Source organism: Diabrotica undecimpunctata, chromosome 10 (assembly GCF_040954645.1).
Source record: "Diabrotica undecimpunctata isolate CICGRU chromosome 10, icDiaUnde3, whole genome shotgun sequence".
In the NCBI taxonomy this organism is placed as follows: Eukaryota; Metazoa; Arthropoda; class Insecta; order Coleoptera; family Chrysomelidae; genus Diabrotica; species Diabrotica undecimpunctata.
In genome coordinates, this window is record NC_092812.1 from 34,489,900 (window position 1) to 34,561,988 (window position 72,089).

A 72,089-nucleotide genomic window follows, 5' to 3' on the forward strand; every position below is an offset into this window, starting at 1 on the left:
AACTTAAGGGAATGGTTTGAATGCAGTAGTGCAGAACTTTTTAGAGCGGCAGTCAACAGAGTCCGCATAGCCATGATGATTTCCAACATTCAATAGAAGATGGAACTTAAAGAAGAAGATTTATAAATTTTGTTTTTGACGGGATTTCAAGAAAAATTCCGTTAAATCTAGTAAAAAACAGGAACCAATTAAAAAAAGTGGAAAATAGGATTTTTAAAGAAATCGGTCTTTTGCTCCTTCCTGTACAGGAAAAAAATTTAAATTGAAAATGTATTCCTCCCTGTAGCCTAAATGTGACAAAACACGACACCCGTTTACTTCTAGAAACCTCTTATTATTTTAGTGATGACAACTTTAGCATGGTTCCGATTAATATTCGTTCTATAAGATATAAAACAGATGAATTATTTTTGTTTCTAGAAGAATTAGGATTTCCTCCGATAAGTGCGGTTACCGAACACTGGCTTGAAGTCAACGAGCCATTTTTTGTAGAAAAATATACGACAACTACTAGGTATGATTGTCCAAGTTCAGCTCATGGTGGCACCCTAAATAATGATTTCCCTTCTATAACAAAATATGACTTTGTGTTGAATGAAGCCTTTTTTGAGTTTTCATTGGTTTATACCAAGAATCTTAATCTATACATTCTTTGCATTTATAGATCACCTGATTCTTCCACGGAACTATTTTTCCGGAATCTGTTAAATTTGTTAGACAACCTGCCCAATAAAAGCAGAAAGATTCTATGCGGTGACTTGAATATTAATTACGCTGTTGCTTGTGCTACCCAATTATCCTTGATGTACGCTCTACAATTATTAATGCAGGATTATCTGATTATGAAGCAGTATATACCAAGTTTAACACTCTTAACCAACCATCCTCGAAAACCCAACGTTTAGGCAGGATTTTTTGTGCTCAGAACTTTCGTAAATTCCAAAATTTGTGCTTGACTTCTGGGTGGTACTTTCCCTCTGTGGACGTGGACTATAATTTAAGTGATTTTTAAGATAAGCTTGTCTGTATTTTCAATAAAGCATTTCCTTTAATTACAATTAAGTCAAAAGATCACAAACCCTGGACTACCAAAGGTATTCGCATATCAGCCAAGAATATGCGTTCACTACTGTACATCAAGAAATATACTACCAACGTCTTTGTCACTGAATATATCTCCAAGTACAGAGGCACCTATCTAAAACTTATCAAAGCAGCTAAAAAAATCTATCAGTATCGTCTGGGAAGCTCTAATAATGTTGCAAGAGAAAGTTGCTCCATAATAAACGATCTTCGAAATAAAACTAACACAGCTCAAATATTTTCTTTTCCAAACCCTGAAAAGCTAAATGAATACTTCGTTAATGTGAGTAAAAATGTAATATCAACTATTTTGCGACAACAAGATCCTATTTCCTATCTTCCCAACTCAAAAAATCTCGAATTCATTCTTTATATACTCCAAATCTGAACTGATCCAAACAATCAGTAGTATCAAAAGCAAATTTTCCTGTAGTACTGATGGACTACCCATAAAAATTAAATTTTTAAGTCTCCCAAAAAATGTGTTGGAAGTCCTGGTATCACTAATTAATGATTCCTTTGTGAACGGTATATTTCCAGAGTGCCTAAATAAACCATTATCATTCTTCTTTATAAGGGTGGTGAAAAATCGAATGTCTGCAACTATAGACCTATTGCCTTACTACCGGTCCTATTCAAAATCATTGAGAGACTTATAAAAGCACGACTTACGTCCTTTCTCCTTGAAAACAACATTTTATCACTAAGTCAGTTCGTCTTTTTATCTAATAAATGTACCAGTGATGCTGTGTTTTCTGTACTACATGAGGTTTATCAAGCGCTAAACAATAATCTTTACGCTGCCACTGTTTTTTGTAACTATCCCAGAGATTTTGATTGTGTAAATCACGACATTTTGAAAAAAAAAACTGAATTTTTACGGAATTCGAGGTATTTCTTTGAATTGGTTCCAATCTTACTTGAGGAATAGGACACAACTAATTAGAGCAAATTATACTGACTCTAGTCACAAAAGCATTTTTTGTGGAGTACCACAAAGTTCACTATTGGGTCCTCTACTTTTCCTTATCTTATAAATGACATCACTATCTTAAAAATCGATGGAAAAATTTTTCTTTTTGCTGATGATACCAGTATCATCTGAAGGAACTCTAATATTGCAACTCTTCATGCAACTATAACTTTTGATCTACTTAAAATAAACACTTGGTACGACTCTAATTTACCCTCTTTTAACATGGATGACAGTAGCATTATCATTGTTCTTCTTCTCTTGTCCTTAATAAAAGACATTCGTGTTTCTCCACAAATGGCGTCATTCTCCACTCTAAAGAATTAGTTTTTTATTTTAAATCATTTTGCAAGATCTCCATGTGCTATTGGTCAAACGAGGTTGACTTTAAACGATCTTGTTTATGAACTTTAATATGAAACTGACAAGTAACTCCAGTATATATGTTACTTAATACAAAGAGCTTTAACGTGTTTTAAGCTGTTATCTTTTCTTTAAATTTATGTTTTACATAAATCTGATGAAAATAGAAAGTTAAGTTATTTCAAAGCTTGATTTAATTACGCTTTTTCCGATGGCTCTGTACAATGAACATTAATCTTTTGTATCAACTAAAAGGCATCTTATTTATGAGGACTAGATACTGAAATCACAGGGTTCTAAGAAAAAAGTAGAACATGAAAACGCAGCAAAACTATTTTACAAGTATGAACACTTTAAGTACGAAGTTTGAACACTTTAAAAAAATTTAAACGAAACAATTATTTCTAAAAAAACAATCACCAAATTCAGGAAACGCACAAGTGGTATTTATATCGTTACCTTGGAACAAGATCGTCATGCAAATTATGAATACTCAATCATATTCACCATAACTGAATATGGTATCAATTTAGTATCTTCTTCTGGAGCAAGTAGTCTCCATTTTGTTTTATTTTTGACTTCTTTAATATTAAATCAGACTTATTCAATATTCGAGATATATTTACTTTTAGACGGGATAATCGTCAGTCAAACTGAGCATCTTACAAATCTTCCAATTTATGTTTCTTTTGAAAAAAAAATGTCTAATGCGGATAAATGTGGAATAGGTCAAAGATAAATTTTGCAAAATCTTACCTGAAATGAAGTATAATCTTAAATGAATTATAATGAAAACATTATTTGCATTTGTTAAATATAGATAGTTGTTTTGCGATTTATCCACAATTTACCGAATTTGTAGTTCAAATTAAAAGAGACTTAAGTTCTTAGTTTATATACACTCTTTAAGAAAACGTTCTTTTTCCAGTGTATCGATATATCTACATATACATAAAAAAAATAAAAAATACACTAGCAAGTTACAATTAAAAATGCATCATACTATTAAACATTTTAAAAACAATGAGCTTCATATGACAAATTTTACTTTTATAAAAATTTCAGTCGATAATTTTACCCAGGAATGCATAAAGTTTATCTACAGAGTGTGGCAGATATCAGCCAGTATTGGTGTTCATAATAATCTAAAGATTTCAATTTTTATGTGAGGTTAGGAACCTGCCTAGATCATCACGCTTTATTGAAAGGTATCTACTTTACTTTACTTAATCAGTAGACCCATTTGTACCTTTCGGTGTTGGGCCGTTTAAAATACAATTCATTAAATTACACTATTTGACAGTCTTCTGAGGTGTCCTAGCTCTTATAGAACTTTCTCCATTCCTTCCTATTGGATGTCATCTGTGTTGCTTACTGCCAAGTCTTACCCTTACTCTGTAGTATCTGCGAGATGTCACTGTTCCATTCTTTAATGGGTCTTCCTCTTCTGTTCTTCCCTATTGGTTTGGCGTCCCACACTCTTTTAACTTGTCTATTATTGTCCATCCGGGTTAGATGTCCGAACCATGCCAATTTTTTCTCTTTGATTGACTCGAGTATCGGTTTGATTTTCAGTCTTTCTCTTATTTCTTCATTTCTAATTCTATCAGTTCTTTTTACTCCTATCGTTCTTCTGAGGTATTTCATCTCTGCTGCCTGAATTCTGCTCTGATGTCTTTTGTTTAATATCCAATTTTCTGCTCCATATGTCACTGTAGGTCTATATATTGTTTTGTATATTGTCATCTTGGTCTTTGTTGATATTTCTTTGTTATTAAGGAATCCTCTATTTAGTGCTTGGAATAGTTTTCCTGTGTTTTCCATTCTGTTGTTAAGGTCATCCTCGATGTCTCCTTTGTTGTTGATTACTGTTCCTAAGTATTTGTATGAATTTGTCTGTATTATTTTTTGTTGGTCTATCATTACTTCTATTTGATCTTCCGTCCCTTGTTTCCTTGATATTTTCATTATTTGAGTCTTCTCTTTGTTTACGTTTAAGTTGTATTTGCTTGCTTCTAGGTTCCATTTTTCTAGATTGTATTTCAGTTTTTCTGCAGTTTCCGCAATTAATACTATGTCGTCTGCAAATATACACATCTCAGCATTGATCATTTGCATTCTGTTCCAACCGATGCAGTATTTCTTGAATGTTTTCTTACATTCTTTCACTATCTCATCTATTACATTTATGAATAGTACTGGGCTGAGACTTCCCCCTTGTCTAACTCCTTGGGTTGTTTCAAATGGTTCTGACTGTATATTTAACATTCTTACTTTATTTGTTGTTTTCATGTATATACTCTTTGTTGCTTCTATCAGTTCTTCACTTACTTGTTTCTTCTTTAGGCTTTCCCATATATCTTTTCTTTTGACTGAGTCGAATGCTTTTTCCATGTCTATAAAACTCAGATGTATTTCTTTATTTTTCTTTAAGGCTTTTTCTATTACTTGTTGCATGGTGAATATATGGTCTTGTGTGTTGTGTCCTTTCCTGAATCCACTTTGTACATCCTCTAATTTATGTTCTATTTCTTTTCTAATTTTCCTTTCTATTATGGTTTCGTATACTTTTGCTGCTACACATAGTAGTGATATACCTCTATAGTTCCTACAGTCTCTTGTGTTTCCTTTCTTGTATATAGGTATAATTACTGCATTTGTCCATTCTCTGGGTATTACTTTTCTCTTCCATATTAGGTTATATATGTAGAACAATTTTTCTTTTGCTTTTACTCCTATATATTTCATCATTTCTGGTGCTACTTCATCGCTTCCTGGTGCTTTTCCAATCTTTATCTTTCTTATTGCTTTTTCCAGTTCTTCTTTTTCTATAGTTTCTGTATTTTCCGTGTTTTTTATGGATACTCTCCTGTTGTGGCTTTCCTTCTCCATTGTATTCGCTTGATTTCCATTCAGTAGCAGCTGAAAATGTTCCCTCCATCTTTCCATTATTGTCTTATCGTCGTTTATTATTGTTCCTTCCTTGTTCATTATTTGTTTCAGTTTCGTTTCTTTGTTGCTTCTTAGGTTTTTCGGTGTTCTGTAAAATAATTTTACGTTTTCTGTGCTGTTTTCTTCCATTTTTTCCCCGAATTTTTCCCAACTTTTCTTTTTCTCTTTCTTAACTATCTCTTTAACTTTTGTTCTTTGTCTCTTATAATTTTCATATTTTTGTTGTGTTTTGTCTTGGATGTATTCTTTCCATAATTTCTTCTTTTCTTTTATTTCTCTTTTCACTTCATCGTTCCACCAAGATGTTCGTTTTCCTCTGTTGTTATTTCTTGTGGTTCCACATGTTGATTTAGCTGTTTGTATCATCGCATTTTTAAATTTTCCCCATTCTTCTTCTATTGTTTCTGTTATTTCATGTTCATTATCCATCTCTTTCTCTAGTCCTTCTGAGTATCTTATTCTCGTTGTTTCTTCCCTTAGTTTATAAATTTTTATTATTTCTTTGTGTTTTCTGTTTATGTTCTCATTTCTTTTTATTTCTTTTCTTTTGCTTTTGAATGTGGTTTCTAGTAGATAGTGGTCACTACCAATTTCATAACTTCTTTTTACCCTTACGTCTCTTATCCAGTTCTTCTCTGTTTTTTGCACTATAGTATAGTCTATAATTGATTGTTCGTCTCTTGATTTGACTTCTCTTGTGATCTTGTGTATCCTTTTATGTTGGAAGTGTGTGTTCATAATCACCAGGTTATTGTCTAGACAGAATTCGAGTAGTAATTTTCCATTTTTGTTTAGTTTGTCCTCCCCATAAGGTCCGATGACATTGTTCCATTTTTCTGTTTCTTTCCCAACTCTACTGTTCATGTCTCCTGTGATCACAATTTTCTCTGTACAATCATTTATCACTTCTTGTAATTTGTCCCAGAATTCATTCTTTTCGTTTTTTGTTGCGTCTTCATCTGGTCCATAACATATGATTAGGTTTGTATTGGTTTCCTCTGTATCCATATCTATGTCTACTCTTAGTAGACGTTCGTTGTAATATATCCAATTTTTTATTTTGTTGATACTCTCCTTCTTTATCATGCACGCTACTCCTGCCTGAGCTCTCTTTGTTTCTTCCACTCCACTGTATATTAGTAACATTCCGTTTTCTAATATTATTGATCCTTTTCCTTTTTTCTTTGTCTCTGTTATAGCTACTATTTCAATGTTCTTATCTCTAATTTCTTCCCCCAGTTCTATTTCCTTCCCATTTATACCTCTCACATTCCATGATGCCATTTTCCAAATTGTTTTGTTCTTTTCTGTGGTTAAGTTGTACTTCAATTTGTTTTTACTCCTGTTTGTGTTATTATCTTTAGATCTGCTCATGTCCCTGTTCTGTGCCTGTTTTGTTTCTCGGTCCGTTATTGTGTTTTCTTCAGCTAGTTTTTTGAACTAGTTGGTTCTGTATTGTATGTTATTTTGTCTATTTGGCTTGTTTTTTGATTCCATTGAAAGGTATCTAATGCCTTGAAATTACTTTACGGATGATATATTTTAGAAATGTATATACAGGGTGTGGCAAAAGTCGATCAGGATTTGTGTTTATAACAAATTACCGCTACAAATGTATGCATGCCTAGGTCATAAAGCTGAATATAGAGTTAATTGCAAATCCAAATCAGTGGTGTAACTTAAAGTAGAAGTAAAATGTAACCCGTGAGCACTTTGCACCCATATATACATTTTTTTCGTATAATAAAGGCATCGTAGTCTAGAGTCTGGTGCTAATTACGGCGATCGTTGCTATAGGAATAGCGAAAAATGAAGTGCCAAAAAAATTAGTGAAAAATTAGGTATATAAAGTACATGTATGTATGCAGGAAATTGAAAATCTAAAAAATACGTCTGGTAATATTTAAATAATGTTTGAAAACAAACATCTGTCTAGGCGATGACAACACATGCCTCTAAATTAGTAGAAATAAGAGTTTGGGCAAAAGAATCAATATAACACCACACTGCCAATAGAAAGAATTCGTTTTCCTCCTTCTGTTATTTTGGTTACGCTCTCTAATTTACTCTCTGTTAACGTGGATAAGATAGTAGCATTATCCTATAAAGGACCCCTCAACCCTTGCTTCTTAATAACAGCCAGATCAGTATCGTTGATTCTGTAAAATTTCTTGGTATTTTTATAGACAGCAAACTTAAATGGTCCCTTTATATCGATTTGTTAAGTAAGAAACTAGCCTCAGCCTGTTATGCAATAAGATCTGTTTCGAAGGAAATCAATTTAGCATCTTCCAAAATAACATAGTTTTCTTTGTTCGAGTCTTGTCTTTGATATGGTCTTCCTTTTTGGGGTTCTAGTACAGCTGCCCAATCTGATATTATTTTTAAATTACAAAAAAGAGGAATACGGTATGTTTTTGAGCTCAGTAGAATAACAGAAATATATGCCGGCCATATCAAGAATTCAACAAAATAACTTACAGGTGCAACACGAAACGATAGAAATGGTAGAAGAATTCTGCTACTTAGGATCACTGGTAGACTACAAAAATAACACATCCAACGAGATAAAAAAAAAAGAATATGCGTGGCTAACCGCTGTTATTTTGGCCTGGGCCCTCAACTAAGAGCGAGAAGTATGTCAATAACAACAAAGTGCAAACTTTATAAAACAATAATACGCCCAGTGCTCACATACGGATCGGAAACATGGGCAATGACGACCCGAGATGAAGAGTTACTGCGAGTCTTTGAAAGAAAAGTATTGAGGACCATATATGGAGGAGTAAACGAACAGGGTCTGTGGAGAAGGCGATATAACTTTGAACTCTATAGACTTTTTGGTGATGCAGATATTGTGAAGACCATCAAAATAAACCGCCTAAGGTGGGTGAGCCACGTTATGCGGATGGATGAGAATGATCCCACTAAAATAACTATGCTAAACAGGCCGGTCGGAAGAAGAAGAAGGGGGCGACCTAAACTCAGATATCTGGACGATGTACAGGAAGATCTGAGGGAGATTGGAGTGAGGGGCTGGAGAAGACAGACACTCGATAGGGAAGGATGGAAGAAGAAGCTACGTTGTAGAAGCTACTTCAAATATCACGAGATTTTAACTCTTCCCTCTTTATATATTTTAGATACTGTTTGCTTAAACACCTACATGTTTTTCCAGCAAGACCTAATCATGACTACTCGTCCACTGAGTTAGTAAAGAAATCTATATTATATTCAACTACTATAAAACCATCTTCCTTCGCAACTTAATTCTACAACGTCTTTTCTTAAGTTTTGTAAAATGACAAAAGCCCATTTATCTAAAAGACCATATTATTCAGTAGAAGAGTTTCTTAACGAATAGCTCAAAAATTACAGTACAAGTAACTAAAGTATTTTTATATATATTTGGACATCACATGCAGCAACTTAAACTTATTAGTCGTAAGGTTTTATTATGCAGTTTGCAATTTATTTAAATTTTGCAATGGAATGTGTATTTTGTTACCTTTTATTTTGTGATCTTGACGATTTGTGTAATTTTAGTAAATTTTAAATTGGTATTGTCATTTTTCTGACTTTTGTAAGCTTTGTCCATAACATTGTACAACTTTCAGTGACAATAAAGCATATTTCTATTCTATTCTATACTAAAAAATTTAGCCCTTGCACAGGAAAAAAATTGAAATTGGAAATTAGTATAAGACAGTCCAACAAGTCTTACTTTTATTTTACTGGACTATATCAAAAATTTAGGAATTTGTATCATTCATTTAATCGGTTAAAGGACAGACAGGGCCCCTTTTTAAAACACCGACCAAAAGATTATTTTATTTCGGCTTATAATACGAGATCAGTCAAGATGAATAATGGTAGGAAGGTCACTAGCGACCATATTTCCTTCACAAATACCAGATGTTGGGTTTCCATTTCTGTTCTCAATTATACTACAATGGTGACATTGTAAAAACGTTTGGTTGCAATCTCAAAGTATTTATATGTAGTTGGAGCTGAAAAAAGATGTCGTAAATTATTGAAATCTTAACAGTAACACGAATGGCTTTCTTTACGCCCAATTAAGTCTTTCAAATTTTATTGACAGTGATAAAATCAATATTTAAGGGCAGAAATCTTTATGGGAGACTGATAAAAATATTGAACGAATTAATATTATGAAAATACGTTCACTGCTCATAATAATAGAGAAATGTGATTGCCAACACCCTTAACTAATTCACTTTAAAGCTACTGTTAAAAAAAATTGAAAAGAGAGAAAATAGTTAAAAAACTGAAAAAATACCCGAAATAAATATTTGACATATTCTTAAATCCTAAAAAACAAGATCAGACGAAAAAAATCACCCACTGTATAACTGATCATGAGTTGTTTACAAATATTAAAAGATTTAGACGTCTTTCCGTCCGAACAGTTACCAAGAAATACAACTTCACATTGAACCACCATTAAGAAGTCTATACCCACGTCAAAGCAGTGTTTTTTAGCGAGTATAATCAATCACGTGCTTCAGAGTAGCATAGAAAACCAGCCAACCTTAAACAAATATTATGAGATTTAATTTAACCACTGGTGGTCTGGTAAAGCTTAAATTAGTTTTTATTGCGACTATCAAATGCCACTCTTCTCTTTGCAGAGTAGATTACAATCAGGTTTGACTAGTAGGTATGGTGTATGGTAAATCATAAACGCTGCAGAGGGGAGCATTGCCCTTTACCGCACATGCAATACGCCATAATAGCTACCGTAGAGATAATTGATACATTCGATAAAAAACTGATAATGAAGTCATAAAGAAAAAAACGAGTAAAACAACTGTTACTAAAATTTATTTTGTCGCATAATGGAAATACCTTTTACACAGACAAATACGCGTATAAAAACAGATGAAATTTTCCTCGTAAAGGAATATAGCAGCAGCATGTGGTTATGGTTAGTTTAATCTTTAGCTAGAATGTAAAAAAGAAATGAATTAAAAAGAGATCCTTGCAAGCCTCCTCAAGGAATGGGATCCTTCCCAGGTTCCGGAAATGGCGGCGTACCCATCAGGGTCAGGATATATCATAAACCAGACGGCTTCTGTGGTCTTTCTTTAGTAAACGTGGCTAAATCTCGTGGCTAAATTCTCACGTCGGATTTAGAGAGCCACAGAAAACCAACTCTCCCCTTTCCTTTGTGTCATGATTGCGGTACTCTTATAGGGTGAACTTTCAAATATTCAACATTGTTTATTTACATTTATAAAAACTATTCTATTCAACAGTTTCTTTGCGATAATGTTGAAAATTTAAGCATTAATTAAATTATTAAATACATTTAATAATTATAAATTTTATAAAACAATTATTCTAAATAAACTTTTATGTTAAAATCTCCTTATCAAAACAATTATCTCTTAATTTTTATTATACACTAATAAATTTTAAATTGCTTAATCATCAGTTTGTAACAATGCATTTAAATGAATAACAAATTAATTTATTTGTTATAATAAATGCAGATAAACAATTATTCCACTCAATTGACTTAAAGTCCGTGTCAGACGGTCAAATATCTGATCAAACTGACGTAATGAAGTCACAATTACAGTTGGTTCAAATTTTTTAAAAATCTACCTGTCACACGATTATTCAAATTTGATTAAATTGACGTATGTCAATGAAATTATAATTATAATTAATTATATTATAATTGTTTTTTTGCTTATTTATTAGTTGCTTGTGCTTTATTTATAATTCAACTTTTTATTAACAATAGAAATAGATATTTTAAAATTTAATATTAACAATAAAATAGAAACAATGTTTCAAAAAGTCTGATTTGATTTTAAGTTTAAACGATAATAAGTGAAGACTTTTTACTTCATCTAGCAAAAAATTATACAAACCAATGTCAGTTTTTTATGCTCTTTGTCAACCTAAAACATTGTGCTCTAATAGCACCTCTAGATCTTGTATCTAGAAAGATTCCCAATAGTTTAACACTATTTCTTGAGATATACTTCCAATCGGAACTAAAAATCAAATTCTAATTTTTCTCTTCATTTAGCTTCAGCCCATTATGTAAAAACCAATTTTTTGCTTTCTGGATATCACAATCTATTTTAATTTTTAAATTATGCTGATTAATATCAGTATTAATGAGAGTTGCATCATCTTCGAAGCAAACACATTTTATTGAAAAAGTATAGTGAAATAAATCGTTCAGATAAATAAGAAACAAAGTGAGTCCTGATATCGAACCTTGAGTAACCCCATATTCGACAGTATTAAACTCAGAATAAACCTGTTTTCTATTTTTGTGAGATGTAAATAGATTACGAGTGTTTCCCCTAATACCTTATTTATTCATTTTTTCCAACAGTAATTCATGCGAAACACAGTCAAAAGCTTTGGATAAATGACACAATGTCAAAGACACAAAATGACCTCCCTCCAAACCATCAACTATATCTCTCACAATTTTCTGTATAGCTAGTGTAGTGCTACACTTTTTTCTAAAGCCATATTGATTACAGTGAAGTATTTTGTGTTATTCTAAATATTCTCAAAAATTTTGCCAAAAATGGGAATGATTGAAATGGGTCGATAATTTCCAATTTCATCTAATGCTCTCTTTTTGAACACTGGTAGCACTTTTGTTAATTTTAATACATCTGGGAAAATCTCTTTAGTAATAGAATTATTATAAAGTATAGTTAATTTGTCAATAATTATATCGATTGTTTCCACAATTATTTTTTGGTTTAAGAAATAAAAATCGGTGCAGTGTGAATTTTTTATTCTATGCAAAACATTCCTGATTTCAGTATTACTAACAGGTAATAAAAATGAAGAGTGGCAAGGAGAGTGTACATCTTTCAAAAAATCTATGGCTACATTTTCATTTGTGGAATTAAAAGAGCTTCTAATATGTTTAGCTACTGAAGTAAAGCAATTATTGAAATCGTTTGATGTAATCGAGCTTGGACAAACTTTTTATTTTGAAATTTATTTCTGTGATAATTTATAACTTTCCAGCTATTACGAGATATATTTTCTGAATTGGAGAAGAAATTATCATAAGCCAGTTTTTTCTTTAATGATATTGTTGATTTATAGTGCTTCTTAAACTTTTTATACTCACTATATTCCTTTGTAACATCAGCAATTATCTTGGCCGTGGAAAGATTTTCTCGCATTACGATTAGTTCATCATCAAACCAAGAAATTGGTGTTTTAATATGAGTTCGTGATTTTTTTACTGGAAAATTAATTTTTTTATATCTATAATTTCTAATGCACAAAATTCAATTGATATAAATCAATTATGTAGACTAGCTCTAAGATATTTTAAACTTTTATTTTTACTTTATAATAAAATATGAAGACAAATAAACCACAAACTGATCTTGAAAAACACAAGATCCTCTATTTTTAGATGATTTGATCAAACTCAGAATGTGACGTCATATGCTGTCAATTTTTTGGTTTGGGCAAACTAGTTTGACCATTCATCATTTTTATTCATAGATGTAAATGTTGCATTATAAAATTTCCTTAGGTTATCCCTAACCATATGAAGAGTGATACTAAGAACCACTTCTATGATTATTTTCTCTAAATGGTCAATATTTTGAAATAGCGGCTAAATGATATTGTGGAAAATAAAGATATTGTTCTTTTTGGAAAAAATCACATTTATTAACAAAGCTCGTATACGACCAATAACATTTGGTATCTGATAGTTGCATTTTATCTTTTGGATCATGCAGAACTTTTAAGAATAATTTTTTTTCTAAAATTAATATTAATATAGTTTCCATATGTCGACAACTTATGTAAATGCACTGTAGGTATATAATACCTATCCGAGGTACTCTTTATATTGATTTCACTTCCCCTTTATTTTTTAATAAACTTCGTTTGAGCATCACCAGTTCTGTTTACTCTCAAACTTCTTTCCTGAGGTTTTTCTAAGCAATGTACTTGCAATGAAGTAAAAACTTTTGGTAAAATTAAATTTCTGAATTAAATGACAATTATGGTTATATTAACCTAATGACACGAATATCATACATCTTCCCTGCTCGTAAGAAAGACTACTTTCTTTACCGGTTAATGCCAGCCAACTAAGTTGGTATTAAGCATTAACCGGTGGACAAAGTAGTCTCCCTTTCGAGCAGGGAAAATGTAAGTTTCCTTAGGTAAAATCCTATAGCATCGACCTCGTGTCATTAGTTTATCATATATAACCATGATTGTCATTAAATTTAAAGGTTTTTAAACTTTTTTTCGTAGCTAGTTTCAACTACTCTCAAAATGTGTCACTTATGATGGTCCTACTGAACTGAAACGTTTTGAAAAATTGTAATACTTTTGGATAAATTTTAAATATTTTTAAAAATAGTGGTTACTTCTCTGTAAGTATTTTTTTTTCTTTTCTTTTTCTAGTTATCTTTGTTTAGTTGTTATTATTCTCTTGTCCTTAATAAAGGACATTTGTGTTTCTCCACAAATGGCGGCACTGAAATTCTACACTTTGCAGGATCTCCATATGCTTTTAGTCAAACGAGGTTGACTTTGAACGATCTTGTTTATGAACTTTAATATAGGCATCTTATTTACTGAGGACTAGATTCGGGATCACAGGGTTTTAAGAAAAAAGAAGAAAATGAGAACACAGCAAAATTATTTTACAAGTTTATTTTCTCTAAAAATTTATACAATAAAAACAAAACGGAATATATAGTTTTAACTGTAACATAACCATAGAACACAGCTTAGTACGAAGTTTGAACACTTTAAAAAAATTTAAACGAAACAACTATTTCTAAGAAAACAATCACCAAATTCAGGAAACGCACAAATGGTATCTATATCGTTACCTTGGAACAAGATCGTCATGCAAATTATAAATACTCAATCATATTCATCATAACTGAATATGGTATCAATTTAGTATCTTCTTCTGGAGCAAATAGTCTTCATTTTGTTTTATTTTTGACTTCTTCAATATTGAATCAGACTTATTCAATATTCGAGACATGTTTATACGAAAAATGTTTAACGCGGATAAATGGGAATAGGTCAAAGATAAATTTTCCAAAATCTCTCAAATTTCGTAAAAATGGAGTGTAATGAAAATATTTACATTTATTAAATAAAAACAGTTGTTGCGAGATTAATCCACAATTTATCGAATTTGAAGTTCAAATTAAAAGAGACTTAAGCTCTTAGTTTATATACACTCTTTAAGCCGACGATCTTTTTCCAGTGTATCGATATATCTACATAATATATAAAAAAAAAGAGTATAAAAAATACACTAGCAAGTTACAATTAAAAATGCATCATACTATTAAACACTTTAAAAACTATGACCTTCATATGACAAATTTTACTTTTATAAAAATTTCAGTCGATAATTTTACCCAGGAATGCATAAAGTTTATCTACGGGGTGTGGCAGATATCAGCCAGTATTGGTGTTCATAATATCTAAAGATTTCAATTTTTATGTGAGGTTAGGAACCTGCCTAGATCATCACGCTTTATTGAAAGGTATCTAATGCCTTGAAATTACTTTACGGATGATATATTTTAGAAATGTATATACAGGGTGTGGCAAAAGTCGATCAGGATTTATGTTTATAACAAATTACCGCTACAAATGTATGCATGCCTAAGACATAAAGCTGAATATAGAGTTAATTGCAAATCCAAATCAGTGGTGCAACTTAAAGTAGAAGTAAAATGTAACCCATGGGCACTTTGCACCAATATATACATTTTTTTCGTATAATAAAGACATCATAGTCTAGAGTCTAGTGCTAATTACGATGATCGTTGCTATAGGAATAGTAGAAAATGAAGTGCCAAAAAACTGGGGAAAAATTATGGATTTAAAGTACATGTGTGTATGCAGCAAATTGAAAATTTAAAAAAATATATTAAAAAAATACGTCTGGTGATATGTAAATAATGTTTGAAAACAAATATATGTCTGGGCAATGACAACACATGCCTCTAAGTTAGCAGAAATAAGAGTTTGGGCAAAAGAATCAATATCATTACAACACACTGCCAATAGAAAGAATTCGTTTTCCTCCTTATGTTATTTTGGTTACTGTTTGTGTCAGCTTTTTCTTTCCTTTGTGTTCAACATGAATGTAATTGATGGTATCTATATATTTTTCGTTGGTGCATCCTTTTGTTTATGTATTTTTGCCCATATTGTACCAGTGATATCCTCAGGTAGATTTTCTTGATATTTTCCTGATGTTCCAAATAATTTCATATTATTTTTACTTTTTAAACTGCAACACTGTTATTACAGAAATGTACAAAACAGCAATTTGCTATACATATACAAAAGCATTGTATTTTTAAGTAATTTTATCCTGAAATCTAAATCATAATTTTTTTGTACACAGAAACCAACGATATCAAATTCGAATGGTTAATGATGCTAAAATAGAACCTAATGAAATATGATGGTAATGTATACCAAATTAGCCAATAATTTATTGATACATGATCGTTTTATGTAAAATTCTTGTTCTTGTGATTTGATAGTCTTGTGTAACATTTATTTTTCTGAATTACGTAAAAATCATTCTTTTATCGATCTTAATTTATGAAAGCATTCCCTCCTGAGCACGATTACAAAAACACCAGCATACAATTAGGTAAAGGAAGTGCGACCTCCTTTGGCACTATCCATATCGACATGTACTCCATTTTTTCCAGTTCAGCAAATGCAGGTAGTTCATGTTTGTACAAACTATGATTCATTGAAAAGTGCAATCCTCAATTAAAAATTAATCAAGGCCAAGAGATTAAACCAGCCAAACGGGCGATATAACACATTGAACATAAGTACTTTATAAAAGTAGGTATTGTTGTTTTCTTAGTCGCTACTTAAACAAAATAAATGCTGTTTTATTTGTTAAGACACATTGTATGTTTTACTGTCGTTAAATATACATAAACTAGATTCTAATAAACTGTATTTAATTGGAATAAATCTCAATTTTCAATTAAAATTGTGGTTAGTTCACCTTCAATATATTAGATAAAATATTTTCAGAACAATATAGGTAAATTTAAAAACAATATCCATAAGCTGATATACCCCATTTTGTATTAGATAATCAATGATTCCCTATCTCAATCTATCTTTTTGAACTCATTTACAGTGATGTATGAACAGTCTATGAAATTAGACTACTAAGCAGGTTCTATGATTGTTTGATCAGTCATTTATACAACATACAGCTAAAAAAACTTCATTTGGCTCATAAATTCAGCAGAGTAGTTCCAAAATTGCTGTGTTCATGAGCTGCCAAATGGGTTTAGACTGCCATACCGATCGCAGAAACAAATGTTGGACCGGAAGTGACTACAAAGAAGGACGAATTTCTGAACGACACGCAGAAAAATAACGATCACAATCACAAATCAAGTTATAACCCCAAAGATTATAATTTTTTGTTTTGAAATCTTTACAAATTAATAGTTAATGTGAAATTTACAAATTTAAAATATTTTATATAACAATCAAACACTGAAAACTTTTGTTTTCAAAGCTTCCACAAACTTTATTATAAATTCTTATCACTATACCTGTTTCGGCAGAGTGCCTTTCTCAATTTTTGGTATGTGTTTACAATTGAGAAAGGCAGTCTACCGAAACAGCTGTAGTAATAAGAATTTATAATAAAGTTTGTGGAAGTCAATAAAAACAAAAGTTTTATTTACAATATTTTATTAATTTTAAGTTAAGAAGAGGTGATCAAATTATAAAAACCGCCTGGTAAAACTGTTACTGTTATCTCTGTAATCTCTACTACGAATCCCTACTACAAATCAATAAGCAAAAATATTATTTCTGAACCAACTTTCTCCAAAAAAGTCATTTGTGTCAGTGCTGCCCTCTAGATTTCGTGTTGTGTTCATAAACGTTAAGAATTTGCCAAATCATTCACAATAAAATATAAATAAGAAATTTATGGTATATATCAGGTAAGGTGAATGTTGAAAACTGGTAAACTATATATTGTCGAAGGAACAATGCCACAGTACCAGTATTTGATAGTGTTGCAGACAAAAATGTTTGATCAAAATCAGGATTGGTTCTTGAATTAAAATTATGGAATCGTTACGGCGCGTTTTGCACCCTTTATAGCTAATAAATTCAATTTCACCAGGTTTCTCCAATAATTTGATCATTCAGTGTAAATAAAGTTACTTGAAAAAGGTCACTGGAACTTGTATTGAATGAATCAAGAATAAATATTAAGTAACTTTAAGTAGAAAAAATTTTAAGTGCAATAATGTATTTTTGACATTTAATTTTGAAAAATAATTATGAAATATATCAACATATAGTATGTTGGGTGATTGCTAGCGTGATGACTTTAATTAACATTGATAATTACAAACAATACAGTACAGTAAGTTTGATATTGCTCAAACGATTTAAATTTGAAATTTTTTCAAATGGTGAAGTCCATCCATCTTAACGTTTCTGGTCCGGTCATTGTTTCAACAGTGGAAATTACTTTGGCAACAAAATCAATACATATAAGTAACTATGTAAAGTCTGTAACAGTCGACAAACCTATCAAAATTTCGAAGTAGAGCGTCAATTCGCAAGACAACTCTCCCTTTAGGGGCAGCTACAAAAATTGTATTAAAAATCAAGCAAAAAATTCTGTACGTTTGTAGCACAACTCTTAGCATCCTATTATAGCAATATAAGATACATATTATTATCATCAATAGAAAATTAATAAAAGTAATTAAAAAAATAATCGTTTCAGATCAAAATTATTTGCTGTAACTTTTAATGTTGGCCCCCTTTAGGAACGACGCAATAAGTTAGTTTTATCACAAAGGTATTCAATAGGTAATAAATACTGAGGTATCACTGCACTTGTGAATTCACGGAACAAGTGTGGTGACGATTTCACCTTCACTGTTCTTCTGGCGATGGACCAACAGTGGTGTTCTGGGAACTGATTCTGGAAGTTCAGCCTCCCGGATAGTTACTCTCTCCCTCTGTGGTGTCAGCAGTTCGGATTGGATCTTGGGTCGAATTTCTACTTCGTCGGAGTCTGCTGGGCTACCGTTTGGAAGGTTAAGTTCATCTGAGTTATCATCATCATCGTTTGGTAACTCTGGGTGTGCTAATGGAACAAATGAGGTTAATTTGGGAGTATCATCTCTTGGTTTGCCATTCTGACCATTAATAAGAGGAATTTGCTCAGGTAGATTCGATGCATTTTTGGCTGGTTTATCGTTAACAGCAGTGATAGGATATTTGCTTAGTGGTTTTAATTCTTCACCACTAAGTGGTATCTCTCGTCTCTTTTCTTTTAGTCTCTTTGATCGGCGTTTTTTAATAAATGCTAGGATGAAAAGCACTGCAATAACTAAACCTACTCCTACTACTGCATATACAGCCGTAGAGTTTTTGGGAGCAATAGATGCTCTTTCTAATTCTCCTGTAGCAGTTATATTAGCGTTATTAACTTGTTCAGTTTCAGCTTTTTTATCATTACCGGTACCAACACTTTCAACATTTTCTTTCAGTATTTTTGGTTCTTTAACCACACCTGGTGTAGCAACAGACTCAGTAGTGGTACTCGTAGTGGTACTTGTAGATTCTGTAGGTTCTTTAAATATGTTTACATCTTCAACAATCATTTTAAACTGGTCAAAGAATCCAGGAAGAGGAGATGCCGTTGGATCTTCAGCCAGTGGTTTAGGTGTTTTGCAATTTTCGATACAACCTAGTACTCCAGATTCAGGAATATGTCCAAACTCTCCACTGCCTTCTTCTCCACTACCTTCATCGTGTACACCTGCATTTAAGGGATCAAGTGTAGTAGTTTGAGCTACATTTTCATCTCTATCATCTACAATTGTGTTGGTTTTTTCATCGTCATCCTCTTCCTCATTGATAACATGTATATTGGATGTCTTTTCTGCAAAAGAATCATCAAAAATATCTGGATCTCCTGAACCCTCCACAGGAGCGTCATACTGCATCATGTCAATAGGAGAACAAATGACGGAACTTACTTTTTTTCCAGCATATTCTGGAGGAGAATGGCAAGTTAGAGGTCTAGGAATGATAACTCTTTTGTTTAGTAGTTCATAATTTAGCACGTTGTTGCAATCACAGTCTATTGGATTTTTATACAAATCCAAAGTTTTTAAATTTTTTAACAGTCTCCAATCTCTTGGTATTGCGCTTAATAGATTATCGGATAAATCCAAATTTTCTATATTTTGCGGCAGTTGTGAAATACTTATATCTTTTAAATCATTAGCTTTCAGTATCAGAGTTTTCAAACTATTCAACGAGGGAATCGATGAGATTTGCACGCTGTTATATGACAGATCTAGGTACACCAAATTTTTCAGATATTTCAGTTTAGGATCTATTTTATTAACTGAGGAATTAGATATAGTTAGGCTGCCTATTGATCGAAAATCCTTCTGGGACAATTTGCTTAAAAACTCGAACGAAGTAGTTTTCAGCGTCTCTGGGGTTGAGTGGCACGTGGAACCTTCAGGACATGGTTCCAGAGTAGCACCAAAACTGCTGCCTAGCATAAGCGCCATCAGGAAAACTTCTTTCAACATTTTGAGTAATCTGAAACAAAAAGTAAATCGTTAGAAAAATAAATGTAAAAAGAGAAAAACTAAAAAAGTGAAAAATCTGGGAGTTCATCGGTAAGAGGTCTGGTGAAAAGAACACTGACTTTTTAATTTATTTTAATTAAATAATTTCTAATTATACATAAAATAGATAAAATAGAATAAAAGTAAGAAAGTAAAAAAACATTTGTACAACTTCCTTCTTTTCGTGCGCTAGTATTGTAAGTCTTTTATAAACCAATGCCTTTATAAGGTCCCTGTTCTCGTAATATCTAGATAATCGTAATCTTTTTTAGGGAATTTAGGTTATCTACAGTAATGGTCACTGTCTTATTCTTTTTGTGTTTGGCTATATAACGGAAGGTTTATGCCAAAAAAAATTATAAGAAAAATTCACGATTATAGTCTTTTCCAAATTAACGAATAGTTCATTTGTATCACACCAATTTTTGAAAAAACAAATTATATCTCTTATTTTTTAAATCACTAGATCCAACGTTCCCGCGACACTGTCAAACTGGTGTCATCGGCATACATGAATAGGTTTTTCTGGTCTTTAAAATACTCCGGCAATTCGCCAACATACAAGAGAAAAAGTAATGGATCTAGTATTCCTCCTTTAGGAGTTCCGAGGTCATTGTGCAAATATCAGAGCATATATTACTTATCGCGACATAAAAGGGACGATTTGAAATGTATGAAATTATTCATGAATTTACTGAGTCTCTGATACAAACTGGCTTCAGCTTTTCGCAAAGAAATTCTGATTTTAAAGAGCTAAAATCCTGAGATAAATCAAAAAACAGACCATATTTGTTTAAAATTTTGTCAATTTTTTCATTAACAGATTGTACAAATTTAACAGTAACAGTCTTACAAGAATATTTTAACCGAAAACCAAGTTTTTTAGTAGTAATTTGATCTGTATTTAAATAGGGCACAATTACCCTTTCAAATGTCTTTTTTCAGTCTTTTTCATGTCACTTTCAGTAGTCTGTAGATTGGTAGCATAACGATGTGTAGTCCATTGCGTGTGTTGCTCGGCTACTTTCGGAACGACCCGGACGCTAAAATTTTCGTTCCGTCTATTCTCAAGGTCAGTATAGTTTGAATAGACTGCCAAGTCACCTCGACCGCTGTATGTCTAGCTTTTGTTTCTATATTTTGCTTTGTTCCTAATTCCCATTAAGATAGAAAAAATAATATTAAAATATCACAAGAAAAGCGACTCTAATCGTTTTGTGAATGCCTCCCTTTGTAGGTATCGTTTTTTATTTGTTTATATTCCTCGAATAACTCAGAATATTGAAACCAATGGAAAATATTCACAATGAACCAATATTTTTTTTTTTTAAATGAGCAATATACAATTATTTCGTAAGAGAAAATGGTAGTAATCCATCAGTTACCTCACCTAACAAAACAATTATGCACAGTATAATTTTTAATGGTTTCCATGAAGGGTCAAGAAACTTGTGCCGTAATTATTAATGTGTGTTTATGTGACTTGCATACAATACCATAGTTGATTAAGGTACTAAACAGAATGGTCATTGCTTTTGTTTAACAATACTTTGCATTGTTCTCACATATTCAAAAAAAAATTCACGCTATGATATAGGGGGCACTAAAACGAAACAATTTAAAATGCCGTAAAAATATTTTACAAACGTTACAGATGAATTATGTTTTTTAAAATTAATAGAATTCGTCGAAGAATATTGATGGCATCTTACGTTTTAGATTTTTTGAAATATAATGGAATTGTTGAGGCAAAATGAAACGTTTACATTTTTACTCTCAAATCCACATATCGCCCAAGAAATAAAACACTGTGTAATAATCTACTCGACCTTATCTCTGGATTTAGACAATGTGAGATTAATGGTAAGAGAAGTTACTGTAGCTTTATATGTATTTATAGGGTTTCGCTTCACAGGAATAGCTTAATCTTAAAATTAACACTAAGAAGAGAGCAAGGGGGCAAACCATAAAAATCCACTGGATCAAGCAGATAACAGAAAAAACCTTCTAACAATGGCTGAGGTTAGAAAAGCAGAAGCCAAATTACGGAATAATAAGGCAGCAGGATCACACCAAATATCATCTGTGCTGATTAGTTAAGGTAGGAGACTCATGACTGAATGCAATACATGGATTAACAATAAATGTATGAGGGAGCAGCTACCCGATGAATGGAACAGTGGCATAATTGTACCATTACATAAAAAAGGAAAACATAAAAAAGGAAATCAGTTGGAATATGTAAACTACCAAGTCATCATGCTGTTAAACACATCATACAAAATGTTGTACAACATAATTTATAAAAAATCAAGACCATACGCTGAAAAATAGTAAAGAAAAGACAACAACAGACCAGATATTTGTTTTACGACAGATCCTTGAAAAAACAAGTGACTACAACATTGACAGACACTTGCTCTTCATAGACTTTAAAAGTACTTACCTACGATAATATAATTATTGTGAAGAAGACCTACTACAGTAAGATTGAAACGAGTTCATATTCTTGTCAGCCAAATTATTACCCGCTCCGTCCCTGTTTTGTTTCTGGCTTCTGTATTTAATAAAACAGAATGTTAACCATTGCTTTTATCACGTGTTTTTATTAATTTCCTTTTTTAAATTAAATTTTTATTCTAATATTAATAATTAACTAAATGCTTATAAATAATTTTCTAATTTATGATTTTTATTACTTTTAATTTATGTAATGATTTAATGACAACCTACAATAATTGGTATCAATCGGCGCCAGAGGTCAGCCACAACTCAACGCTTCAGAGTTTTGACCTCTACCAGCTGGTGAACTGCACAAGGCGATGGATTATCCCTAATACTCTTCAACATAGACAATAAAACTGAAGTTCTCAGACTACAGCCCCCAGATAATTCTGGCGTGCGCAGATCTAGACACTAAAGGAGGTAGGACCACATAACCAAAGGAAATGTTTGTGAAAGTAGGAAAAAAAGGCAAAAAAAATGTAGGACTCAAGATCAATGAAGAGGAAACGAAATATATTCGCGATGACTTTAGAGGATAGGATAACTGGACAAATAAAGAATTGGAAAACATGTACAACTAATGAAGCTGATAAACGAGATAAAAGCCCACAAGCATAAATGGACAGGACATGTACAGAAAGCCCATGACGAATTCCTCAACAAACAGATAAAGACAAAGAATCTTTTTAGTGAGAAATCCCATATAAAATGGATTGAAGGGATCCCCATATAAAGGGAAAACATCTTAAAATATTTAAATGTCGTACGGATACAGGATTGGAGATAAGATATGATAAACCGAAGTAGATGAAGACAAATTGTACAGGCAGCAAGACCCACGAAGGGTTGTGAAGGTACACAGAGAGAGAGGACCGAGGAAGAGAAAAAAGCCAAGAAAAATACGAACAAGATAAATAAATTAAGCAATACAATTTCTTGATGTAGAAATAACAATATACGTACCAAAAAATTACGAAATGATAAATCGGTAATTTGTAGTGACCAAAATAATTAAAGAAAATATAATCGATATGATTCCCTTCGAAAAGAAGATATTATATAATAGTGCACGCGCGATAACCAGTTGATTTTGGAGACATTTATGGAGTTAACCTTCATTTTTGCAAAAAGTGTTCTTTTTTGTAAGATTCAAGGTTTTGAATTTATGCTATAATATCGAAATAAATTTATCGGTTCACATTTAACGATAAATAATATATTCACAACACGTTCTACATTCAAATTAAAAATTCTGAAATACACACATTTCTTTCTTGAATTTTTCCTTTATTAAAACTTGTTTTGTTTATATGTATAGCTTCTCCGAAATATAATTTAAATACTGATTTATAAATGGTGCTTAAGTTAAATCACGTATTCAAATCGAGCTTTAGATTATAATGTTCTGGGAAACTTTAAACTTTCAGTTGAGATTCGAAACATTTTGACAATGCTGTTGTAATGAAAGAGGGACCTATGGACATAAAGAGTGATGTGGAGTACAGAAAATAATGTACTCTTATAATTTAGCTTGCACAAATTTGTGAATGGTAGCTAATGCACCATTATATATGTATATCAAAGGACCAACTACGTACTGAGATACCTGTACATCGGTACATAATACAAGTCATCGATGAATGAAGTTCCAAAACCATAAGAAACAACCCACGTTAACCTTCTTTAATTAACCACTTCTTCAAGAGCGAATTGGCAACTCCAAAGAATTTTCTCAATAGATTAATAGTAAGATTAAAGAGGTTTTACTCATTGGAGAAACCTCATTAGGACATTAGTAAAACTGATTGCTAGTAAATATAGAAGAAATAGGTAAAATAATACCTGTACAAATGGATTACCGAGTAATTTCTATAAACTTAGATATTATTTTACACATAAAAAAACTTTGTCTCTTTCAAATTATACCAAAGGCCTTGAAGTGTACAACATTTTGAATTTGCACAAGCTCCCTTTAACAACTATTGCAGTTTACAATTCAATAAGTACCCTATTTGTCAGTTTAAAGACGATGAAGATAGATGGCCATCAATTGACCGTAACACAAATAAACAATAAGTGTATGTAATTTTGTTTGTAAACACTAAAGTAGCGCCTAAATTAATTTGACCGTTCTTGCGCACCAAGAACATGAGACACAGGTTGAGTTTAGTAGCGGAAGTTTGCAAAAAAATTTAACTCGTGGTGGCATAAGTGAAACTTAACGAAAACTTAATTCGTTGATTTTTAAAATAACATAAATCCGCATTATTTGAATATAAACACAGGCAAATCGGTAATTGGTTGCCTAACGATTTTTCCATTGAAATTGTTTATTCCAAAAACCTTTAATCTATAAGATTTTTTTTTGGAAAACATACCACCAACCGTCGACAGCATAATGAACAGAGTGAAGAATGATGAGGAACTATCAGCTTTTTCAAAAACGACATTTCTTAGGCTACTAAATGACATAGGTTTTGAATATGGTAAAAGAGGTCGAAATTCGATAATGATGGAAAGAAAAGATACCATATCTTGGAAACACAAGTACCTCAGACAAATAAAAACATTGAGGAAGAAGGATAATGTAAACCTTGTTTATACCGATGAGGTGCTTTAGTCAAAAAGGAATGGAGGGACACAACGATCAAGAATCCACGAGATGCCTTCATAAAAGGGCTCTCTACTGGACTGAAAGCTCCAATCCAAAGAGGTCCTCGGGTTGTTCTTCTTCATGCTGGAAGCGAAACTGGTTTTGTGGCATGGGCAGAATTAACTTTCTTGGCCAACAACGGGGATCTATATGAAGAATGGTTTGAGAAGACGTTATTTGAGAAGACGTTAATACCAATCTTGCCGAAAGACTAAGAAAACGTTGTGGTTTTGGATAACGCGTCATACGACTCGCGCAAATTTGATTTCCCGAAAAAATTGTGGAACAAAAGGCAAATCAACGATTGGCTAACCGAAAAGAACATTTTCTTCAAGAATAATTACCTTAAAAGTGAATTACTGGATACTGCGGCCGCATTTAGAGACGAGTACGACAAATACAAAATTGAAACAATTGCAGAAAAGTATGGCGTTAAGATTTTGAGACTGTCGCCTTACCATTGCAAGCTGAACCAGATTGAGATGGTGTGGTGTCAAATTAAAAGGTATGTGGCTTCAAACAACGTCGATTTTAAAGAAAAAACTTGTAATAAAAGGAGATTACCAACGCGTATCTAAAGAGCAGTGGCATAATTATGTGAACTACATCAAGAAAATAGAAGAAAAAATGTTTGCGGTGGACAAGTTGCAGGAAAATATTAAACCGGTGATAATTAATATAGGAAATTATTCAGAGGATGAGGACGATTTAGATAACGAGAAATATCTCAGATTTAATGCTCATTTCTTTTTTAGTACCGTACGTACAGTACATTTCAGTTATGATGTTCTTGTGTATTTTATGTGTATATATTTATCGTGTCGTCTAAAGTAAACTTTTTTGTATATATGTATATATGTATATAAGTATTTACGAGGTATTAGATATTACTTGTATATAGGCATTTTTTATAGAATTTGTTTTTTTTTGTTTATTCTCTTATTTAACTCAGTTAAAGATTTAAGAGAGTAAAGATTTTTGAAACAAAGCGCGTACGATCCTGATTTCTCAGTCTATCACCAAACTACCACACACCTACCACTGTGCCGACATGAGCGGCATCGCTGCGCACCGCCGTAAGACCAACACTGCATTCTAACTGTAGCTTCTACAATAGAATGTTATTTTGTGTAAATTATTGAGACTATATGAATTACGAAAGCACCAAATTGAAGAAAACATATCAAAGCTAAAGGGTTTAAAAGCAAAGCGATTTTACTATAAATTCAAATTTATAAAAGTCGCAATATCTCCGATTCTAATCAACGAAAATTAATGTTTTTTTTTTAATTTTAGGTACCTCGTATCCTGTCGAAGGCATCTATGATGAAACTAAAGACTTTTCAGATGTAATGTTGCTTCTCATGAGTTGATCGAGTGTTCAATTCTGATGTTCTCCGAAAAATTAAAAAATAGAGTACTTGTCACAATAAAAAATGGAAATTAGAGAACCTTGGACATATTATGAGAACTATTTAGAGATATTGTTTCAGTTGGTTATTAAAGGAAAAGTGATAATGGAGGCCTGAGAGGACAAATCATTTTCTGACTTCATAACCTACGAACTTGGTCCTATGTAACGACCACAGACCTTTTCAGAAAACCTTATTGTTAAGAGTTTTTATAGGTCCTTATTTTTTTTTTCAAAAACGCCGAATAGTACAGTCAATTATAATCGCAGCAAAACAATGATCAATGATTTTTTGATGTGAGGAACTGTGGTTTCAACAAGATGTCGCAATATGTCGTGCAGCGCGTGCCATATTCGATGTATTGAAGAAGACGTTCGCATAATTCCGTATTTTAGATCTATGAATTGACCTCCAAGCTCGTGTGAGTTAACACCGCTTGATTTTTTTAATGAAACGTCTCTAGCACCTTCAGAGACTGATTAACAAGATTTTTGATTATGGATAAGTATAGGGATTATCAATGGGACGATCTTCTTCTTCTTATTGAAGAAGATTGGTGATCCAAATGACAATTGTAGCTTTGGAAACTGCTGCACGAAAGGTTTCTGTGGATGAGCGGTCAAACCATCTTCTCGGGTCTTTCAGCCACGAGTTCTGGCGTCTTCCAACTGATATTTTGGCCAGTATTTTACCTTCCAATATGATTTGGAGTAATTCATATCTTTCACCTTTCAAAACATTACCGAAGTACTGTATTTTTCTCTTTGATTATGCTGAGTAATTCTTTTTGTTTACTCATCTGCTCAAGTACTTCACCATAAGTATATAAAAATAAAGAAAACTAAATTTATGGGGATACCCAAAAACCCCAAATAATGATAAAAGCATGATAATTAAAAGTAAAACTCTAGAACAAGTAGAAAACTGCAATTATTTTAACAATAATAAATTACACAAACGATTACTCTAAAAACATCTAAGTTTAAAAGAAAAAGCACGAAAAACCTTCAATAGAATGAGGAAGGAACTTTGTACAAGAATCCTGAAACTGAAAATGAGAGGTAGGCTTGAATTTTCCCGACTGTATGAAATGGAAAAATGTCAACTTTTAAAAAACTAGAAAAGTTTGAATTATGGATACATAGAGACATATAATCCAGGTCAAGAGAAGCATTGGGAGGAAAAAAATCTCATAGCTGCGTAACTTGAGGGAAGTATAAGGATACACATCAATCCAAGTATTCAGATTTAAGAGCAGCTGCATTCAAAATACACAGAATAATGATCAACCTCCGTCACCGAAATGACACGTGAAGAAGATGTGAAATCGCTAGCAAATGCTACAGAAACTATTCAACAATTATTGAACCTCCCTATTGGACTACGTTCAAATCAACTCTGAGGATGTCGTATACCGTATGCCAGAAATCATATTTAAACAAAAATAAATAAAATGGGTAAAAAGTTATCATTCAAGTAAGCCAATTTCATGGCAATGAATATGATTTATCTGCATTTTATTTCATTCTAAAATTATGCGTCCCAAAAAACACCCATTGCATATATATCTACATTTCCTATAGCCCTTAATATTAGCAAGACTAGAAGAATACAATCACACAAGAGAAACCGGAAGATCGGTTATCAGGGAAAGGTATCTTCGTTAAAAGGATTTGTACCTGTTCGTCTAGACGTTTTTCTTAGCAATTACAGGTACTTATTGTACCATTTTATGTTTTTAGGTATATCTGTCGCCGAAGTAATCATAAACGTAAAGATAACAGATAACAAAACACGTAAAAGGATTAGAAGTATTTTATTGTACAAAGATTAATTTGTCAACTGGATATATTATGGTGTTTTGGTGATATAAATAAAATTGTTTGATGAAGTGTTGTAATATCGTGATGAATGTTGTTTAAATATTACAAAAAGTATTAATTAGTTCCAATAATGCTATATTTCCTTCTTTTAGTATTCTGCATACCGGGTGTGCGACGAATATTTCGCGAAATTTACATCACATCGAAAAGCATAAAAAAAGTTTCAAAAAACACGACCCTCCATCTCCACCCCTAAAAGTGGGGCAGGGGGCAACTTTGAAATCGTAAATGACAAACCCCATTTTTTATTACCATACCCATATAGTCACCATAGTGACAGGAAACTAGTGGAACTAATGGGGAAAGTGAAAGCAATGGTACTAAAATAAAAAACGAAGCAGCTGCTAAAGCACTTGTTGCTAAAGAAGTTGGGCCATATAAAATGTTGTTAAATCCGATTGTTGTATCAAGAATGTGTACAAAATTTAAAAATGTGAATTTTTAAAACCAGCATTTTCCAGCAATACTGGCTTTTACCCGAAAGCGCTTTGACAGAATAATGATGGAATGAAGCAAGGTACTGTCTGTGACGAAAGTTCGACAACTGTGTTAACAACCATGTTGTGGTGGATCCGTTATGTTTTAGACAGGAATCTCTTTCGAATATGTAAAGCCTTACAACATATTGTCCTTCACTTCAAATGAAGGAAAGGATGAAGCTATTAAGTAACCAAAACCAACGTTTTAAGCGTGATGGTGTCTCTGATTTTATTTTACTCCCAAAATTTAATACAGGTTTGATCCATTTTTTCTGATAGCACAAAAACATCAAAAACTCGTCCAAGCTATAAATATGTCAAAAAAACTAAAAATGGTTGATAATGTCATCAGTTAGGGATATGTAAACCAACAGCCAGCGAAATTTGTTAGAAAGTTAACTTTTTTTTAACCAATATCGTATATCATTTAAATATTCCACTTTATGACTTTATAATAGCAGTCTTAAATTGAGATTAAATCTTTTACGTTTCCGCAATAGTAAGAATCATTTTGATCGCATAAAAACGAAATCAGTAAGCAGTCACGTGGTGCGAAGTACTACTGAAGTACCATCCGTCATGCTAATCGCTCACATCTTCCACCGCTGAAACAAACGGCCTCATTTCTTATAAAATTCAGCGTTACTAAACCGTTGCGACCTTGCGGATGACTCATTGCTCACTTCTTAAAAAGTACCGAACAATATGTAGGTAGTCGGTACTAACGGTAACTCCGCTGATTTTTAGTGTTCCAATCCCAATCTGTATGAGCATGACCGTAAAGTTCTACGACTTTTTTAAGTGAAACATTGTGATATAAAAAATTATCCTAGCGGGATTTAGTATTCATTTTAAATCAAATAAGACGAAAAAGGAGATTGTTATAAAGATTACCGGCAGATAATTGGAAAATAAAATTTTTTAATTTAATTAATGAAAGGATGTGCCAAAAACCGATTAATAATACCAAAATAATCAAATTTTACAGATTATATACTCGGGTTGAAAATGGTTGATAGCACAGTTTTTGCTTGGAAAATAATTTCGAAAACTGAGAAAAGAATTCACTATTATATTTTATCCGAATGAAACAGGAATTAATGACATTGTATGATCAACAGGTTACAAATTCTCCATATTTTTTCTGATTGAAAGAGTCCATTCATGTGCCATTTGTCCCACTTTCATAACGCTATTAATTAAAACTGTTAGCCAATTTGTTCCTGTCTCTCAAAAAGCTTTACAAATACATGAAATATCCTTGTTTCTGAACCTTAAGAAGTTGAATTTTCCCTGAGGGAAACGTATATAAACTATCTTGTATATGAATAAGTAACATTATTTTTTTCAGCCTGTGTTCGTCCACTGCTGGGCATAAACCTCCTCCATTTGTTCATTGTCCATTGATGTCTACTCTGAGCAATTCTCATCCGTTGCTTGCCCAAGATGTTTGATATCATCTGTCTACCGCTTCTGCGTTCTGCCCACACTTTTCGTGTTTTCTCTTGGTCCCCAATTAGCTATTCTCTGCGTCCATTTTCAGGGTTACCTCTACGCAAATCTCAAATGACTTAGATATACACCATCAATGTTTAAACTTTTTCTTCCCAATTCTCAAGTTGAACAGTCAATAATATCAACTTTTTTAATATCTTTACTAAGGTGTATTTTTAGTTTTTGTATCTTTATTAATTTTGACGTGGACTGTGGCCTGTTCGTAAATGTTTTAATGAATGTAGTGTATCGTGAGCCTATTCGAGCATCCCTCAGGGCTGACAAAAAGTACCAAGGTTTCATAATATCGAAAGCCTTGTTTTTTCAATCAGTCTTCTGATGGTTTGCAATTTATCAATAGTACCAACCCTTTTTCTAGATCTCGCCTGCTCAACCGGTTGATAGTATATCAAGTTTTAGTGTAATCCAGTTCGTTATTATGTTGTTAAAATTTGTATAAGTGTGACAAAAGGTTTATAGGTCTGTAGTTTACATTATTAGCAGTATATCCATTTTTGTGTAAGAGTATTACTTCGGCGTTTTTCCACAGATCTGGTATTCGTTTATCTGTTAACCACTTATTCATCAAGATTTTCAGCGCATTTACAATAATGTTGCCTCACATTTTTAACATTTTGGGCGCTATTCTATTCTCGCCAGGAGTTTTGTTGTTTTTCATTTGTTGTAAGGCATGTCTGATTTTTGAAAGAGATATTGTGGGAGTTTCCAGTTCAGAATAGTTCTATGATCTGTTCTGGAGTTGAATATGGTGCTTGTGTAAGATTCTTACATAAAAATCATTCGAAAAACTTTTTTATTTCTCAAATATTTTGATAGATCGTCGTACAATTCTAATTAATTATCATTTATAATCTTAAAAATTCTGCAGCAATTAGAGAACTCCTCGCAGGGAAAGCAAAATTTAAAATCTGCAGGAGGACAACTTGATTAGAAAATGTAGTAGTATGAGGTTTTCTTCGCAAACTAGTCCAAATTGACTTTAAGATCAAATATAAATAAAATTATATATTTAAACGAGTGTAGTAGTTTTTTCTTATTGTCAGATTATTTTTAACTGATTTATGTTTTATAAAACCTTAACCTGCGAAAGCAAGAAAGGTAAGTAACAACATAGTAATGTGGTCTTTTTGGTCGTATTTCATTTAAACTGGTTTTTCTTGCAATTTCGAAATTCTTGTTTTTATGGTAGTAGTTGTCTTGTGTACGTTTACATTTAAATGAATTTTTTCAATTCAAATCACAAGGTCGTATGTGAATACCTAAGAAAATTAGGAGGACTGGCTAGACAGTGGTCAGAGTCTACGTGCCGCCCAATGTAATCAGGTCAGACCATTCACGACTTAAATAAATCACCTCGCCGAGATTTTGGATCACAAAAGAAGTAAATACCGGATGCGACTTTACAGTTGACATATATTTTCAAACCGTTGAATAAGTATCCACACCTGACTGTAATAAATAGGTACGATAAAAAAAATTAGTTCTACCTGGAGAAAATAAAATATGAAGTGCATAATATACACTGTAAAACATTTTTAGTAAATATGCTGATTTACATACAGTAAGAAATTGTAACCCTCATTCAACGAGGTAAAATTACTATAAGAAAACTTCAAATTTACTACTCAAATGTAATATTACTGTTAAGATCAGTAAATTTATATGTATTACCTCAGAAACGGCTTGCTTGATTTTATAGATTTTAGTGGTATATGTATGGTTGTCAGATTTTCCGTTTTTCTGGAAATCGAATGAACTTTCTTATTTTTTAAGTAAAGATACCCGTTTAGGATCACAAGTTTATAGAAAAACAGAAACTTGCCGAAGACAATTAAGTAGAAAATATACCGAACCATATATACTTACACAAATATTAGAAAATAGGAAAATAGCTTTGAAAATGAAAAGCTCAAGAATAAAAAGAAGATAATCGTCCTAAAACTAAACTAAAATAATGCCAAATATTTCCGATTTATCGTCGGAATCCTCGGAGCAATCGACAACGATGCAGAAAGAATAGAACGAAATAAAATAATTAAAATGTTTTCGGCTCATGATATTGTAATAATTACAGTTGGTCCGCATATTCTATAATTTGTGTGAAGTTCTGTGTAATTAATTTGCTGATTTCAGTGCCTAATTTTATTTGGAAAACTTTCTTTTCGTTTTTTTTTGGACCAATTCCTAAAACATTGGATATAAATATAACATATATTGTGAGGATTCCAACATTTCTCTACAGTTTCACGAAAATATGCAAATAATATTTTTTTAAAGTCTAAACAGACTAAGCACGTGATTTGTGATCTGATGTTAATATCACCGGCACAAAATGTTTTGTCATAACGTTATAAAAATTATAAATTTGATTTAAATAAAAATTATTGAAGAATAGTGGTCATCAGCGAGAACAATCATATCTCGTTCGATCTATTCATCTTTCAAATCTTCCCCACAAAAATAATTGTTGGCAATTCCACGATACAAATCTCTCTCGGACGATTTCTTTCATCCAATGAGAGTTGACGGATGTTGGTATATACCTGGACATATATCTACCTGGTCGTTCGTCAACACAACACGAGAAACACAACATCCAAATCAGTTTATTTTTCTATTATTTGAAAGTGGAATTTATTAAGGTTAATGCCCGTTTGGCAAAATGTCAAGGAGAGGAAGGTTAATTTCGCTCTTTAAATACTACACTGAAAAATTGTACACATTGTACAGTTTTTACCAATTTTCTACATAGTAAAAAAATAAAAAGGATTGCATCAAACAAAATATCAAAATATTAAACAAAAGTTTACTCTCAAACGAATTTCAACGTACAAGGTGTCAGACAAGGATGTATACTGTTTCCACACTATTACAAGAATTAATATTAAACTCAACAGGCTTCCGAATTGAACCGCGTCGATTACCACTGCGCCGAGCTTTCGACATCCTCTCTGATGTCTTCTTCTCAGCTTCCGTGGTCTAAGTCTCCCGAATCTTCAAAAACTATTACACTGATCATTAATCAATGTATTACTGCTACTGGGAAAAGCGGACGGTTCGTTTATACCGTCGATAGTGACGTGGTTTGGGTGGAAGTTGGCGTGGGGATTGGGGATTTTGATTTGAGGGTGGAGCGGACGATATTTTTTCTTATGAGAGGTCTCCATGTCGAAGGTACCCAGATGCCGTCATCTCTTTTATTAAGACAATTTGGCCTTTTTTCAATTTCTGTGGCTTCTCGGATAATTTATGGTTTATAGAAGCGGATGGGGGCTATGGTTCTGGAGTGTTCAAAATAAATTTTGGAACCTGTACGAATACGTTGTTGACCTAGAGCTGAAATTGAAACGGAATTGCGAACAGAAGTGGAATGTTCATAAATCCTATTTTGGATTCTACGATTTGTTTGGCCTATATAAAATCCGTGGCAGTCTGCACAGGGAATTTCATTCCCTCCGTGTTGTTCATTTGGAATGTTGTGTCTTTGATTGATCGACAAAAAATGAAAGTTTTTATTGGGTGTAAATATTGTTTTTATTTCTCTTGACTTTCTCAGTGACACCTTTGATGTAAGAAAAAAAAGCTTTCGAGTGATGAGGGTCTTTGGATTTTCGCGGTAACCGTTTTGAATGAGGGCTTGTTTTAATCTAGAGAGCTCAGCGCTTCTACTTGCATCATCACAAAGACGTATTGATTTGGAGACAAGGGTATTAATGACTGAACTAATTTGTGAAGGTGGATGATGAGAGTTGGCATGCAACTAACGATTGGTATGGGTGGGTTTTTGATAAACAGAGTGTTGAAAACTTTGGGGTGATTTTTCTTTATGATAACGTCGAGAAACGGTAGGAATGACTCAGTTTCCACCTCCATCGAGAACTGGTTACTAGGATGTGTACCATTCAGATAGGTTAAAAGACACCAACGCATTCCAGCCGTATGGAGATATGTGGCAATTACTGGAGATAGTGGGGAGCCCATTGGGGCACTATCTATCGGAACATTATATATCAGTCAATGATTTTGGCCTAGGAATTTGGTAAAATTAATGATCTCTTAACTTACTCGTGATGAGATTTGGTTTGAAGCTGTGACTTCTCCATACTTTATTGGATTTGTTCAAATGTAGCTAGTATGTTCTTATCACTTTTTGACAAAGTCTATGTCTCTGACATATATACAAGGACCGGTCTTATCAGGATTTTGTATATTCCTTTTTCTTGTAATGTTATCAGATATTAGATGTTTCTTTTAACCTCTTCGTTGAAATTGTTGTATACGGTTACTAGGGTGTGAACGAAATTTGATGATTCAACAGTGAACAAATGCAGAAACCCTGGAATGAAAAAAAGCTATGTTGTGGTAAAGATACTTTAAAAGACCCACCTTGTAAGATACGGAAAGTGAAACTATTTTCTTGTATAAATTTTGTTATTATTAATATTAAGGTATAAAATATTGCATTTCAAGAGAAATATGCGACAAATATAAATAACTTTCTATCCCATAAATAGGCATTTTTGACTTCGCCCGTAAATATAATTTTATTGCCATCCTAAGCTAGCCATCATAAGTTTCTTCGCGTACAGCTATTAACTTATCAATTTATATTGATCTTCCGAATAGCTGGCGGTAAAAGTTGGTTAAGTACCAAACTCAGAATAACACAGAAGGTGATTAGAAAATTTACACCAAACATAAAATAATTTATATGCGATTTCATCTAAGGTTGCAGTATAAATAGTGTGGGTTAACGATCTGTTCCGTTTGAAAGTAAATGCGGCGTGAGAAAAAGGAACTGGAGGTTCCAAGGACAGCAAAAATAATCTGTGATGTATGAGTTCAAGTGTTAATTACTCCTAGGAATATCCTATATTTTGAATTAAAACAAAGCCTCATTTTATTTCTTCTGTATAATAGATTATAATAATGCAAGATTTCTTCAATTCCTTTAATTAGTTAATCGATGTTATTACTTCATCTTTTGCTCAGAATGTTGTCAATTCTGCTAATATGTTCACTCCTCTTTTTCCTCTTTTTCCTCTTGTTCACTGATATTTTCTACATTGAGAGTTCTTCTGATGCCTTCACTTCTTTCCTTATTTATTACCTTTTTTTATTATTTTATGAAGTACTCTCATTTTTATATTGTTGTTTTATAAATCCTAGATTTGACCTCGCTTTTAAGTGTGCGATTCATCGTATCGTACTATTTTTATATTTGTATTTGGGTCGCTTTGTATTTTGTGTATATATATCAAGATAAACAAGGTAAATATTCGAAATCATAGATAACGTAATGTCATAAACTAGTGACAAAATTTTCTTGTCTCAAATGTTGCAGTAACTTTAATAAACCAATATGTGGGTAAGGTATAAAATCTTAAAGAACGTAGGTGCAATGCAGCACCCTTGGCGAAATCCTTTGGTCACCTTTATCTTTTTGACACTCGTCATATCGTTATACAAATCCCCAACATCATTAATGTAAATCGGTAGAATTGTCTTGATTTCTAGCTTGGTTTATAGGACACTATCATACATCTTTTGAAGATCAATAAATACCAAGTGTTTCCAAGAGCTTCTCTATTGTTTGTTTTAGACAGAACAAATTGTCTATACAAGAGCTACAGGTACGAAAGATCACTCTGATCTACACTGCCGGAAGACAAAAATGTATTTAAAAATCTAAGATGCCCCAAACAAATATCTTTAGACCAAAGACTAGAACATTTATGTATAGTTAAAAAAGACCGGTGTAATAGTGACATAATTTAAAACCGATTTTCATAACGGTACTCGAAATTACCTAAGAATTTGGCACTTTCCGTTATAACTAACTACACTAAAAAATTTCATAATTATTGCAATTACCCATAAAGTTAGTTTCAAATTATCGATATAATAATTAAAGCTTTCACTGCCTATTTTATTACTTCTTGTCGTAAAGTGCATAATTACAGCCATTAGAATAATTGTAATCAGTGCTAAATTAATGAACATATGCCGTCATTATAATGAAATTTTATTTAAATATAGGTGTAAATGACAAATCAATGTTACAAAGTAGTTTCTTAATGAAGTATTCTAAAAAATCGACCATCAGGTATTTTCAATAAATGTCTAAAACTCTTTAAAGATCGTAGTTCTATTCAATCAACCATTGTTTCTTTTACTTTTATTGAAATTCTATTAGTAGCTATTGTTGCATTTCTTGAGCTCCTTCTTATATAATCCATTTCTTGCGATTAGAAGTCTGCAACAAGAATCTCCACTTCTGACACACGTCATGGCGGTATCACACTTCGCCATGTGTTATTTTGTTATACGGCTTCACTGGATTCGCCCAAATATTTCTTATTTGTCAGCGAGTAACATATACGCTACTCCACTCTTGTGCCGGCGGGCCAAACATGCCAAATATTTGCGTCAAGGCTGCATCTGGTATAAATCCAGAAATCTCATTACCTTTTCATTTGTCCACTCCATTCCACAGTAGGTACACCACAAATCAAAGCGTAATACGCTTTGTATTACGCAAAGCGTAATAATAAGCTAGGTACGATAGTTCAATGTAAACAAACAAATTTGTCGAATTAGTGGTTCAAGAATATCGGGAATTACAATAAAGTTAGTTTAAGATAAACAGCGAGACAACCACCAGTGCGAGCGAAATGTGGGCTCGGACTCGTGTCCTTTGATGTGGACAGATAGGCGTATTTTCTATTCGGCTATTTGCTTATGTATGCGAATAAAGCAAATAATTGGCGAATGTACCCTCCACACTTCGCATAACGAATAACACATAGTGAAGTGTGGTGCTGTCATCAAAACTGGTTCCACCATTGCTCTACTTTCATTTGAACTACTTTTAGTGAGACACGTAAGAATGAATTAAGGCTTCTACTTTTTTGAACGCTGTACGTTATTTGTTTCTTATCAAAACATGATTGGAAGTGCTTGAATTTCTCCACTTGATTTGCTACCTGCTTCTCATATAGATGTGAGGTTCATAATTGCTTATCTTGCGCTGGTTCAGTGGATGAAACAGAGCAAAAATAGACAATAACAGAGGTGTAAAGAGTGTAAAGACTCCCTTGCACAGAATTCATGGATATACAGTGATATATTGCTCCACTTCAGCCTTAAAGGTAATGCCAAACCTTACCCCACTACATATACATAGCTCTAGAAAGCGTTTTAGGCTGATACAGGTCAAATATCTAAAAGCTGCTGGCCTTTTTGCTGATTTCTGAAAATGGGAAAATAATCCAGGTCAAAGGCAGGCAAAAAGGTTGCTCCTAGAGTTTCTTCGAATTTTCCGATAGATTAATAGTTTGTTTAGAGATATGATATTGCAACTCAATGATGTTTATTTGCAGAACCCTTCCGGAAGGCGTAAAAATAGCAGAAAATCGGCACATATAAAAATACATATACGGTAAAATCATATTCTCGTCAGTAATAAGAATATAAATTTCGGTAATTTGCGTGAGTCCCAAAGTAATTGAATATTGTCTGAAGCCCGTGAGTAAAACAGTTATTAAACTGAAGTAACAAATTTAATTACATTGTTATGCAAGTCTAATAGGACTACCTACTCATTTGGCAATATAAATTGTCAAAGACGGCGGCGACCATGACCCGTATAAAACCAGTGTGCCTACTCATTTCGTTCTTTCGTGTGAATTCTCGTTATGCAAGACCTCCTTAACAATACAATAATGCAAATAGGAAACGGGACGATCTTTTTTTCTTTTGATGTTTGCATGCATTTAATAAACAATTTTAAAGAAGTGGTATTTGCTATATAACGAATAAATAAAGAAACTTCATATAAGCATCAAGTAGCTTATTGGGATTTTCAGTCTTTAAATATATGTTATTTTATATTGGGGTGTATTATGTAACACTTCCGTTAAATTTTAGAGGTCTCTAAAATTTTAGCGTCCGCTAAAAATATTTTTGAATTCTGTAACTTATGCATCCGTTAAAATCATAACCTAAACCGTTAAAACTACCGCTAAAACAGAATATTTTGGAGGATGTCAAAACTTATCCTATTATTTTTAGCGGTCCGTTAAATATCATTTGATTATTTTTGTTTGGTTAGGTTTATATGATTATTAGTTTGTTATTTATATATTATAGTGCAGATAAACAATTAAAAAAGACAAATGTCTTTTTATGACATATTTGGCCAAGTTTTAGTTGATGAAATAATAAATAATAATGAAAGGTAAATCTCAGTTTGCTTTATAATCCATGTGTACACCTATAAGAAAATTAAAATTTTTTATTCTTTTCGTAGAGCTGAAATCAGATTACATCAAAGGATAATCCGAGATATGATCAATCCTTTCCCATAACGCATGGACTTTTTCCAATTCATTAGGATTAATTTTAATTCCTGTTAGAATTTTATTTTCGTCTACAAAACTTATCAAAACCTCTTTTTGAGATTTTGTTGTTCGTGGAGCACGATACATAATACAATTTTATTAAAATGAAAATAAAACCAACGCGAACACAAAATATATTTTCAATAATAATAAAATAATAAGTCAAGCGGACTGTCAATTTCTCATTCTTTCTTAAGTTTTTGGCCTCCGACACTTAGTTTTTGTTCAATTTCTACCTTACAAGTAGTTTAAACACGATCAACGTGCGACGTTGCCGTATCTGATTGAAAACCTTTTAGAGGATTCCTCTAAAATAATATATTTTAGCGGTCCTCTATAATATTTCTTTATAGAATGTCAATGTTACCTAAAACTTTAAGAGGATCGTTAAAAGTTAAATTTTAGAGGCCTCTTAATACACCCCATTATCCATTATCATCTGCATTTAGTCTTTTGGTATGCATATAGGTGAGTCTTTACTCTTTAAATTTTTGTTGAGCAGTATCTACTGTAATGGTAACCAGACGTACTAATGCAAAAATATAGATTTTAAAACTAGACATTTTATATTCGATATACTTATATGGTGGTGTTATGGTCAAAGGTGCAGCAAAAAACGTGCAAAAGGCAAGCCTTGCTTGCCTTTGAATTACAGGAGCTGTTAAGAGAACGCCACCAGCAGCTATGGAGGACCTGCCAGATCTCTTTTCACGGTGAAGAAGAATGAGAAAAACTTAGATCAGGATACAGTAACATCAGAAATTAGAAAAATTTAAGTCACTCCAAAAACAGATGGTACACATTCACCAGACCCGTACAAGCTGGTACGGGGTTTCAGAATTCTGCAATGGAATTTATGAACAAATATAAAATATACAATAAGCCATTTAGCTGCAGTACGATCGGTTTAAACACAAAAAATAAGATAAAATGTGGTATTGGAAGAACAAAATTTGCCTGATTGTGTAACATTTGTAACTGGACAGGACTGTCTTTGAAGAATTCATCAGAATAGTGGAAGACAGAAAAAGTTTTGCCACCATAACTGATGGCGACGGCATCTGAAGAAAAACCATTTTTATTCTTCTTGATTTAGACGACACACTTCGTATCTTTAGGGATTTCTTAAGAACTGTGCTCAACAGCAAAGTTGGTATGGAGAGTTTATGGATTTATTTGTGTATGTTCGTCTTATGTCACTAAGCAAACATTCACAAAGGACATGTATGGGAGTTTCTACCTCCACTTTACATTTTTTCTAATAAGGTTTGTTCACTCTTGCTTCCTCACTTGACAATATCCAGTTACCATTAATGTGATCAGTTTTAGCTCTCGTCTACTAACATCCATTAAACAAGACAAAAGCCTTCTTTTAATATTGTTTTAATTATTTTATCTATAGGTGCTCCTCTGTAGAACTCTCCATTTGTGATGTTGACTTTTCAAAGCCATCTTGATCTTGTTAGTTTGAACCTTATTTATTTCATTGTCTTTCACTGTGCCACTAGACTTTTTTTCGTCGAGATTAAGTTTGCTAACGAATCTGCCCTACGATTTCGTTCCCTTTGACTCTTTGATACCTCGGTGTAAAGTCAGTTAGCTGCACTATAACCGCTATGTAACAGAAATACCACGCTTTTAGGAAAAAAACACTGTACAGAAACATTTCATAATCTTATATAAGTTTAGTAATGAGATCTTTAAATTTTTTACTGATCTGTGTAGAGTAGTAGCTAGTGAACACAAAAAAGACGTGAACATATTAAAACTGAAGGCATAACTTATTTGGCACATACAAGACGAATATGACAGTCAAAATTCAAGAAATACAGTTCAATTCAATTATTTGATTGAACAGTTGCAGATCTTTGATCATTCTCTGTGTGATACTTGCACTCTTCTATTAAATTCTCATATTGCTAACTATTAATTTTAAAAGGAGTTCACAACGTACGTAATTGAAAATTTTAAAATTCTTGTAACATACTCATTATAGCTCAGATGTATAAGCGATTACAGAATGAGAATACCTTGCGTCGTTTCCCGTAACTTTGAAATTGCAGATAAATATAGCTGCTAACTACACGCAGAAACATACACATTCGACTAGTATGTGTATTAATAATATACATATTTTAAGTTTTAGAATCAGTTTGTGGGATCTTAGTTTTTTGTTGCAATATTGACTAAAACCGTTAGTAGGTTAAGATATCTTCTAAAAATGATCTTTCAACATGACTCAACATTATAATAATAAAATAAACATATCATATTTCCTATTTCTTTGCTCTTCTGCAGTTTATGTTGCCTTGTAATCAAATTTTTTCGGGTAGTCCTATTATTTCTATAAATTCTTGTGAAAAACTGAGACAAGAACGTAACGATTGCACAGTACTAAATAAAAACCGTTCTGTCAAAAAGAATGTGTCAGAGATACGCTAAAGATAGGATGCTCCATTTTCAAATGGAGTATACATAGATCTGAAATAAACTGACATTCAAGCTTCATCATCTATCTTTATCTTTTTTTATAACTCCGCCTCTGGTAGTTGCTAGGTGAATTGAGTAGCTCGGTAACTACCAATACCGGTTCCAAACCCGGATGGATTCACGTCAGGGAGGGCATCCGGCAGTAAAAATCTTGCTAAAACCATGAAAGGAATGAATATAGAAAGCAGTTTAGAGGCTAATGCATTCCCCGTAAGCGACGTGCAGTTGTAGCCCCGCCTGGCTACTGCAAAAAGTAAGCTAAAGGAGCTAAAGAAGCTAGTCCTTAAAATTGCAACTTTCAACGTCAGAAGCATGACAGGTAAAGGAAGGAAGCTCGCCGGTTGCATGCAGAGGAGAATGATTTGTGTATTTTGTGTGCAGGGAACTCGTTGGAAAGGTAATAAGTCGAGAGATCTTGGAGATGGATGCAAGTTAATATATAATAGTTCGAACAGTCACGGCAGAAATGGAGTAGGTATTATTTTGAACAAGGAGTGTAAGGAACATCTTGGAACATTTTGAACAAGGAGTGGAAGCAACATCTTGTAAGTGTAACCAGAAGAACCGGTAGAATAATGACTGTCCAACTGTCCAATACCAACGTGAACATCATATCTGCCTCCGCATCTTCGCACCCACAGTTAGGATGCGGAGAACACGAAAAGTAAGAATTTTGGAGTGACCTTGATTGTGAGATGCTCGAGATTCCTGTAGACGAAAAGCGTTTTAGCGGAGGTGATTTGAATGGACATATTGGTAGAGACCGAGCGGGAATAGAAAGAATTCACGAAGGTTTGGGGATGGGAATAAGGAATGATGAAGGAAATAGTGTTGTTGACTGCAGTGGAATGGGATTTGGCTGTCATTAATACGTTCTTTGTGAAGACCGAAGACTAGTATGTTACCTTTAGCGAGAGAAGGGAAAGTCAGATAGATTTTCTGTTTTGTAGAAAAAGTCAGCTAAAAGAGGTTACCAACTGTAAAGGGTGAGTGCAATGAGTGTAAATTGCACAGAATGCTGGAAAAGCTTGAGGAAAAATATACAGTAAATGACTTGTGGGAAGCCAAAAGTAAAGTTGTGATGCAAATGTAAGAGGAATTACTAGGAAAAACATCTGGTAAAGGTCCTCCTAGAGACAAAGAGACTTGTTGGTGCAACGATAAAGTGCAACAGAAGTTTAGACAGAAGAAAGAGGCTAGAAAGAGGTATGACAGGTCTAGAAAAAAAGAAGATAGGAATATATACAAGGTAGCAAAGAGGAAAGCAAAGCGCGCTGTAGCTACTGCTAAGGAAAGAGCGTCTGTACAGCTGTATGAAGAGTTGGAAGTTGGAGTAAGACTACAAGGGACAGGATCAGGAACGACTTGATTAGGGAAAGAGCGGAGGTAAACACATTCTGAAAAAAGCTTCAAGAACAAAGACTGCAATGGTTTGGTCATGTCAGACGAAGAAATGGGAACTATGTGGAACGAAGGATAGAGCTGTTAGAAGTTGATAGAAGGAGAGGTAGAGGAAAACCGAGAAGAAGATGAAAGGACTGTATGCCAGAAGACTTGAGATAGAAAGGTTTAGGTAAAGAAGACCTGATGGACAGAAATGAGTGGATTCAGGACACGACGGTATAATTGCTGAGCTTTGAAAACAAGCAGGACAGTAAGAATCTCAATACTAACAGAGCTATTTAATCGCTGCTGACAAACAAAGACGATCTCATGTGATAGAAATATTATTCAAAACTTACAACATTTGCTCTATTCGATTAATATCTAATTCAATGACAGACATCCGAAGCAGACACCAGCACTTTTTTAATTTCTAATTTACTTAACTGAGCCGCCACCGTAATTCGGAGGACAACATATAGCCGTCGGTCCCGACTAGTAGTCGTTGACACTAAAACCTGGGCCAGAAGGTTACATGAGATAATTGGCTACAGTGTGATCAGTTAGAACAACAAAGAACTTATGAAAAAAACAATGTCTTATACAGACCATTGCAAGAAACACTATTTTTCAGTGTAAGTTGAAGTATCACACGCTGCTCGTTCTCACTTTCTTTGACTATGATTAGTATAAGTTAGTAAGTTTAACTTAATAAGTTGATGCTATTTCTAATACAAGCGTGGCGTCTAGTCATATGAATTTTGTTTGACTTCAAAGGTTCAGCCCCTTTTAAAATGATCCAGCTTGTATGTTTAAGACACCAGTGGTGTCGAATACTAATATTAGAACTACAAATGACTCAACAAACGTTACAAAAAACGAAAAGGTTATGAGAAATAGTTGTATATATCGAGTTTTTGCAACTAATTTTTTTCTTTTTTCGTATCCTATAAGTCTTTTATAATTACCGTCTTCGTTGAAAAGTCCAGTTTTCCACGCATATTTGATAACAAATAAGTAACGACAACGTTTTTTGATGTTTGGAAGAACCAAACTGTGGATTTGTCATAGTTTTGAGAAAAGAATATGAGATCATAAATCTGGTATATACGGTTCTTAAAGGATACTTTTTACATAAGCATGTTTGCTTTACTTTGTAAATTGTAGATAAAAAGTTTGGCCTTTGACAGAATTGAACCCTCCTTAGATTCCATTCGGTCGTGCTCACCTCACACAATTAACGACCATGACTGATCATGAAGAACCCCTCCATCACAAGACTTAAAGACTGAGGGTACCATCTTAACTTCTATTTTTTACTGGAATGAAAAGTGTTTTGCTAAGATTTCGATAGTGCTTCTTTGGTGAATGAAGTATGTATACAAAAATTAACAGAAACCACCCGAAAACCTACTAAACATTTTCTTGCTCTGGTAATCTATTTTATAAGAAAATGCCTGCAACCTAAACAAGCAAATCATTTAGCAAAATAACTAAAAGTTAGCAAGACTATCTACAAATGATAAAAAATGTATGGTGGACATAACAAAAGCAAGTGGACATGGAGAGATGACTAAAGTTACTAGTGAAGGTGTAAAAAGTGGTAAGGTAGAAAAATATTTAGAAGGAATGAATAAATGACATGTACATAAAATGCACAGATCAGAACTTTATTAACTTTTAGAATCATGTGAAGAAATATTTTTCATGATAACTTTTTAATTTATAATATTTCAAACTTTTAACCCGCTGTGTTATATGTCAATTAGAGGAACTTAGGACAAGGCGTTGCCGGTCAAATGTAGATATGTAGGTATAGATATAAATTTAAAAAAAATATTATTTAAAATGATGACGAAACGCCACAAATATTCTGTGCACTTCGAATATTTTATTTGAATGCAAATGATAGTACCGATTGAAATATTGGCCTAGCACTTAAGATATCTTATCAGTTGTGTCAATGTTTATTTTTAAACATACCTCTGTACAGTTACATGAAAAATATAGCAACAAGAAACATCCGCTGCTTTTGGGAACAAAAATTTGTAGCTAAAAGTTAATGCATTTATCAGCTTTTCTAAATCATGTCAACACTACAGGCCTTTGTAGGAGGTTCTCTATTCTCAAATCCTTCGTGTACACAGCTTTCATGTTTTTTTTATATTAAATTTCTATAGATCTTTTTCTATACTCGGTAAACTTAGAATTTTAAACTACAATATACGTTCATTATGGATGACTTTAACGCCCGCGTTGGTGATGACATAGTACCAAGACTAACGGATTTTTGTAGCACAAATAAATTACTTATTAATAATACTTTTTTCCCTCCCAAAGAATACAATTATACCTTTGAAAATACCAGAGGACTAAGATCTATGATCGACTATACGGTTTCAAATAGAGAGCTACTTCCTTCCCAAATTTTGGATGTAAGGGCTGTAACATCGGCAATTATAGGAAGCGCTATAATGTATTATTGTGCAAAATGCGAATAAAAGCACATATATATCACAAAAATAAAATTGAAGAATACCCCACAAAGATAAAAGTTGAAAATTTTTAATGTATTTGTACCAAAAAAAAAAATAGCAGACAAATGCAGAAATATACAAAATACAACAAGAAAAACTAACTAACTCTATTAAAGCTGGCAATGGGATAAGACAGGGAGATTGATTGAGTCTTCTCTCTTGTTCAAGCTGATTTTGGATAAAATAATAGAAAAAATTAGAACTAAAAAAGGATACCAAATGGGAGATTAAGATAATCTGCTATTCAGACGACCAAATACTACTCTCTCAAACTGAAGATGATTTACAACGTATACTGTACCAATTTAATATAACTATTAGAAAATTTGACATGTTAATTTCCCAAAAAAGACAAAATGTATGGTTATAACAGCACATTTACTAAGATTTAAATTGGAGCTGAAAAGTCAGATAATAGAACAAGTGATGGAGTTTAAATATCTAGGCATCACATTATCTAGCTACGAAAAGCTCGAAACAGGAGTGAATAGAGTAAACAGATTGCAGGTTGCCTGAATGAAACAATATGGAGAAATAAAAATGTCGGGAAAGATATGAAAGACAAAATTTACAAAACACTCATCAGACCAATAATGACATACGCGGCAGAAACACGACATGGACCAGAGAGGACAAAAAGGATATTAGGAACAGCAGAGATGAAAACACTTGATTGTAAAACACTATAGGACAGAGCTAGAAGTACAGATATACGACGTAGATGCAAGGTGGAGAACATCAAGCACTGCGTAAGAAATGGAAAAGTAGAATGGAACGATCATATAAGCCGAATGACAACAAATACAGTAGTAAAGATGGCAAGAGACTGTTCCCCAATAGGAAGACGATCAGTAGGAAGACCACGAAAACGGTGGAACGACAACTTATTGAAGGTACATTGAAAAACAGACAGAGTCATGTCTGCATAAAAAAAGAAGATCTTAGACTCAGCTAAAAAAGCGCTGGGAGAACGAAAGATAAATTAAAGCAAGTATCTTCCAAAGAGAGAAACTTCCTACAGAATTGAAAGGAAAATACAAGGAGAAATAACAAGCTTACCTGAAGCACATGTCAAATAAGACACGACAAGGGTACGAAGATTACAAGAGAATAAGAAATGAAACGCATGCACTTGAAAGAAGAATTAAAACGAGCACTGGGAACAGAAAAGTTGCAGGTAAAGATGGGATACCAAATGAATTATTGAAATATGGCGAAGCGGCAATGTCAGATGAGTTTACAACCAATTAACACGATACAAGTCACAATAAAATACCCGAAGGGTGATAATAAACAACCAGAAAACTACATAGGCATCAATTTGCTAAATATTACTTTGAAACTTACAACTAAAATTTTGCAAGAACGATAAATCAGTAGACTTAGCAGATGAGCTACAAGGTTTCCGTACGGGAAGGTATAGTGCAGATGCAATATTCGTCATAAAACAGATTCTAGAGAAACCATTAAAATACAATAAATCCACATTTCTATGTTTGATTGACTTTGAGGGAGTAAACTTAGAGATGTAATACATCTCTTAATAATAAAGAAATCCTTCTGGCTGTTATAAACTATAATGTACAGGGTATAAGCGAGTGGACACAAAATAGAAAAAAAAATAAAAAAATCACATCAGTAGATTGGCGGACACAAATGTCGTTAAAATAAAAGGGAAAAATCACTAAGTGGTAGAAGAAGTATTGGTGATGGAGTAATAATCTTCCATTGAGGCAACAACCCGCCATTGTGCAAGCAAATTGTTAATATAAAGAAAGAAGAAGAAGAATAATAATTTAGTTTAACTCAAGGATAAACCCAGAAGCCTCTGAAACTTTTACAATAAAAAATTATTATAATTTATATTTAACCATTAAATATCTATCTTTTTATCTATAATTAAAGATAACACGTGTTCAAAATAATACGGTGTATTGCTTAAAAACATATTTTTCAAAAAAAAAAAACTATATTTTGCTAATTAGGTTTATATTCGTATTTCGTACACTGTGACATAAAAACTGGCATGTCAGGCGATTTATACCTATCAGAGTTCGCATATTTCACTAAAATTTAAATAATTTAGATAATGTTACATTGATAAAACTGCTGTATTACAATTTTAACCAGATTTTTAAGCCTCACTTTATATGCTTAAAATCATCTAGTGATTCAATTTTGAATTATGAATATTTATAAGATTACCTCAATCCGCAAATAAGTGGGCGATTTCGATTTTTTTGAACAAAGGAAAAAATATGACTTTGCTTCTACAATTGTGACAGTTATATTGAAAACACTATCTATGGGTTACGGTTTTTGACTAAATTCAAGGTTAAGCTCTATTAATATGAGTTATTGGTCAAAAAACAGGTTTTTGATAATAATATGTTGTTTTCTGCAGAACTATTGAATTCAAATATGGAGACGAAATATTAACACAAAAAATGTATGTATTGGTAATAGATGGCAAGAAAAAATGTCAAAGAAAAAACTACAATACAAAATCGTTCAGTTAATAAATTGGTTTCAGAAAAAATAAGTGTTGGTGGATCAATTATTTGCCTTAAAATGATTTATGCATTCAGAAAGAAAATAAGACATAAATATACAGCGTATTTTGGGATAATATAAGAAAATATTTAAGTAAACGAGATTTGCCCGTTAAATGTATAATTACTAATATGCATAGGAATCTCAATAGCATCTAACCACATTATTCTACTTAGTAATGCTTACGGAAATGAGAGTTGTGGTATTTTAGTTGCGACCACATCTTTTTTGATCAAGTTAAAAACAAAAGAAACTCGGTCTATATTTTTATGGGGTTTTTCTAGTACACTATTTTTAAAAAACAAAGTTTAAACAAATTAGAAATTATAGAATGAAAGTTGTGATAAAATAATCTATTTTTCCAAGCCTCTGTACGAAGTACGACACCGACTCTTGGGTTTTGACTTTTTCTTATTCGTTTATAAAATAGAAAAATCGAAGCATGGAGTCAGAAGTCAGATACTCCGTTCTTAAACACATGTCAAGATCTTTCCATTTCTCCCACAGTAACATTCTCCTCGTCCAACGTATTCATCCAGTTTTGCTTAAGTCATCACTTCATCTTCCTCTTTTTCTTGTTTTCGGTTTCGAGATAATTACTCCTCTCAATCTGTTTTGTTTCCTCTGCAGCTTGCCTAATTACATTTATCCATAATTTTATATTTTAGGGCAAACTATACTAACATCAATTCCTTTAACAGACAAATCCTGGCTACTCGATAGAGGCCTTCTTTAATCTTTCCTACTCCTTCCACGAACGTGTAAGTCAGGAACTCTTAGTATCGGGGTGCCACCTCTAGACTTCCCCTAATATATCCATCCCTTCTTCTTTTCCGTACATCCTTGCTAATTTTATATGAGGTTTATAGAATTTTCCTTTCAGTTTTGTTGGAATCTTTCTGTCTTACATCACTAGCCGTCTACCACTTTATCCATTCCCCTTAAGAGTTTAATAGCTTCTATTTCCCCACGGCTCTATACTTTCAATACAAAGTACTTAACACTATTATTTTTGACAATCATTTCACCATCCGTTCTCATTTATTTTGTAGTAAAGCCATATTTAAATAAACATTTAAAAAACAATGTTTTTCTCCCTAAGTTGTAAAACTTTTTCCTTAAGAGATTGAGGTATCCACTGTTTCAGTCTTAATCCATCTCAACATTTCCTATTTTCACTACATCATCAGTGTACATTAAGCACCAGAAAATGTTACGTTGTTATCTGATTCAACACTAATAAGAATAAAAAAGGATGAAGCCTGATGCAATTATACTTTCACAAGAGATCTATAAGTCTCTCCCACATCAGCCGTAAGACTCCCTCATACATGTCTCTTATAATCTTCTCAAACGTCCAGCATAGAATCTCTCGAGAAAATCATACGCTTTCTAAAAACTAGGTTTTTCTAAGTTTCTATAGGCTTTTCTGTTTTTTCCATGTCATCTGTGATCTTCGTTTGATATCCTCTTATTAAGTTAGCTCCTGTAAAGTAAATTTGTAACATATTTGCGACTTGTGCTAGTGCTAAATCACTAACCATATCGTCCAGGTAGTTCATATTGTTTGATACCAAATTTATGATGCCTTGAAATCTGTTTTTGAGCACCTTTTCCAGTAGATTAGGCAAAAAAAAATGACAAAATAAAGATAACAAAAAATTATTGATAAATATTGAGGTGGTTTGGTTACAAAGTGAAGATGGAAAACGTTATAATAATAAAAATAAAGTGGGGCACGTAATTTTTAAGAATGAAAATGCAAACTAGTAACCGTCAAACTTAAAAAAAAGAAGAGAATCACCTAAAGATAAAATAAACGCTAAGGACAAGCAAGGAAAAAAGGATGCGGGAAATCTATCATCCTACCTCAATAATAGAAGAGCAGATTACGTATATAAAAATAAGTAATAAATATTCAGTATAAAAATTCTTAATAATTAGATCCGGTACTTTATGATAAAATTCATATTTAAATTGTAATGATCTATGATTAAAATATAAACAAGATTAACTGTAATCTAGTTTTTAAATTTGCGACCAAATTAGTTTTTTAAAATACGGAGTTTTGTTTTGAAATTTTAAAAATCCAACGCATGTTATTGACGCAATTGTTAGCGCCTCAAAGAATTACTTCCTGTAATTCCGAATTAACCTTTGGAATAAACGAAAAGCACAAAGACCAGATGAGACCAGCCTGTGACGAAGTTTTATGTGAAAATCAAAGACCAATGTCCAAATTACGATAACCACTCTATCAGCGATTTAATAAACAATTCTATTATATTAGTATTTTCTAGTACTATCAGAAGCACGTCCTTTTTATCGCATTCGACACATATACCTGACCTTTCAGTCACGAATACAAAAAATAATAACATATTTACTTACTATTTTTGTCGCAAAATGTTGATTAATAATTCACAAGGGCAACTTTTTCAAAAAACAGACTTATCACTTCACAGCACTTTATTATTTCCTGTCACAAAGTTTTAAAATACGAAAAGCACTTTTTCGAAAATATTGTTCTTCTAATTACACTTCACCTCAATTGATCGAATTCCATTTTTGAAATGACATTTCCTTCTTTAACCGGTACTACTCAGAGAGTACTTGACATTACTACTCCGCTTGAAGTTCAAAAGTGACTTAGTGCGCGCTCACTACCGCCGTGGACACCAGCTAACGTACGGATGGGGGAACAACTATCTTACGCAACTTATATACTGAAGATAAGTTGGGTTTAGGTAGGGCGGATCAATAGGGTGCTTTACAATCCCAACTCCCAACATAGATATTAAAAGAAAAATTATTTGTATAAAAAAAATTAATTTTAAAAACCAAATATACAGTGCATGATGGAATATTAATATATAAGGTATATCATCTGTAAAAAATAGGCAGGATAATACACCAATATTAATAATAAAGTATGGAGAACGCCTTTTTTTTGGTTAAAGAATGTATCAGTGTATGCGCAAAACCACTAAAATTATTCAACATAATAATCAAGCGGCTAATATCCAGATATATGGCAAAAAATTTGTTCAATTCACAAAAAAAGCGGTAGTTCTGCATGCACGGGGGGGGGAGAATAGGGGAATTACCCCACCAAGATTGAAGTTCCCTACCAAGTTCAAAATTGAAGTAACCTATTATTTATGTCTTTTGGTTGGTGTTTCATTGGAAGTTCCCCTCCCAAGTCAAATGACCAGATGCGCCTCTGAATGTACATAGGAAAATTAAAGAACTAACAGGTGGACCAAGATGGAAACATCATATTGAACGAACAGAATAAAATAAGAACGTGGAAAGAATACCTAGACAAACTGTTTGAAGACCAAAGAGATAATTAGGCAAAAATGATAAGTCAACTCTACATCAACCAAATCCCAGTAGAAAGAGTGGCGCAGTAAAACTACCTCGGCACCATAATAAATGAAGATAAAACTAACACCCAGGAGATAAGACCGCGTGTCGAAACGCTAGATCTACCTTCAACCGTATGAAGGCCTTCTTCAAGAGCCACAACCTCTCTCTTCTCTCTTGGTATAAAAGTAAGAATGTTGCGATGCTACGTCTTCTCTGTTCTGTTTTATGGTGTTAAACTTGGACCTTGAATGAAGATATGTGCAGAAGATTAGAAGCATTTGCGACTGGCGGCTATATCAGGAAATACTTACGATCCCGTGGACTGACCGAGTTACACATAAGAAGGTCCTCAGAAAATGAAGAAGATCCGATAGGTACTAGCCACCATCAAATCTTAAAAGCTACAGCACTTCAGACATATTATGCCAAATAAATCCGGATAAAATTCCATAAGGCAACATGGAAATTAAACAACAGAAAAACAAATAGCAGGCCAACAAAAAAATTTTGGTTGAGAACTTTTTTACTTTTATCGATTTTTATGTGCTGAAACCAAATCTGGTCTTAGGTTTTTTGTATCACCCATAGTTTTTGAGCAACCTGCTTTTTGTTATATAGTTTAAAATCTCTATATGGTATCATCATTAGCCTCTCTTAATCCACTGCTGGACATAGGCCTCCCCTGTTTGCCTCCAAAGTGTTCTATCTTGTGCTTGCTGTATCCAGTTTTTGTTGTCTTTCGTAAGTCGTCTTTCCATCGTGTTAGTGGTCTTCCTCTGCTACGTTTATCGGCTATTGGTCTCCATTCAAGTAGTTTGCGAGTCCATCTTCCGTCCTCCATTCTGGCAACGTGTCTAGCCCATTTTCATTTTAAGTTACAACTTCTTTCAATGACGTATATGACTTTGGTCTTAGCTCGTAGATCTTCGTTTCTAATCCAGTCTCGCAGAGTGGCCCTTATCATTGATCGCTCCATTCTTCTCTGCGCTACTCTTAGTTTTTGTGCGTTTTTCTTTGTGAGCGATAATGTTTCTGCACCATAGGTCATCACCGATAGCACGCATTGGTCGAAAACTTTTTTCTTCATATTAGTTGGGATGTCACTCTTAAAAACGTTCCTAAGAGCTCCGTATGCTGCCCATCCTTGTATTATTCTTCTGGATACTTCGGTTGTTTGATTGTCCTTACTTATCTTAATTTCGTGACCCAGATATATATATATATATATATATATATATATATATATATATATATTGTCTACCAGTTCTATTTCTTCATTTTGTATTTCAAGGTGTTTACTTGGTACTAAGTTCGTCATATATTTTGTTTTTGTTATATTCATTTTTAAACCTATTTTATGACAGGCAGTACTAAGTTCTTCCAACATTTTCTTTATTTGTCCCAAATCGTCTGCAATCAGGACTATATCGTCTGCGTAGCTTAGGTGGTGTAGTATCTCTCCGTCCACATTTATTTCTTTGTCACCCCATTCGAGGGTTTTGGTCGCTTTTTCTAGAGCCGATATGAAAAGTTTAGGTGACAACGTATCACCTTGTTGGATACCTCTTTGGATTTTTATTTGGTTGCTGTTAGCGTGTAGTTGTATCGAGCTTGTCGCTATTAATGCGGCTCTCGTTTAGTGCTTCTATAACACTGTCGAGTTCTACTGAGTCGAATGCTTTGTGGAAATCTACGAATGTTAAAACTAAGGGCTTGTTATATTCTATAGATATTTCGATGAGTTGTTTTATTGTTTGGAGGTGATCGTTGGTTCCAAAGTTTGCTCTGAATCCAGCTTGTTCTCTACTTTGGTTCTCTCTACTATATGGTATATGGTAAAATTAATGAAACGCTATTTTAAATCACAATAATGGTTTTTATTTACAGTAGGTTACTTGAAATAATGATACAGTGTAGTAATGTAGGTTTTTACTAGCCAGATGCTTCTTATGTAGCTTTTTCTGCGTTAAGTCGCTTCTAGAGCTTCTCGGTGGTGTGAACAACAGTAGCCCCCCATCATGTTGGTATTTCAGCGGCCCTGGTAGCGTTTTTCCATCAATTTAATGGTCCATATTTGTGAAAACGCTCACCCTACTCCTCCCTAACGTCTCCCAAATTTTCCAGGAAGTAATCTAAATGACTGTTCAAAATATGAACTTATAGGCCCATCAAACATCCTAATTGTTTAACTTCTTTAACATGTTAGCTACAATAGTACTATATTCTGGGTCTTTTGCATTTCCTAGGAATTTTGTAACAACTTGCTTAAATGATACCCATGCTTCTTTCTCGTTTATGGTCATTGTAGTTTCAAAGTTAACGTTGAATATCATTTTTTAAATGCCAAGTTCTACAAAGATGCCTTCTTTAAGTTTAGCTTCTGAAAGCTTTGGGAACTTTTGGCAGAGATACTTGAAACAAAGTCCATCTTTAGGCAATGCCTTTACAAATTGTTTCATGAAGCCTAACCTTATATGTAGAGGTAGTATAATAATATTTTTAGAATCTACAAGGTTTTTGCAGAGAATGTTCATCTCGACATCTCTTCTAGGTTTTCATATCTCTCTTTCATCTGTACAGAATGGCCAACAGTTATAGATGCATAAGTGATAACCAGTTTCCAGTCTTCTTTTTCGTATTTAACACTGATTTTGTTAATCGTTAATGTCTAAGCAGTACACTAAAACACCTTCTTTTTAATAAAATGTTGAAAACTGCTGATCTCTCTTCCTATACACATATATGCTGGTTGCAACTGCCAACAAGTCCTTTTATTTTAGTCGAAAACCAAGCAATTCAGCTTTTGTTAACCCAAGATCCTTAACCAAGTCAGTAAGCTCAATCTACGTAAACAATTTAGACTCTATATTTTCTGTAGCACATTGGAACTCATCATATTGGTCATCTAGGTCTGACTATACATCTAACGACACTTCAGTTTGAACATGATTCAAATAATTTGGAGGTTTTGGGACCGGCAAATCTACATCGTGTCCTACTGGTCGGACGGCAGACATTAGGTGAGGGAACCCCATTTTCTTCTTGTTTTTCAAGTTATGGCCAATAATATCAATACTGCCAATCTCTCGAGACCATAGTAACAGAAGATTTTTTATCCTTTTCTGACCATTTTCTTGATCTTCAACACAAATATACCATACCTTATACGAGGCCTTAGTTTAGTTCCAAAATATGAGAAATAAAACTTATTTGCAAAGTCTTTAATGTTTCTTTGCTGTTTTTTTAATAATAAACTCTCCACAAATATATCAAAAACTATTAGCAGAGTTTTTACAACCACAATTAGACGTTTTACTGAGCACCTGTACTGAAAACCATTTTCTTGTAAAGGTCAAGCTCAGAGACAGAATCTCAACACAAACAATTTAATTATGTCTAAGGAGGTAAAAATCGAAAGGTGGAATAAGACGAAAATGGAAAATGAAAGACGACAGACACTGAACCACTTCTTCTTTCGCTAATGGATGTTAGTGATCACAATAGCAAAATGACAACTGTTCTTATTCTTCAAAGTTAAGTACCAGCGCAGAGATAGGAACACAGCACAGTTTAAGTCATAGGATTTTTTAAAAATATCAATTAAGAAGAACTGAAAGAACATTATAAGAAAATCCAGATATATAAATTAAAAGTGTAAAGACAGAGGAGACATATAAGCAACAACAGACGAATAACTTCAAAAATAACAAGTGTGGGACAAGAGAAAAAAATCTTTAAGGTTCGTACAAAAAATACGTAAAGTAATAAATTTAGTAGGTATCTATATAAAACATATTCTGGATACCTACATACCTATTCACAATAAGTATCCAAGTCATATCCTAAATATAAAGTACCTAAAACATAATATGCATTAGATACATCTGGTCTGTTTCTATAATATGCAAGTAGTTCTACTCTGTAGCAGATGTAATGAAAAAGTATTTTCATTGTTATAAAAAAAACTACAGGCTTCTAACTTTGGTGCGAATTTGAGAATAAACAAAATAAATAAAATGTACATTTTTCTGTTTATTACACTCACAGCATTTAAATCTAAATCAAAATCATAAAAACAATCGCTATACTACATAATACACCAACGCTTATTCGGTTAAGTTGAAAAGTAAATTTTTAATTGTTTAATAACGAAAAGTGCATGGCTTTTATTTTAACAAAAATCCTATGCTATAGCATTCTAACGATTGAGAAGAAAAGAATTTGCATAACACAGTAAATAAAAACTTGCAAATTTAATTTTCACTGTTATAAATAAAATCGGAAGTTAGTGCTAAACGAAAACGAAAATTATAATAATTTGATCATGCCACACACCGTATTTAAGAAATTCGAACATCCAGGCAGGAGAGAGGACAAATCTATTTTTTATAATTATTATTAAACAGGCTCGACAAAGAATATTCAGTTAAAAAAATGGAAAGACAAAAGTATTCAAACCCAGTCGTCAAGCTTTCATAAAAAGCTTGTACCTAATAGTCTGTAGTGACACCTTTTGGCGACTACTAGAACCGTCTTAGCATATTTAATGCGATTCCGACAGTTTTCTGTAATTATTTAAATTCTATACCTGGTTTTTTATTAATTACATGTTAGATGAATTGAGAAATTAAAATTTCGTTGTTCAAATGGTAGTACAGTGAAACTTCTCCATAACGGACATCAAAGGGGGGAAATATTTGTCCGTTGTATAGAGGTATGGCTAAATCAATTGAAATAAAAAGAGGTTTCAATTTGCTGGATATTTAATTACATAATTACATTAATATACATTTTCGTACATATTTGCATAAGCATATACACTATACACAAATAAAACAAAATACTAATGTAAAAAGTTTAGTTTCACAATTTCTGACTTAACCTTTAGAATTACATCAGATATTTTTTTACTTAATCTTGCATCACCTTTATATATAAAAAATAATGCTCTTAATAAGTCTCTTAATTTTAGGTAAGCACCATTTAAATTACTTACTGATGTAGTAAGTTCTAGTTCATCGTCACACTCATTGTTGGAAACCTTGGACACCTGTTCGTTTTCTTTAAAATCACTAACACAACTAGCTAAGTTTACTTTAGGATTTTGCGTCAACAGGACTGCATCAATCTCTAGGTAGTTCAAAAAAATTTCAACCCCATGGCTTTCGCAATAGGTTTACAATGGCAAACCAGCTTCCAGGTCTTGTAGCTCAACAACTTCTTCTCCATTACTATATCCACTACATTTTTATAAAAAACCAAAATTTCTGACTTACTTTGCAACTTTCTAAGCAACAGATAACTATAGGAACATTTAAGAAACTTTATTTTGATGGTTTTGATATGACTTAAAAGTTTCTTGCTCTTAAATTTGTTTTAAATGCTTTACTTTTTGCTGATGGACGAAAACAGTGAAAATTTACTGTTTTTGACCTTAATTTGTTAATAACTAATAAAGTCCAAAAAAACGACTGCAAAAGACATATAGGTTCTTGTTGTAGAGGTCCATACTACCCAAAACAACTGTCATTGTCTGGCCAGTTCAGTATCACAAACAGGATACTTTTTTTGCTTATATCCCTGGCCCAGTATTGCTCTTGATAAGACAGAAGTTGTACAGATCGGGAATTCTGTTCATGTGTGTAGGCCAATATGTGGTTTTTTCTATAAATAGATGTTTTATCCTTTTTGGAAAATACGTTAGTGACGAAATAGTAAAAAACGGAATATTCTAGTACTTGTTGAACTTGATTGACCCAGATAAGAGATTCTGTAAAAACCTGTGAAGTAAACACCGAACTGAACCCTGATTAATTTTAAAGTCCATGTAAATATTGTTATCGCCAAAAAAGTTTAAAACATGACAATATCTTTGTTTATTGTCCAGCAGTGTAGTTGTACTTAAACTGTAAAGCTCAGTTTTTATATGAATGATACTGAATAAATATGCAAAATATATTTGTTTATTTTTAAACTCATTACATGATATTAAAGTATATTTAATTTTAATCATAATAGCATGTTTAATTTCGGATTTTTGGAAAAATATAAATGGTATTATCAGTAAATAAAGATATCAAAAACATTTTTAAATCGATTTTAGAAATAAATCATCAGTCACTTTTACTGGTATTTATGTATTTAGAGTGAAAATTATAGGGGAGACAGGGGCTGGTTGACGCAATTTTTAAATTTCAAACCCTAAACTCTAAATTAAAATATGCTGACGTGAATTTTTTGCAAAACAGAATAGTTTCATTTTTTGCTTATCTAGATTTGTAAAAACAATATTAAAGCCGTTCATTTGCTCGTAGGGGATTTTTTAAAATATATCTTAGTATGCCTAGCCCCAGGTCGGGGTTGGTTAACGCATTACCTGGGGTTGGTTGACGCAAACAAAAAAAAATCATTTAAAACACATGTTTACTAAAATGTAAAAATATTTGGTTGAGTTTACCGAAAGTACAAGCTGATTATAGCCGCAAATGTCAAACATGGAACAAAAAATTCGGTATAACAGTGTTGGCATGTTTTTATAATATAGATGCTGTATGCTTCAAATATAAAAAGATAAAGCTTTAGAAAAGTACATTTTGTTTATATTATGTTATAATTTCTGCAATTTTTGATTTATATAAAACAACAATGAGTAAATATTTGTTTCTTTGTAGATTAATTGCAGTTAATTATTAGAAATTTTTTTTAGCAATTACCCTTTGATAGATTAGGGGATAGATTTGGCAATCGTCAAATCAGCAGTTGCCAGATTACAACAGATGTTTGCAATTAATCTCGAAAGAGACAAATATTTACTCGTTATTGCTTCATATAAATTAAAAATTACAGAATTCATAAAATAGTATAATCAAAATATACTTTTTAAAAGCTTTATCTCTTTATATTTGAAGCATACAACATATGCATTATAAAAACATGCCAACACTGCCAAACCGAAGTATTTTTGACATTTGGGGCTATATTCAGCTTGTACTTTCGGTAAACTCAACCAAATATTTTATCAAAATACTAAAAATGAGCACATAAAATCATAAAGGCATAATCCTAATTAACTAAATACATTAATTTAAAACACTGGCTGTCACCATAAGAGTGTTAGTTAAGTTCCCCAGGTGCCAAAGTGAAAAATGAGTAAACAAAACAATATTTGTTCATACAAATGGTTAATAATACAAAGTAAGTTTACATTCTTACAATTTTTTTTTTGACGTGACAACGTCTTAAATTAGGTTGTGGCTCGGAGTCACTCATAAAAAAGTGTAACGCCCGCTCACGTCTGTTACGATGAGTCACCGAACGAGAGAGAGGCCCGCCGGACCGGCGAATGCCTTGCGTCTCTCTCCCACTCAAACATGATCGGTCCGCTGCGCGCGCAGCACTAGAGAATTAGTTAAGTTTTCACTTCACTCAAATAGAAATTAGTTAAGTTTAAGTTTACATGTACAATGTTTTAGTAAACAAAATATATTTCTATAGTTAAAATTTGTGCAATTCTTATTTTCATTCAATTCCTTGTTCCTATTGTGCAATTTAATAATATTCATATCAATAAATATTCTACCGAGAAAAAGACGTTGTCACGTAAAATCTTCGCCCGTAAAACCGACTTTACAGGCAACCGATTTTTTTTTTGAAAAAATTTCGTGCCATTTGCCTATTACAATGTCATCACGATGTTCCTTTCCAATTATTTCTCCTTTTAGTGGAAGTATAGCAGCGGAATATAGTAGAGGAAAGTATATCTCCTGGAATATATTTTCTGTTTTTACGTAGTGTCCCCAATAAGTGACTATTAGCATCTAATAATTGTTTTGCTAAAGGCAGTGGTAATTACTAAACAGACGTGTAGTAATTATCTGTTATTACAACTCTTCCTTTTTGTAGATAGTCTTTTGCTAAATCTAGTACAATTTTTTCCGATAAATCCTGTCCTTTATTAGCCATTTTGCTGGTTTACATAATCATTTTTAGAGTATAACCTTCAGGATTACATAATTTAAACATTTTCAAGCCATAGCGGTGAAGCTTTGAAGGTATATATTGTTTGAAAAGTAGTTTTCTATGAAAAGGAGTTAGTTCGGTTCTATTTTGACGATAACTACCATCATAGACATATTATGATTCATTACCAGAAAACTGTATATCGAGACGTAAATGAGTACCGTCAACTTCGTACCATTTATCGTCATTATTTTGCTGGTCGTTAGATTCTACCGATTGTTGTGCATTTTCATCCAATAAGCTTAAATCACTGTTACATTCATCTTTTTTATCAGATTCTTCTTCGTGACTCGGGTTATATTCTGAACCGGAAAACAAAAATTCACCAGAATCTTCTTCCTCTAACAATTGGAGCAACTCTGCCTCCTTTTCTTTTCAACTCTGTCAACTTTTTATTTTTATTTGGCATAATATGCTGCGTTTTACTTGTATTTGGTAAATTATTCATGATCTGAATTACAAATTCCAATTAAAAAAGTAACTTTACTTACTAGCACCATTTTTCATTAATTAAATGTAAGCAAATCATTTGAGGTTATGTAAAATAAATACTGTAATATTTTGTTTATTATAACAAATAATCCAGCAACAAGATTTTAAAACGAATAAACTTACTTCATAATAACACTAATCGTTTCTATAACGCCTTATTTTCGACTGTCGTTAAAAGCTATTTACGACATTATCACGCCTAACAAAAGAACATAAGCAAGCTATGATTTCCTAGTGTGCCACAGTAAAACTATTTGAGTTTCCTCACAGTGCAGACCGTTATAATAATTCTGAAAGTTAAATACGCACAAGTAACACCGGCGACCCTAATGGCACAATTGTAATCTGTTAGTTAGGATCGCCGGTGATCTTTGTGGCAGCCAATGTGTTAAGGAAATATATATTTTGAAAATGAATTATCACAAGCAACTCTAATGCAAATGTTTAAAAACAAATATTTACATTTCCGGACATGTTTGTGCTTTTCGTAAATTTTGTTTTGGTTAAAAATATTGATAATATATTTTAAATATTTTGTACAAATCGAAGAAGCACTTTAAATTATCAGCAACCTTGAAAATACCTATTTCCGGGATTATCGAAAATATGCTTTTTCCCATACACCGATATCTCCAAAAATAATCATAGTGCAACAAACTGAAGTTACAGTGCACTTTGGATAACAGTATGTTATCACGGGTTCGGTTGGTATTATCATCCCTATGATTGTTACACATTTCGGACACGGTCCATTGTTTTCTCATATACACTGCTAGAAAAAAACTGCTCAAAATTTCTTTGCTTGGGAGGGAAATATTGGCCACTTAAGGTCATTCGGTAATAACATCGTAACATAATTGATTTTAGAAAGGAAATGGAGAACAAATTAAAGAGTAAAAAATACTCGTTAAACAAATAGTACAAAAGACGCATTGTTTAAAATAAAAACATATGAAAACAATATGTGCTGGCATTATTACTCGCATTAGTGAGGGAATGGCGGCCACCATTTATAAGCAAAAGGCACAAATATTTTTTTTATTACATTACAACAAATTCTCTTAAAACGATTTTGTGATGAGACATGAAACCAGTCCATTCCAGTCAATTTAAGAGTCTTTGGTAAATATATATACTTAATAAATATATATAACAGAATAGAATAGAATTTATTTAGTCAATATAAAAAAATAGTTTTGTTTTTGACAAGTCAAAGGAATAGTGACAATTTTTACGTAAATAGGTATAAAACTTTTGCGAATTTAAACATTACAAACAGATATTTAATATTAACAATTTACCCTGAATAAACTAGTACTATTATAGTCTAGGCGGGATCTGTTTTGGATTGGACATTTTCCATAGGAAGCTCCAGGTTTTCTAGGATTTCCTTTGGAATTCCTTCAGGATGTGCCCATTATCGATAATCACGATATGCGCCAGTCGCAAACCCTGTGCTAAATTTTTTATTTAACAAAATCTGAAAACAATTGAAAATTTCTCATTTTGACGTGACAACGTCTTAAATTAGGTTCTGGCTCGGAGTCACTCATGAAAAAGTGTAACGCCCGCTCACGTCTGTTACGATGAGTCACCGAACGAGAGAGAGGCCCGCCGGACCGGCGAATGCCTTGCGTCTCTCTCCCACTCAAACATGATCGGTCCGCTGCGCGCGCAGCACTAGAGAATTAGGCGCGTTGAATCGGTGCGTGCTTGTGTCTCTGTCTTTCTCGAGCGTTCTTGGCGTTGGAAAACCGAGAAAGCGTCATAATACAAGTTCACACGTGTGGTTAAAGTATCGTCAGCTGTGTCTGTAGTGAAAATGTGGAGTGCTTAGATTCGTCATTTACAACAACTACAACAATAAAGGTAAATAATTGTACACTAATATTTCATTATCGTAAACTATGATTGATTGATTAATTGTTAGATTGACACAAAAGTTGAGAAACTGAGTTTATAGGTTATGTCATACTATTGACAAATGTTGATAGTGTTAAGTAAATTATTAGTTTAAATCACTCTGCAATCAATCGTAATTCAGTCGATTGAGAAGGAACAGCGCGTTTCAACTGCAAACAACTATTGTGCAATTTAATAATATTCATATCAATAAATATTCTACCGAGAAAAAGACGTTGTCACGTAAAATCTTCGCCCGTAAAACCGACTTTACAGGCAACCGATTTTTTTTTTGCTCCTATTTTCGTTTATCATTCGGAAAATATTGATCCTAGAGAAAAAATTATGAGAAGTTAAAAGTTTCGTTATTTAATTTTACACAATATTTCGTTAGCCAGAAATTGAAAATTTAATGTTTATTGTTGAAAAAATAGCAATAATTGGAAAAAAAAGTATAAAAAATGAAGTTAATCCTTTAAATGTTTTCGACTTTCTAAACTTGACTTACAAGCTCCATATTCCGCCTAGAAAAACTTTTTAATATGTTTAAAACGTGTGCTAAATTTTGTTAAGATCGGTCGGATAGGTTTTGCATAATAATTTTGCAACCCAGCCTACTTGAAAAAAATCGCAAATTTTTAAATATATAGTAGGCCCTAAATAAGGCCCTCAGATAGTTGCAAATTTTTTTACACATAAAGGCAGGCTCAAAATTTCAAACGCTGTTTGTAAAATTCAAATCGGTTCACTAGGAGAGCCTAGAAAATTTTTTAAAGTTTTAAATATTTTTTATATATATTAGGCTTATAAACAAATTGAATAACTTTACGAGCTTTAAACATATCAATTTCAAAATTTATACACTTAAAGAACATTAAAAGACGTTTCTTAAAAAAAAAAGATACATTCGGCTTACTGGTTGCCGAAATATTGAAGGTCAAAGTTGGCATACATTTGCCGTGTAACCATAAGTAACAGAGGGCTCGTTTTTAAACAAATACCCTCGTCTTATCAAGTACTTTTTGTATGAAAAGTTTTACGCAATGCGCTTCATGGCAACATCCATAATAAAGACAAATAAGAAACCGTTTTCGGATAAAATCTCGCTCGAAATGCATGAGAGGTGGTGGTGGGGGACATTCACTCGAAATGTGAATCGGCGGGTTCAAAATCATAGCGCGCTAAAAATTGCATTATCTCAGCTTCTTGTTAACCAATTTTGCTCTTTTTTTTTGAATCGATGTCTCGGATGACAAGGAATTTAAATATCAAATTTTCAAATACCGTTTTTAATTGCAAGTTGGGAAATTTGCAATAAACAATTGTATGTTAAACAAGTAATTGCATTTTTTCTTCATGCATTTTTTTTGAACTTGCAGTTTATACATTGAAGTAAATTGTTACTTTTAGTAAACAAATATGTATTTATAAATTTTTAATAAATAATTTAAATTGTTAAAACAAAGGCGAACGAAAAAAAATTTTTTTTTCATAAATAAACTTTAGTTTGACTCAATCTTTAATCATTTTTTTTTTTAAGTCTTTTTCTTCTTTGGAAGGATATGTTTAAAGCTCGTAAAGTTATTCAATTTGTTTATAAGCCTAAAAAATGTTTAAAACTTAAAAAAAAATTTCTAGGCTCTCCTAGTGAACCGATTTGAATTTTACAAAAAGCGTTTGAAAGTTTGAGCCTTCCTTTATATGTAAAAAAAATTGCAACTATCTGTGAGCCTTATTTAGGGCCTACTATAAATTTGAAAATTTGCGATTTTTTTTTTCAGTAGGCTGGATTTCAAAATTATTATGCAAAACCTATCCGACCGATCTTAACAAAATTTAGCACACGTTTTAAACATATTAAAAAGTTTTTTCTAGGCGGAATATGGAGCTTGTAAGTCAAGTTTAGAAAGTCGAAAACATTTAAAGGATTAGCTTCATTTTTTTGTACTTTTTTTTTTCAATTATTGCTATTTTTTCAACAATAAACATTAAATTTTTAATTTCTAGCTAACGAAATATTATGTAAAATTGAATATCGAAACTTTAAACTTTTTATAATTTTTTCTCTAGGATCAATATTTTCCGAATTATAAACGAAAATAGGAGCAAAAAAATGAGAAATTTTCAATTGTTCTCAGATTTTGTTAAATAAAAAATTTAGCACAGGGTTTGCGACTGGCGCATATCGTGATTATCGATATTGGGCACATCCTGAAGGGATTCCAGCAAAAAAATAGCTTCCTATGGAAAATGTCCATTATGGTCTGAATTTCTACAGATCCCGCCTAGTCTATTATGTAAAAGCTATACTTAGGAACTCCGTTTTTGAATAGAAACAATGTTTCAAAAAGTGTGATTTGATTTTAAGCTTAAACGATAATCAATGAAGACTTTTTACTTCATCTGGCAAAAAGTTATACAAACTAACATCAGTCGAATTTTTTATGCTCTTTGTCAGCTTAAAAAGTTGTGCTCTAACAGCATCTCTAGATCTTGTATCGTGATCATGGAAGTTGGAGTTTATGTTAAACTTACCTTTGTTGGCATGAATTTCAATCAGCGGCAGATAAATAAGAAACAAAGTGGGCACTAAATCGAACCTCGAGGAACCCCATATTCGATAGTGTTAAACTCGATAGTGTTTTCTATTTGTTAGGTACGATTTAAATGATTAATGATTAATAAAATTAAATAATAAATTCAAATCTTTAGATTAAGAGTGTTTCCCCTAATACCGTATTTATGCATTTTTTTCCAACATTAATTCATGCGAAACACAGTCAAAAGCTTTGGATAAGTGACACAATGTCAAAGGCACAAAATGACCTTCTTCCAAGCCATCAACTATATCTCTCACAATTTTCTGTGTAGCTAGTGTAGTGCTACACTTTTTCTAAAGCCATATTGATTACAGTGAAGTATTTTGTGTTTTTCTAGATATTCTATCAAACGAACATTTAGAATATCTCAAAAATTTTGCCGAAAATGGAAATGATTGAGATGGGACGATAGTTTCCAATTTCATCTAAAGCTCCCTTTTTGAACACTGGTAGCACTTTTGTTACTTTTAAAACATCTGGTTATATCCCTTCAGTAAGAAAATTATTATAAAGTATAATTATATGCAAAACCATTCAGTATTTCAGTATCACTAACAGGTAATAAAAATAAAGAGTCGCAAGGAGAGTGTACATCTTTCAAAAAATCTATTTTATTTTGAAATTTATTTCTGTGATAACTTAAAACTTTCCAACTGTCACGAGATATGTTTTCTGAATTTGAAAAGATATTCTCATAAGCCAGTTTTTTCTTTAATGATATTGTTGATAGTGAGTCTTAAACATTTTATACCTACTCACTTATATTCCTGTGTAACATCAGCAATTATCTTGACTGTGGAAAGATTTTCTCGTATTACTATTAGTTCATCATCAAACCAAAAAATTGGAGCTTTACTATGAGTTCGTGATTTTTTTTATTAGAAAATTAATTTCAGTTAACTTTACTTACATTTCGGTAATAAATTGAGGTAATTCTGTTGCTGTTTTGAGAAAACAATTGAATTCCAGTCAACGTTATTTAACGACTGTTTTAACATCAGGATGCTATTACTTGTTATATGTCTTCTGTATGTATTAGCACTATGACTTTTTTCAGATTTTATTTTTAAGTAGAGAAATTGAGCAAGATGATCAGAAATACATGGGTCCACAACTCTAAGTTTTTTAAGATGTTATCTAAACAAGTTGGTGATCTAATTGTGATTCTAGTAAACTCATTAATATTTATGGTTAAGCCAAAATAGAAATTAGATCATGGAAACTGTTTAGTTCATTAGAAACTTTCTTGAAATCAATGTAGCAATCTCCAATTATTATTATTTCTAAAAAATTAGCAAATTAAAACACCAACAACTTTTCAAATGGGTCTAGAAAAACTTTAAAATTACCATTTCCGGTTCTATACACTGTTACTAAAATACTTTTAATATCTATAATTTCTAATGCACAAAATTCACCCTTCTATTCACATATGTATCATTTAAGCAATCTGGTCATGTAGATTTTATTATCGCCAAAAATTACAACACCTCCATGTTCCCTTACCTTCCGACAATAAAAAGATGACAAAAAATACCCATCAAGCTTTAATGTTTTTAATTCGTTTTCTATGGCAGCGACCATAGAGACTAATCAGATCAAAAATTGTTTTAGATCTGAAACTAGAAAGAATAAAATTAAAACTGTATAAATATTAACAATATAAAAGAAAACTCAGATCACTACCAAAGTACAATACACAGAACTTTATAAGACAATAAGGAAAAGTATTAAGGAAGACATAAGAACATACAATGAAAGATCAATGAAATCGAAAACAGAAAAAATTATAAGACAACAAGAAAAGCATTAATTATTGGAAAGAAGCAAATCGTTGCTCTAATAGCCGAAAACACCAGAATTACAGACAGAAATGAAATATACAACCCGTGACTAAATTCTACAGCGAACTATACAAAGCCCCTGAAACACTTAAAGAAATAAGCAATAACCAAGAAGACGTGCCGGAAGTCCTTCCGGGAGAAGTAGAATCGACAATTACAAAAATGGAAAGTGATAAAGCAGCTGGAATAGATGGTATAACAGTGGAACTGCTTAAATATGCTGGGAATAAAACCTAGAAAATATTAGCAGGCATATTTAAGAACTGCCTAAGATCAAGATGCATACCTCACTAATTTCATCTTTATTGGATGTACATATTATATTTTATTCGAGTATGTTGATGATTTCTTGTTTTGTCGTCATTGTATTATTTGTCATTTTTTATATCAACGGTAACTGTTTGCTTCTTTAGTCTTGCAAACTATTTGAACTCACTTTTGAAATAGTAATACGAATTTTATAAATACGTACAGAAATCAGTGTTTTCATTTATCGTTTCAGTTATAAATATATAGGTACTCAAGTTTTTTGTCAGCAGTTTATTTTCACTATCTACATTTTAAGATAAACAACCCATTTTATATTCTTAGAACAGTTAACGATAATTCGGTTCCTGTTTCTTGGACCTTTTGTTTAAATTCCTCATAGAACACTCTCCGATAACGTCGCTTTATCTAAAACGTTTACGGATTCTTTCAATGAATACCTACATTGTAAAAAAATTACATACAACGACATAAGTCTTGCGTTCAAATATATTTAAAAAATGCGCAGAGAAAGATTTTTAATAAATTATGAATTCATATTAATTTAAAGTTTATGGGGTAAAAAAAAACTAAAACTTTTAAAACAAAATTAGTATTAGTATAGTATTAATCCCAGACCGAAAATCCAAGGAAATTAAAACAAAAACTACCTAAAAGTCACAGCAATATAAGGCATTATATCATCATCAAGGCCTTTTAAAGCTCTTTGATTCACTTATTGCTGTGCATCACTCCGCATTCTCCTTGTGTATTGTCAATGTTTGTTGTATGACTTGTCTTCCGTTACAATGTTCTTCCACTTAATTCAATCTGTACATAGGTCCTTCCAGTTTCTTACTTTCAGGATTCTGATATCTCTCATAATCTGGTCTTCCTTTTGCTCTTTCAGTTTCTGGCTTAAATCTGGTGACCTTAATCAATAGATCGTTTTTCCTTCTCTGTATGTGTCCTAGCCATCTCAGTATCTGTACTTAAATAAATCTAACGATATCCTCTCCCTTCATTATATCTTTTATTTCATGGTTCATTCTTTGTTGCAAAGATGTTTATAAAGCATAACATAATTTATTCAAGAAGTCCCTTGAATAAATTTAAATGAACAGATTTCACTGAAATTAAGCTTTTCCTTATTTTCTGTTTGAGATTTTTTGGTAAGATTTTAGATCTGTAAGTCCCAAGATTTTTTCTTTTTGATTTTAAGACTGATTGATGCCAATCAGCAATAGCTTGGAGTTATTTGGAATATCTACAACATTTAAATATTTTTGTAAAAATGGTATATGCGTAAATAAATAAATAGACATGTTTCCTTCTATGTCCACTCTATTGTTTCTATTTGTTAGCGACATCTTCAGTAATCTTATCAACTTTTTTGAAATTTCTAAATTTTCAGTGCTTTATACAACTTTCTCTGTTTTATAGTCAATAAAGAGCATCTGTAGGCCTAGATTTCGTTCATAGCTGTTACTCTGTATCATTTTTAAGGTAAATATCTGATTCACTGTCGATTCTTTCTCCAGGAACATGTAATTCTCTGGTCGTTGTACTCTAACCAATCTCCTACAGTGTGTTAACGACTAGACGTCATTCCTTAACAGTTCGCAGCTGGTCGACGTTGTTTATCTAGATTTCTCTAAAGCCTTTGAGCGTGTACCTAAGCGCAGACCTACATAAGCTAGAACATCTCGAAGTTCGCGGTACTTTACTTCGTTGGATAGATGATTTCCTGACAGATCGACATTATAAAGTTAGAGTTAGCGAATCTCTCTCACAAGACAGGTTAATGGAAAGTGGAGTGCCTCATCCAGCATAGGTATCCCTCTGTAATTAATGTAATGTAATGTGTATTGGGCAAATTAATATTCCATGCCATGTTATTTTCTGATTTGTTGATTCCTCTATATGCTCCTCCTCATTATCATTCTCTTTGCTTTTATCTCTATGGTCGGATCTCTATATCTCTGTGTACGGACATGTCTTGCCTAAGTGTCATCCCTCAGGCCCTCTCTTCTTTTTGTTGTAACTTCATTTGACTACCAGCAGGTCTCTTTATTTTCAAACTTCTTTCTTGGCGTTTTTTTAATTATTTCAATAGCAGTATCTCTAATAATACTGGCCATCTTCCTCCATATTTGTTTGAATCACTTCTTCATTGTTTAACAGTTCTTCAAAATATTGTGCCCATCTGTTTAACTTTCCTACAGCATTTCCAACGAATAATCCTTTATTATTACAAAAATTGTCCTTGTGTTATTTGTTAGTCTGGTTTTCGCTGAAAATATCGTGAAAATTAAAAGTGAATATTTTGTTTAAAATTTGAATTATTTCGATTAAGGGTGACTTGCTGATTAAAAAAAAATAAACATGTGGCTAGAAATTATGCACCGTTTTGCCGTAAATTCGAAAAAACTGTAGACCATTGGATTTTTATCAAATTTCGTTAATCGGCTATGTTGGCGTCAATTTTGGTCCGAGAGTCAAGCGAATGGACATTTCCTACATAAAATTGGCTGCTCGTTCTTCTGCCATACTCAGAATTTTCCTACATCTAACGGTTCGTGAGAAAAATTTCCACTTGGATGTTTGTATTTGCTGAAAATTTCGTGAAAATTAAAACTAAATATTTTGTTTGAAATTTGAATTATTTCGATTAAGGGTGACTTGCTGTTTAAAAAAATCTAAACATGTGGCTAAAAATTATGCACCGTTTTTCCGGAAAATCGAAAAAAAACTGTAGATTTTTTAATTCGATTTTTCCTCTTTTCCGGCAAACTGGGGATAAGGGATCAGAAAAAAACACATGTTTGGAATAAACTGGACCAAGTGCAGGTACCAAAACATTAAACAAATTTTTTTTTTGTAAAATTTGGCAAAAATTTTCCAAGGGGTTGTACCCTTAGATTTTTATCAAATTTGGTTAATCGACTATATTGGCGTCAATTTTGGTCCGAGGGTCAAGCGAATGGACATTTCCTACATAAAATTGGCTGCTCGTTCTTTTGCCATACTCGGAATTTTCCTACATATTATAGTTCGTGAGCAAAATTTCCACTTGGATGTCTGTATTTGCTGAAAATTTCGTGAAAATTAAAAGTAAATACTTTGTTTGAAATTTAAATTATTTCGATTAAGGGTGACTTGCTGTTTAAAAAAAATAAACAAGTGGCGATTTTCCGGCAAACTGGGGTTAAGGGATCAGAAAAAAACACATGTTTGGAATAAGCTGGACCAAGTGCATGTACCAAAACATTAAACAAATTTTTTTTTTTGTAAAATTTGGCAAAAATTTTCCAAGGGGGTACCCTTAGATTTTTATCAAATTTGGTTAATCGGCTATATTGGCGTCAATTTTGGTCTGACAGTCAAGCGAATGGACATTTCCTACATAAATTGGCTGCTCGTTCTTCTGCCATACTCAGAATTTTCCTATATCTAACGGTTCGTGAGAAAAATTTCCACTTGGATGTCTGTATTCGCTGAAAATTTCGTGAAAATTAAAAGTGCACATTTTGTTTAAAATTTCAATTATTTCGATTAAGGGTGACTTGCTGATTAAAGAAATCTAAACATATGGCTAGAAATTATGCACCGTTTTGCCGGAAAATCGAAAAAACTGTAGACCATTGGATTTTAATCAAATTTCGTTAATCGGCTATGTTGGCGTCAATTTTGGTCCGAGAGTCAATCGAATGGACATTTCCTACATAAAATTGGCTGCTCGTTCTTCTGCCATACTCAGAATTTTCCCACATCTAACGGTTCTTGAGAAAAATTTCCACTTGGCTGTCTGTATTTGCTGAAAATTTCGTGAAAATTAAAAGTGAATATTTTGTTTGAAATTTGAATTATTTCGATAAAGGGTGACTTGCTGTTTAAAAAAAATAAACAGGTGGCTAGAAATTATGCACCTTTTTGCCGGAAAATAGAAAAAACTGTAGACCATTGGATTTTAATCAAATTTCGTTAATCGGCTATGTTGGCATAAATTTTGGTCCGAGAGTCAAGCGAATGGACATTTCCTACATAAATTGGCTACTTGTTCTTCTGCCATACTCGGAATTTTCCTACATCTAATAGTTCGTGAGAAAAATTTCCACTTGGATGTCTGTATTCGCTGAAAATTTCGTGAAAATTAAAAGTGCATATTTTGTTTAAAATTTCAATTATTTCGATTAAGGGTGACTTGCTGATTACAGAAATCTAAACATATGGCTAGAAATTATGCACCGTTTTGCCGGAAAATCGCAAAAACTGTAAACCATTGGATTTTTATCAAATTTCGTTAATCGGCTATGTTGGCGTCAATTTTGGTCCGGAAGTCAAGCGAATAGACATTTCCTACATAAAATTGGCTGCTTGTTGTTTTGCCATACTCAGAATTTTCCTACATCTAACGGTTCGTGAGAAAAATTTTCACTTTTATGTCTGTATTTGCTGAAAATTTCGTGAAAATTAAAAGTGAAAATTTTGTTTGAAATTTGAATTATTTCGATTAAGGGTGACTTGCTGATTAAAAAAATCGAAACATGTGGCTAAAAATTATGCACCGTTTTTCCGGAAAATCGAAAAAACTGTAGACCATTGGATTTTAATCAAATTTCGTTAATAGGCTATGTTGGCGTCAATTTTGGTCCGAGAGTCAAGCGAATAGACATTTCCTACATAAAATTGGCTGCTCGTTCTTCTGCCATACTCAGAATTTTCCTACATCTAACGGTTCGTGAGAAAAATTTCCAACTGGATGTCTGTATTTGTTGAAAATTTCGTGAAAATTAAAAGTGAATATTTTGTTTGAAATTTGAATTATTTCGATAAAGGGTGACTTGCTGTTTAAAAAAAATAAACAAGTGGCTAGAAATTATGCACCGTTTTGCCGGAAAATCGAAAAAACTGTAGACCATTGGATTTTAATCAAATTTCGTTAATCGGCTATGTTGGCGTCAATTTTGGTCCGAGAGTCAAGCGAATAGACATTTCCTACATAAAATTGGCTGCTCGTTCTTCTGCCATACTCAGAATTTTCCTACATCTAACGGTTCGTGAGAAAAATTTCCAACTGGATGTCTGTATTTGTTGAAAATTTCGTGAAAATTAAAAGTGAACATTTTGTTTGAAATTTGAATTATTTCGATTAAGGGTGACTTGCTGTTTAAAAAAAATAAACAGGTGGCTAGAAATTATGCACCGTTTTGCCGGAAAATCGAAAAAACTGTAGACCATTGGATTTTAATCAAATTTCGTTAATCGGCTATGTTGGCGTCAATTTTGGTCCGAGAGTCAATCGAATGGACATTTCCTACATAAAATTGGCTGCTCGTTCTTCTGCCATACTCAGAATTTTCCCACATCTAACGGTTCTTGAGAAAAATTTCCACTTGGCTGTCTGTATTTGCTGAAAATTTCGTGAAAATTAAAAGTGAATATTTTGTTTGAAATTTGAATTATTTCGATAAAGGGTGACTTGCTGTTTAAAAAAAATAAACAGGTGGCTAGAAATTATGCACCTTTTTGCCGGAAAATAGAAAAAACTGTAGAGAATTGGATTTTAATCAAATTTCGTTAATCGGCTATGTTGGCATAAATTTTGGTCCGAGAGTCAAGCGAATGGACATTTCCTACATAAATTGGCTACTTGTTCTTCTGCCATACTCGGAATTTTCCTACATCTAATAGTTCGTGAGAAAAATTTCCACTTGGATGTCTGTATTCGCTGAAAATTT

At 32.6% G+C, this 72,089-nt stretch overlaps 1 protein-coding gene across 1 annotated transcript; it reads right to left on the minus strand.

Annotated features, from left to right (window-relative positions):
- Positions 1–14,055: 14,055 nt before the first annotated feature.
- Positions 14,056–50,566, minus strand: wdp (Leucine rich repeat protein windpipe). Its single transcript, XM_072546818.1, has 2 exons — positions 50,265–50,566; positions 14,056–20,032 (listed from the first exon to the last, which is right to left on the minus strand). The coding sequence occupies exon 2, from the start codon at positions 20,020–20,022 to the stop codon at positions 18,313–18,315; it is 1,710 nt and encodes a 569-aa protein (XP_072402919.1). The 5' UTR covers positions 20,023–20,032; positions 50,265–50,566; the 3' UTR covers positions 14,056–18,312.
- Positions 50,567–72,089: the final 21,523 nt, after the last annotated feature.

What these genes read in the sequence shown, in the direction of transcription:
- wdp (XM_072546818.1), bottom strand. Translation starts at nt 20,022, where the DNA reads ATGTTGAAAGAAGTTTTCCTGATGGCGCTTATGCTAGGCAGCAGTTTT.